Source organism: Lactuca serriola, chromosome 1 (assembly GCF_051521515.1).
Source record: "Lactuca serriola cultivar US96UC23 chromosome 1, Lser_US96UC23_V15, whole genome shotgun sequence".
In the NCBI taxonomy this organism is placed as follows: Eukaryota; Viridiplantae; Streptophyta; class Magnoliopsida; order Asterales; family Asteraceae; genus Lactuca; species Lactuca serriola.
In genome coordinates, this window is record NC_136408.1 from 128,033,660 (window position 1) to 128,105,748 (window position 72,089).

The 72,089-nt window shown below is 36.3% G+C and overlaps 2 protein-coding genes across 2 annotated transcripts; one reads left to right on the forward strand and one right to left on the reverse strand.

Annotated features, from left to right (window-relative positions):
- Nucleotides 1–14,720: 14,720 nt before the first annotated feature.
- Nucleotides 14,721–16,843, reverse strand: LOC145061332 (uncharacterized). Its single transcript, XM_079008769.1, has 4 exons — nt 16,372–16,843; nt 15,809–16,277; nt 15,098–15,692; nt 14,721–15,005 (listed from the first exon to the last, which is right to left on the reverse strand). The coding sequence occupies exons 1-4, from the start codon at nt 16,841–16,843 to the stop codon at nt 14,721–14,723; spliced, it is 1,821 nt and encodes a 606-aa protein (XP_078864895.1).
- Nucleotides 16,844–29,871: 13,028 nt separating this feature from the next.
- LOC145098502 (heat shock cognate 70 kDa protein-like) lies at nt 29,872–35,138 on the forward strand. The gene is made up of 4 exons (XM_079036138.1): nt 29,872–29,970; nt 30,298–30,364; nt 32,669–32,900; nt 33,315–35,138. The coding sequence occupies exons 3-4, from the start codon at nt 32,687–32,689 to the stop codon at nt 34,955–34,957; spliced, it is 1,857 nt and encodes a 618-aa protein (XP_078892264.1). The 5' UTR covers nt 29,872–29,970; nt 30,298–30,364; nt 32,669–32,686; the 3' UTR covers nt 34,958–35,138.
- Nucleotides 35,139–72,089: the final 36,951 nt, after the last annotated feature.

Sequence of the window (72,089 nt, forward strand, 5' to 3'; positions counted from 1 at the left end):
CAAGCACCCCAAGAGTTATAATACGGTGAGTTATTAGACAATATTTTGTAAATACCTGCTTGGGTGGGTTTCACTTTCCCATCCTTTAGATCCTGCAAATACTTAGGGCGGTTTCGCTTCCAGTGCCCCTTGTCCTAGCAATAGTAGCAATCAGCATCCTTGGGAATGGCAGAAGGAGTGACAGAACCGCTTTTGGTCCTTGATGAGGAGCCTTCAAGAGACTTTGCCTTGGTACCCTTCGAAGGGGACTTCCTCTTTTTCCCTTTGCCTTGCCCGATAGCCAAAACAGGGGTAGATGTTGGAGTAGGAGTAGTAGAGGTAACAACCGACTTACCCTTAAGACCGGTTTCAGCGGTCTTCAAGAGTCCTTGAAGTTTGCTAAGAGTAACTTCCTCCTTGTTCATATGATATGTCATACGAAATTGGTCATAACAAGAAGGTAAGGAGTGCAAAATGATGTCAATTGCCAACTCCTCAGGGAATTTAACATTTAGCTTGAGCAAACGGTCCACATACCTTTGCATCTTTTGCATGTGGCCCGTGATGGATTCACCATCCTTCATGTGGGTTGTTATCATGGAGGAGATTATTTCATACCACTCCTGACGAGCACTCTGATGGTACCTTTCCATCAGGTCTTGGTGCATCTCAAAAGTGTAAAAGTCCTCATAGGACTTCTGGAGCTCGGCTGTCATCGTGGCCATCATGATGCATGCTACCTTAGTAGCATCTCTCTCATGCATCCTGAATTCAACGATCTCCTCAGGAGTAGCAGTGGACTCATCAAGCTCCTTTAACTCCTTATCGAGGACGTATTCCTTGTCCTCATAACGAGTAACCATCCTGATGTTCCTAATCTAGTCCATGAAGTTGGAACCATCAAAGATGACTCTCCCACAAAGATTCATGAGAGAGAAAGAGCCAATTGGGTTAGAGCCTGCAGCATTGTTGTTGGAAGACATCTGAAAAGAAGAAAGCAAGTTTAGATTAGATATATAGAGTCCTTAATAAGACACCCAAATGTAATATTAAGGCTAGGATCCAATCACAATATATTATACATAGAAGAGAGATGCCGTAATCTAAGTAATAACATATTTGAAAGGTAGGTGAATGACGATTCACCAATTCTCACCATGAAAAACAAAATGAATTATTAGGTTTTAATTGGATTTGAAATTCCTAGATTCCTTTGAGATTCATTGAACTTTTCAATGGCATGTTTCAATCTCGATTGTGCCCTTCAAGTTTTGTGACTAGGATGCCGAGGATCAAAAAACAAAGTGTGAATAACCATACTAATTCACTTGGTACCCATAATATTATCACCTAATCAATTAGCCGGTTAACCACACACGCTTTATTGATCTATGATAAACATTAAGTCACCCTTCGTGATCCTTACTAGTCCAAGTTAGTGTGTCGGTTAACCACGCACGCTCCACCAACGACTTGGTAAGGTAGAAAGTGTGAATTCCATGGGGTAGCACCATGTTCACATTTTTCCTAAAGTAATTAAGATTGGGAATTAAAATATTTAGTTACTTTATAATAATCATTATACTTTTAATGAGAATTTAAAGTCATTGTCCTACCCGTTTGGCTAACGACCCTCCACCGATCAAGGAAGCGGTAGGTGAGAGTGGACAGCCATTAATCTACCATTTTATAGGCAACAACCTTATCCCCCCTTATAGACCGGCTTCGTGAATGAGGCCTACTAACGGTAAAACGATTTATTCTTATACACATATATAATAATTAACCATTAATGTTATAAATAGTATAAGTGTTGAATTTTAACTATTAAAACTCTAAGGGTTGGAATTAAAGTTTATTAAAGTGTGTGAAACTTTACAACTTCCAAACCTTGAGGGCAACTTTTGTAACTATTCAAAACTTTTCATTTCATAACTTATGAATAAAAGGTTCATAAAAATGAAGACTCTTCATTTTTATGTAACTTATGTGTTTTAAATGTGTGTTTAAAAGAATTGACCTTTGGATATCCATAACTTGAGGACAAACTATGGACTCCATTAAAACACAAAAATGATCAAGAATTAATCCTAAACAATTCAGCAAATAATTCCTATCATCTTCTAAATTCATAAGAACATGAACATGATCATCAAAGTTTCAAGAATTATATGAACACATACAAAGCATGAAATTTTGATATAAGCTATTGTAAATGGATTAGAACAACCATTACACCAAGTAAAACAAGTTTTAAAACACCAAAATAGTTTAGGGTAATGTTTCTAGTCCATTTCCAGCAGCAAAAGTCGAAAATCTGCATTCTGAGGCTTCTACTCGTTGAGTGCACGAACCTACTCGACGAGTAGGATGAATTTAGTCATAGACTCGGCGAGTCCCCCCATGGACTCGGCGAGTTCATCATGCAGACAGCAAGAAAATTGACTTTTTTCACTATTTTGCATCAAGTATCAAACAAACAAGCCTAGGCTCTGATACCACTGTTGGGTTTTGAGCATTCTAACACTTCCTAAGTGTGCATGCAACCCTAATAAACCTTGGATCTATATTTGTCTAAAATACATGCAAAATTTGTTTTCCAAGGTTTATAACTTATCTAGCATGGCATGGGGAACTTTTAAACTTAAAAGAACTAGATGAATTACATACCTTTTGATGAGTGTTGATTCCTTGGAGTTTGAGAGCCAAGCACCAATAATGTGGATGCTTCAAATGGAAATCACAAATCACCACAACCTTGGAAAACCTTATGAAAGTGTATACTTTGCACTAGAAATCGGCCACCACTTCTCACACACAATAGGGTGTCAATTCATGCAACATATGCTTGTTTATATAGTGTAGATGATTACGGTAAACCCTAATAACCCATGTATTTTCCTCTTCCAAGGATCCATGGGTTAAAAACTCCATGGATCATCCATGGAATTCCATGTAAGATAAGCCCATTCCCAAATGAGTGTTAGCCCACACCATATAAATATAATAGCCCATTATTTAATTAGTCTTCCTTTTAATCACTAACTCAACTCATAATTAATTTTAGATTAAAACTTAATTAAATAAGATGACTTTATATTAATATATTATAACTTATAATATATTAATAAAACATAAGTATACAATTATCATAATATTATCCATAAATCGTTTGGGTGAAGTGCAACCCAAATGGACGATGCCGGGTCGAGTCAAATATATACCAAATAAGTTATGGACTTAAACACCTTATCCAACACATTATACCCTTTTAATTTAATTTTTGGATTTTTTTTATTCTTCTTTGATTTGTTTCTTTAGTATTTGGAGAATTTTTTAAATATAAAAGAAAAATAAGTGGCCCTCTCTCTCTCTCTCTCTCTCTCTCTCTCTCTCTCTCTCTCTTTCTCATAAAAAAGTGGTTGGCTTCATCACATCCATTTCCGTCATGAAGCCCTAAAACCTAATGGATTCAAAAATCAAAAATCTCATCCGAGTAAAACCTACGTTCGACGCCACCAACACTGCTTGACATTTCTTCATCTTCATCGCCTCCATATCTCGATGTTTTCCTACACTAACCACCATAGCATCACTGCCAGTCACCACCTCCCAGTACACTCAGTCGTCAATGAAGTCAAAGAAGGCGAAATTGCTTTCATCTCTAGTGTCCCCCATGATGCTACACCCTCTTCTCTCCCAATCACCCTTAGAAATAATGTTGTCGTACTCTCTGAATTTGAAGAATAGAGTATGAGATGTATTCACAGATAAACATATTACAAAGTGTAAGGAGTTAGGAATATTACTCGCTGGAGATGATTAGGGGACTTTGCTTCAGATCTTCACGAAGCCTATGGGTGACAGGTATGCCCTTGTTCATCAATGCTCTTGAACTCATTTAATATTCTTGAGAACATTATCAACAGATTAAGTAATACCTAACCCTAACTTACTATTGATTGATCAAAAAAATTTATGATCATTGTTTGTAAATATCTGAGAAGGACAATGATATTCAACGAGATAATTTAGAGTGTTAGGAGTATGCTGAAAGATGATAAAGGCAATGGTGTGGAGGATTTTGCAAGAGGAACTTATCTGAATTTATATATATATATATATATATATATATATATATATATATATATATATATATATATATAGAGAGAGAGAGAGAGAGAGAGAGAGAGAACTGAAGCTCTAGATTTAAAGGTGGGGTGTGTGCCTTTTTTATCTCAATAACATTAGTTTGGTTTTTTAAGTTGGGCAAAAAAATCTTAAGAACCTAATTTTTTGGGGACTCCTTGTGTGTAATCTAGTAGCAAAGTAAAAAACAATCTGGGTTTTCTTTTTCCTGATTTGCATATGATAGATGTGGAAGAAGAAGAAGAAGAAGAAGAAGAAGAAGAGAAAGTGAAATGGAAAGGGAAAAAGTGACTTTTTTTGTGTGTGTGTGTGTGAGAGAGAGAGAGAGAGAAAGAGTACGGTGGGGATGGGTGGTTGCTCCAATTCTTTTTGTTTTTTTTAAATTAAAATAGCGTTAAAGTAATTATAGAAAAAGAAAACTGAAATTAAAAGGGCATAACCGTCTTTTCAAGTTTTTTTTTTGACCAAAAACACATAAACATTTTGATTTTGGACCTTCCATGCAAGTTGAAAAGCTTTTGGACCCTATCCAAAGGTTTTAAAATACCACAGCGACCAAATTTGTAGTTTCGTCTATTTGTTTCATCCCTTTAATTAGTAAATGAGAATCATTATCATCATTATCATTATATACTTATAAAAGAAGCATTTTTCCTTTCACCACATTCATTTGAAACTCTCGTGACTTTTCTATTTCTTTCTAATAATGATTATAAGTTGGTTAATAAGGTTAAATAAATATAAAACCTAAATTGTAATCATCTATAAACTAAATTTCAATATTAAAAGAATATATTTTCTCTACTTATAAACTTATGTTTCTAACTTTTAACATATTATACTTAATTTGTTAGGTCTAATATGTTGTTGTATGTAAACCATTATCATTTTCAAGCTACAACTTTTGAAAAATTTGTATAAAATACTTAAATTGTTAATTTAAATATAAAATTTGCATGATCAACTTAAAAATAAATTTTAGTTCAACTTAAACAACCAAAAGAATATTTTGTAAATAATTAAAATTGATAAATTGTAGCGTCTTTCTAATAATGTAACACCGTGATCCTCAGGTACTAATAATAATATAGCTTTTGTTTGAATTTCAAAGGACCTACTCGACGAGTTGGCTTCCCTAATCGTCGAGTAGTAGTGGGTTAGTCCAATTGGTTTAATGACCTACTCGCCGAGTCCAGGTTGGAACTCGACGAGTAGATGCTGGCAGATGAAACCCTAAATTTAGGGCCATGCGCCCTATTTAAAGGGGTCATTAGCCTCCCCTAGCTTTCCCTTTACAGCTCCTCATCTTCTAAAGCTCTGATTCGTGTGTGTGTGATCTTTGGTGAGTTTAAGCTTGAAGGAAGGACTTGGTGAAGAAACACTTGAGGAAGCAAGCTAGAGGAAGCAAAGAACTTGTGGGGATTCAAGATCCACTCTTGTGAAGCACTCCCTGGAGGTATTAGACTATTCCTTGGCTCATTTCCACAAAAAACCCTCTTTTGCATGGATTCTAAGAAAGGGCTTTTGTGCTTAAGCCAAGATCTGTAGTTGTAACTCCAGATCTGGACTCCCTTTGGATGTTAGATGCATAAAGTTATCAGTTGTGCCTATCATGAGCCTCCTCTCAAGTGTGTGACTCCATCCCAAGCTTAGAATTGCTATTTTAGAGCTTAAAAGCCTTGCATGCACGTAAAGTTTGCAACTTTACGTGAAAGGCATGCCTTAGAAGCCTAGATCTGTAATTTGGAAGCTTTGCATGGCTCAAATGAGTATGAATGTCCTCAGATCTTTTAGGACTCGGCGAGTCGCAAGAGGTGACTCGGCAAGTCATATGAACATTAGCATGAACTCGCCGAGTTGGATGAACAACTCGGCGAGTCCGATGAATTCCGCTTTAGACTCGACGAGTTGGATGAACAACTTGGCGAGCCAGATGAAGTTTGTCGTAAACTCGACGAGTTGAAGGAACAACTCGGCGAGTAGATTATACCCCGAGAAACTCGGCGAGTCACTAGTTGCACTCGGCGAGTTAGGATCAACATGGGCTGTTGACTTCAACTTATCTGAAGTAGACCAGGGCAGACTTTGGGGGTAATGTTTGATTATTGAATGTCGCTTATAGGAAGTTGAGTTGAAGCAGCTCATCGGGATTTTGGTTGCAAAGTGTGAGTTCATCATTCGTGTCAAGTGAGTCTCCTCACCATACCTAGGGGTCTAAGGCACCAAGGCCGGCCCATTATGTGATTATGGTAAATGTGTTGGATGTTCTGTGTTTTGCTATGGTATGTGATTGCATGTTGTATGAAGACCCCAGGGAAAGCCCATGGCATTGGATGTAAGACCAAGAGGGGTAGCCCATGGCAGTCCATGTGGGGTAGCCCATGGCATTGGATGTAAGACAATGTGGGGGAGCCCATGGCAGTCCTAGGTAAGGACCATGTAGGGTAGCCCATGGCACCGTTACAGGTTTATGTATGCATGGCTTATATGATATGTGTGTAGCTTTATTAGCTAAAGGATGTGTGATATGTGGATTATGTGTGTGGTATGCTCCGGGAAACTCAGTAGCATTTCGCTTACAGGTTGTTGATTGTTTCAGGTACTTCGGAGCCTAAGGGCAAGGGCAAGGCGTGATGACGTGGCGTGTACTCTACCTCTCTTTTGGATGTTTGGGACTCTCTGATGTTTTCAAAAAGGACAACAGTGATGTAATAATTGTAAATTGGAAACAAATGTCTTGGAAATCTATGAAATATGTATTTAGTCCGATTAATTAAAACGAAAAATTTCCTTGTAAAAATTTGGGTTGTTACAAATTGATATCAGAGCCTTGGTTTGAGGGATTCGGACACATCCTTGGGTGCGTCAAGACTCAAATTGAGTAGGTGGTAAAATGTTTTCAAAAGTAACTTAAAAAGGATTTTAAGCTCAAAAGAGGAGAGTGCAACGCGTGTGATCAACCGAGCCAAGTAAGTAGTTCCTAATTTAATTAGCCATGTTATACTGATAATGAGCTCTGTCGATTATATGAAATTGCTAAGTCTATGTTCAAAAATTATATGTGATTAGGAGTTGATAGCCTCAGAATGGGTGATTTAGCTTTATTTCCTTTTCCTTGTTTAGATGTTGTCTTAGGGTGGAATCTCTTATTCCAAATTATATTTGATCCTTTCTATGTATAATCTCCATGCCTTATAGCAACCTATAGTGATTAGCATGATTTTTTTGGGTAGGACAATCATAGGGTGTCCAGGGATTGATTCATGTGAGGGCTGTGAGTCATGGTTTTGCAGATGTGGTAGATTTGGAAGTACTAGGTAAAGCAGCGGGGGAAAGGTACGGGTAGGTGTGGAAGGTATTATTGGGCCCATCGTATTGAAAGCACAGGACCCCGTACCCAAACCCATGTTCTACCTGGGAGTTACAAAGGAGCGCAGTATGGAAGTATCTCATTATGGGTATCCTGACCTTTATGTTTTGTGTTATGGTAGTTCAGCATGGTGGTTATGCGATTGGGAGCAGGGGGATCAGGATCGGGATCCGGTGTCGGGTCAGGCGGCCCTACTGATGGTATTGATGAGAGGCTGCGTGAGTTGATTGCGGTCGAGGTTACGAAGGGCATCCTTAACGCTACCCCAGTCATCTTTGGGACGGTCAAGGAGGGCATGATGGAGATCATGGAGGAGAGACTTAGAGCATTCAGGGATGATATTTCTGCGGGCCAGGGTGGAGCTCGAACCCCCTCGTTTAGGGAGTTCAAGGCATGTGGAGCTCCAGAATTTTCGTGGGTCAGGGATCCCATTGTGAGTAGGCGTTGGGTAGCAGACATTGAGAATGCTCAACGCACGAGTTCCTGCCCAGAGGAGGCGAAGGTTGGATTTGCTTCCAGTATGCTGAGGGACAGGGCCCGAGATTGGTGGGGCGAGGTTACTAGTCAGGTAGTAGCAGCCGGTGCGGCTGGTATGTCGTGGGCTGAGTTTGTTCAACGTTTCGATGGGGAGTTTGCACCTCCTGTTGAGGTGCAACGGATGGTGAGGGAGTTTCATGATTTATAGCAAACCACTGAGACTATGGCGGAGATCACCGCCATCTTTCGAGAGCGAGCCTTATTGATTCCTCAGTATGCGACGTATGAGGACATGAGGAGGACCCGATATCACTCTATGCTGAGGGAGGACATTCGGGAATTTGTGAGCTTCATAGGGTGCAAAACCCTAAATGAGATCGTTGAGAAGGCCCGTGAGAGGGAGATGGAGTTGGAGACCCGCATGAAGCGGAAGACCAAGCAGGTACAAGCAGCGGAAGCTCAAGCTAAGAAGCCTAAGACCTCTAATTCTTCGAGTAAGGGCCAGCAGGGCCGGGGCCGGTGTGCCAAGTGTGGGAAATTTCATAGTGGGGCTTGTCGGACAGCCGGGATGTCAGGATGTTATTCCTATGGCCAACAGGGCCACCTGAGTAAGGATTGCCCCAATAAGGGGTTGATATGTTTTCACTGCAACCAGACAGGCCATAAAAAGGCCGATTATTCGAGGTTGCAGGGAGGGGGAGGAGGATTTGTGGCGGCGCCCGCGCCCGCCACTATGAGGATTACTGATGGCTGCCCTAAGGCAGAAGCTCCAGCGGTGAAGAGTCGCGCGTTCCAGCTGACTACCGAAGAGGCTCGGGCAGCACCAGACGTCGTGGCTGGTATGTGTTCATTATTCTCTCTCTCTTTTATGCTAAATGTTTATATGTAAGGTTTTAAGATTGTATAGGGGCCTTTCTGGTCAATGGTATGTCGGCCCATGTCTTGTTCGATTCGGGAGCTACCCGATCTTTTGTGTCTCTTCCGCTTAGCAAGAAGTTCCGAGACGCACCGGGGACTCTGGATACCCCACTCAAGGTGGAGATTGCAGATGATCACACTGTGAGTGTTGCGAGGGTGTGTCAAGACTATGTCCTGAATGTGCATGGTAAAAGATTTCGCGTTGATTTGCTCCCCATACCGTTGCAAAGGTTGAAGGTGATTATTGGGATGGACTGGCTGGGGGCCAACGGGGCCATGATCAATTGTGAGCGGTAGTTAGTCCGAGTTCGAACCCCAAGGGGGGGAGAACTGGTTATCCAGGGCGAGAGGGCCTCACAGGGCCCGACCCTCTGTTTGGCTGCGAGGGCAAGGAGGTTCTTGCAGCATGGCTGCATGGGATTTTTGGCCTATGTTTCCGATACGCGGATGGAGGTAGTGACGGATATCGATAAGGTAGCAGTAGTGCTGGACTTTCGGGACGTCTTCCTCGAAGAGTTACCCAGAGTGCCTCCGAAAAGACAGGTGGAGTTTCGAATCGATTTGGTACTGGGTGCTGCCCTGATAGCAAAGGCACCATATCGGCCGGCGCCACCCGAGATGCAGGAATTGTCTGCACAGCTCCAAGAGCTACTAGACCGAGGGTTCATCCGTCCGAGTAGTTCTCCGTGGGGAGCTCTGATCCTTTTCGTGAAAAAGAAGGACGGGTCACACAGGATTTGCATCGATTATAGAGAGCTGAATAAGTTGACGGTGAAGAACCGCTATCCCTTGCCTAGGATTGACGATTTGTTTGATCAGCTTCACGGGGCATCGTGGTTCTCTAAGATTGATCTTCGGTTAGGGTATCATCAAATGAGGATTTGGGATGAGGATGTACCAAAGACAGCTTTCAGGACTCGATATGGGAATTACGAGTTCGTGGTGATGCCATTTGGGCTTACCAATGCTCCGGCCACGTTTATGGATCTCATGAACCGAGTGTGCAGACCGATGCTGGATCGGTCGGTGATTGTTTTTATTAATGATATCCTAGTCTACTCTAAGACCAGGGAACAGCACGAGTGGCATTTGAGTGAGGTGCTGGAGACCTTAAGAACGGAGAAGCTGTATGCGAAGTTCTCCAAGTGTGAATTTTGGTTGCGGGAAGTACAGTTTTTGGGTCATGTCATTAATCAAGAGGGTATTTCGGTTGACCCAGCAAAGGTGGAAGCTGTGATGCGATGGGAAGTACCGAGGAATGTTACCGAGATTCGTAGCTTCTTGAGCTTAGTGGGTTATTACCGGAGATTCATCTAAGATTTCTCCAAGACTGCGGTGCCATTGACCTGTTTGACCAAGAAGAATGTGGCGTTTCGATGGGGTGAGGACCAGCAGAGGGCTTTTGAGACCCTGAAATGGAGATTATGCGAGGCTCCAATCCTAGTACTGCCCAAGGGATTGGATGATTTCGTGGTATATTGTGATGCATCGATTTTAGGGTTGGGTGTAGTACTGATGCAGAGGGGGCACGTAATCGCATATACCTCGAGGCAGTTGAAGCCTCACGAGGCAAATTACCCTACGCATGATCTGGAATTGGGGGTAGTTGTGTTTGCCCTCAAGATATGGAGGCATTATTTTTATGGGGTGAAATTCATTGTGTACACCGATCACAAGAGTTTGAAGTATTTGATAGACCAGAAGAACCTAAATATGCGACAGAGGAGATGGTTGGACGTGCTGAAGGACTATGACTGCGAGATCCTATACCATCCAGAGAAGGCCAATGTAGTGGCCGATGCATTGAGTCGTAAGGCTATAGGGTCACCAACCAGGGGTATTTGTATGAAAGTGATGGTAAGTCCACCCTTGATAGACATGATTCGAGAGGCCCAGTTCAAAGGGGTGAAGAAAGAGAAGTGGAAACTGGAAAGAATTCAGGGGCAATATCCTATGTTTTTTAAGTATAGTCGTAGTTTATTGACGTAGTGTGGCCGAGTATGGGTGTCGATGTCGGGGGGAGTGAGGCAGAGACTGTTAGAGGAGGCGCATAAGTCCAAATTTTCTATACATCCGAGCGCAACAAAAATGTATAGGGATTTGAGGCTAAGCTACTGGTTGCCCTGCATGAAGCGAGAGATCGTCGGGTATGTGGAGCGGTGTCTGACCTACAGGAATGTCAAGGATGAGCACCAGCGACCTCATGGCAAGGTTCAGCCATTACCCATTCCCATGTGGAAGTGGGAAGAGATCACCATGGACTTCATCGCCAAGTTACCACGGACCACGATGGGAGTAGATGTCATTTGGGTGATCGTGGATAGACTGACGAAGAGTGCTCATTTCATTCCGACCTCCGAGAGTATATCTGCAGAGAAGTTGGCTGACATTTATGTTCGAGAAGTGGTGGCTAGGCACGGAGTGCCGGTATCAGTGGTTTCAGACAGAGATGTTCACTTTACATCCAGGTTTTGGAGGAAGTTCCACGAGGAACTAGGTACCCAGCTACACTTTAGTACGACATATCACCCCCAGACTGACGGCCAGAGTGAGAGGACGATCCAGACACTCAAGGATATGCTGAGGGCATGTGTACTGGATTTCGGGGGAAGTTGGGATACGTATCTCCCACTAGCAGAGTTTTCGTACAATAACAGCTATCGTGCCAGTATTGACCGAGCACCATTTGAGATGTTATATGGGCAGAGGTGTAGGACCCTAGTGTGCTGGGACGAGGTTGGGCATCGGGTTTTGGGAAGCACGGAGGTGGTACTCGAGACCACTGGATTGATTCAGCAGGTACGCGACCGGTTGTGAGTCGCATAGAGCCGTCAGAAGAGCTATGCGGACCGACGTCGATCAGATCTTGAATTTCAGGAGGGAGACTTTGTCTTACTGAAGGTGTCACCCTGGAAAGGGACTATCCGGTTCTGCAAGAGGAGCAATTTGGGGCCTCGGTTCATAGGTCCATTCAGGATCATAGCCAGGGTGGGCAAGGTGGCATATCGATTAGAGCTTCCAGAGGAGCTTAGTCAGATTCACAACACTTTCCATGTGTCCCAGCTTTGGAAGTGTGTTGTCGACGAGTCCTCATTCATATCCTTGGACGACATTCAGTTGGATGGGAGCCTGAATTATGTCGAGAGGCCAGTGGCGATCTTAGACAAGAAGACAAAGAAGCTCCGGAATAAGGAAGTGAAGTTGGTAAAGCTGCAATGGCAGCACCGAAAGGGTTCCGAATGGACCTGGGAATCGGAAGATGAAATGTGAGGTTTATATCCGGAATTGTTTGAACCAGCAGGCTTCGAGGACGAAGCCTAATTCAAGTGGGGGAGAGTTGTAACACCCTGATCCTCAGGTACTAATAATAATATTGCTTTCGTTTGAATTTCGAAGGACCTACTCGACGAGTTGGCTTCCCTACTCGTCGAGTACTAGCGGGTTAGTCTGATTGGTTTAATGACCTACTCGTCGAGTCCATGTTGGAACTCGACGAGTAGATGTTGGCAGATAAAACCCAAAATTCAGGGTCATGCGCCCTATTTAAAGGGGTCATTAGCCTCTCCCATCTTTCCCTTTACAGTTCCTCATCTTCCAAAGCTTTGATTCATGTGTGTGTGTGTGTGTGTGATCTTTGGTGAGTTTAAGCTTGAAGGAAGGACTTGGTGAAGAAACACTTGAAGAAGAAAGCTAGAGGAAGCAAAGAACTCATGGGGATTCAAGATCCACTCTTGTGAAGCACTCCCTGAAGGTATTAAACTATTCCTTGGCTCATTTCCACAAAAAACCCTCTTTTGCATGGATTCTAAGAAGGGAAAATGTCACTGTAGCCCCACTAACTTACAAGTTTTGGTTTAAAAGGTCCCTTATTTTATTTTTTGGCTTTAGAAGGGCATAAACTAACATTTAGCCGGCTAATTTGGGATTTTGACCCAATTCAACCGGTTTGCTTGCCATGTCATCATCCAAGTAACCTACTGATTCAACTCAGACGAGTCGGTTTACACATCATCAACTCACCACCGAGTTCACTTACTTGGGCACTAAGCGTTAGGTGGTCCCGTACTATATAAATGGATGGTCTCTTAGACAAACCCTAACACTTTGTTACCACTTCCGGCCAAACACAACCCGACAAACAAAAATAGAATACTCGTGTTCCCTTTCACTGTCTTCCATGAAGCCTACCCCACCACCATCACCAGATACTATAAACTCCAACAACTCGATTAGCTCAAGAGACAGGCTATACTTGAACGATTTGCATACGATTTTCTGCGTCTGTGGTGATAAAATAGTCGAGCAAAAAGGTGAGGTGGAGTGCATGAAGGAGGAGATGGGTCGCGATTACCTTCATTCCAGGGTTGATGTCCTGAACATGCAGCAAAGGTTCGAGAGGTTGAGAAGCAGATTAAAGTTATTGTGTTGTTGGTTGTGGGTCTTGTCGTGGTGATGCTCCTGCTAATGATTTTCATCATTCACTTGATAGTCAGCAAGTGATTCTGAAGGAGGTGAATAGTAGTGGTATGATAATCTAGTGTTCGTCGTAATCGTTTATTATGTTTAAGGTTTTTATTGTAATATATGTTATTAGGATTGTGTGTGTTCGTTTGTGTTTGTGGTAATCGTCTATGATGTTTGTGGTAATCTAGTGGTGGTTGTTTACGGATGTTTTTTGAAGTCCTGGGAACATGTAACAGGCATTTTGATATTATCTTGATGAAATGTGAAGACCCTGAATGCGTTTTGATTTGTTGGGATCAATGTTCTTGATTAAGACTAACGATTTGGACACTTGGTTGGCTTAATTAATGAAAATTGATTATTGTTGGTACAAAAACTGTGACAGATGTTAATGAGGTCAAACATTGGGGTAATTTTGTAAAGGGGTATTTTCGGAATTTACAATTTTTAAGAACTTACTTCCTTACTTGGTTGGGGTATTTTCGTCATTTTCTCTTTATAAGTACTTTACCTCCTTTACTCGGCAGTACATCCCATTTCTTTGTACATGTTCTTGTTTGCATTTTGAAGTTAGTAGCTCTCGGAAATAACGAAGCAAAAATGGTGAAATGCTCATGTGGATGTTTGGCCATAATCAGAATGTCTTCCACAACATCAGACCCTAGAAGACCATTATATGCTTGCCCCACTAAGGTTTGGTTGACTTTCTTTATCAGGTCACTGTAGCCCTAATTTATTTGTTTTTATCTTTGCATTCTACACTTCTAACTTCTAAATTGATTTTGTTAGGGACCTCGTAATGGTTTTATTTGTTGGTAGAAGAAGCAGACACTAAGAATATGAGTGCTGAAGTAGTTATGATTGCAGGATATGCTAGGTCAAAAAACAAGCTTGAATCAAAGATTTGGAAAACTGAAGATGTCTTTAGTTCTAAGTTTGATTATTTTCTTTGGCATAATTGTGTACAAGTTGTAATTCGTATGTAGGAGTTTTTTATGTCCTTGTCAGGGAAATTGTTATGTTTATTTACATTATCCTTGTAATGACTTTCAATCACTAATGTCAATAATAGACACCAATGCCATGTTCACCTAGAGTAAATGGGACCATATATATCTAGCACTAATGTAAATAATGGACCCCAATACCATGCATGTCCATAAACACAACACACCATCATAAGGACATTGAAACACTTAATCCAACATAACACCACAGTGAGTACATAACATCAAACTGAAACACTTAATCCCACATTGTTTAGCATGACCAAAGTGAGTACAAAACATCAAATTAAAACACTTAACCTGAAATTAGTTGTCATAAACACATTGCCTACATAACGACATTGACCACACTTAACCTATTCTAGTTCCATTGGCTTGTCAATAGTGTTTCCTTCCACATTTTTACCCTCAACCCATGTACCAAGTTTTTTCTTCAAAATTCTTTCTGACTTCTTTCTTGTCTTGATAATTACCTTTTTACTCCTCCCTCCTATATCATCTTTACCATCCTTTGTCTTCCTACCATTGCTTCTTTCCCCAACATTACCATTACTTCCCTTTTTACCCCTCCCCCCTTTATCATTTATAACATCATTTTCCTTCTTACCATTGCTTCCTTCCCTAACTTTTACATTATTTCTCTTATTACCCCTCCCCCATTTATCATTTATAACATCATTTGCCTTCTTACCACTGCTTCCTTCCCTAACTTTTACATTATTGCCCTTATTACCCGTCCCCCTTTATCATCTATAACATTATTTGCCTTCTTACCACTGCTTCCTTCCCCAACTTTTCCATTAATGCCCTTATTACCCCTCGCTCCTTCCTCCTCTGTCATACCTTTTGCCTTCTTAGCACTGCTTCCCTCCCCATCAATAACACCTGATATGTTCCTTTTCCTTACCTTTAGTTTTGTTGGCTTTTCAGATTTAGAACATGTAACCTTGTTATGTCCTGCTTGTTTGCATACACTACACATAATCTTTTTCCCAACCTTTGACATAGTATGTCTAGCACGCCTTTCACTTGAATCCTTTCTTCTATTAACTTTAGGTCTACCTGGCATTTTTCTTTTCAATGGTGGCAAAGGTGGAATGAATTCAATAGGTGGCCACATGTTGCTACCATTCATCCCATGCATAGGATACTTGTAGGTCTTCTTATAAATTGCTCCATAGTACATTGGATCCACATAATTACCAACATCACTGTTAAGGTATGAGATTGTTGCAAATAAATGCACACATCCATACCCATTTAGTTGCCACACTCTACATGAACAAGTCTTGTTATCTACATCCACAACGTAAGACTCTGCCAAATTCCTTGTTTCAAATTGGTTTAAACAGTAGGTAAAACCTGCCAATACCTGATGCAATGGTATAAAAGTTAGGGTGTATAGTGGAAAAACCAAATAAAGTATTAATAAAAAAGAAAAAACCTTTGAGCTCTTTTCAACTGATTCAATAGGATTGTAATGGTTGGGCATGGTTTATAATCAGGCCATGAACAACCTTTGATGGTGAGATTGAATTGCCACTCCATAACATACAACCTAATTTCTTCTAACATTGTGATTATTGGTTTTTTCCTTGCGTCTCTAATGACATTGTTGAAGCTTTCATATAATCCATTTTCAACTGCATCACACATCCTCCCCTCTCTAAAGAAAGCTCTACACCGTGATTTTGGGTTCTTGTCTATAAGGTAGTCAAATGTTGCAGGATTTAGTACTTGTATTTCCTTCATTGCTTCATTGAATAAAGGTTCAATTGATGCTTTGCAAGCTTTCCAAAACATCCTCTCATAATGCACACCACTGAACCTTTTCCTAAAGTTGGCAACAATATGCCTTGCACACTGTCTGTGTTCAGCATTAGGCATTACTTCCTTCACAGCCTCCAATAGCCCTATACAATTTAAATTCATATGTTAAAAAAATAGAAATTTATTAAAAATATAATAAGTGATTTACCTTATGTTGATCTGACATCAGGGTGATACCACTACCATCATCAACTTCTAGATCATCTTGAAGATTCTCCAAAAACCATTTCCAATTTTCTTTATTTTCCACACACACAACTGCCCATGCTATTGGGAAAATATGATTGTTAGCATCTCTTCCTATGGCACATCTCAATTCTCCACTACATAATCCCTTTAAGAAACAACCATCCATGTTTATTACTCTTCTACAACATCCTTTCCAACCTTGTTTCAGCCCCTCAAAGCATATGTAAAACTTACTAAAATATGTCTTCCCATCAGGCATACTGTTGACATCCAATTTGACAGTTGATCTTGGATTGGATCTTCTTATCTCTTCACCATATGCCCAAAGCTTGGCATAATGCTCAACTAGTGTACCTTCAATAATCTCAATTGCATATTTCTTTGCTCTTTTACACTGTCTTATACTCACATCAATTCCAAATTTTTGTTTTACTTCTTCCTTTAGTAGCCTACCACTCATTTTTTGTTTTTGTAAAAATTTGGATGTGAAATGGATACCAATCCATGCATAGCTTACAATTGACCCCATTTTAAAATTTCTAGCACAATTATGGTCATCTATAAGAGACTTAATCTGAAAAGATTTTTCCTCACTCATCCATGAAGCCCACAATTTAAACTTGCATTGCCCTGAACAACATTTAACTAAAAGCCTCCTACTATCATTTTTTTGTAGCACAATTGATATCCTTTAGCAACAACATAATTACGCAACATATGTTTTAATTGTTTAGGATTTTCAAATCTCATTCCTAACACAGGTTTTTGTTTTTTCCAATGAACATTTTCATTAAAAGCTGTTACCTCCTCATGAATTGGGTCGTGTTCATCCATCTGATCAAATGGATCTTCATGAGATGGGTCCTCTTGAGGTGGAGTGTCTGGAGTTGGCTACTCCTTGGGGCAGAGCTTGTTCAAAAATACATCATTCAAGGTCTTGTTCATGGGGATGCAATCTCCATCTTCAATGTTATCGTCCAAATCACCTTGCACTTGTACTTCATCTAGGTCAATGCCTCCTTGTGTCTCAACATGCAACTCTTCTACTACTTCATCTACACCAGAAAACTTGTCCTCGGGGGTGCATACTTCAACCATCTCATCAACAATCCATTGATGAACATGAAAACCAACATGATCCATGTACACAGAAATTACACAACCAGAATCATACCCTACTTCGATAAACTCCTGGTAGTCTTTCTCAATTGCTATTATCCTCAGTCCTCCAGGGAACTCAATATCGGGCATGCAAAAGTATACATCAACACATGTCTCGTTTGCGAATCTCTGAATGAACACTAGAAATTCATTTGTGTCCATTCCAGCAAAATCCACATCCTCAAACCTTTGCACCACTCCATCTGAGTAACTGATCACTGGATACCTCGTAAACAAAGCAGCAAAATGAAGATCTATCTTCATGTAGACGGCCATAGAAAAAATCTAGGTTTGATTTTTAGATGAACAATAGAAGAAAAAGAAGATATTGGTAGATGAAACCGATTAAAGAAGAAAATTTCTTTGAGAGGAAGGGTTGTGTCATTTATCGATACACTAACACGTGGCATATGATTTAGTTTAATGACCTGGCTTTCTTTTAATGACATGTACAAGAAATAATGCTGATTGGGATTGGGGTCACCGGGTGACCCCTTCACTTTATAAAAAATGGCCTAATTAGCCGGTTAAATGTTAGTTTATACCCTTCTAAAGCCAAAAAAAATAAGGGACCTTTTAAACAAAAACTTGTAAGTTGGTGGGGCTACAGTGACATTTTCCCATTCTAAGAAAGGGCTTTTGTGCTTAAGCCAAGATCTGAAGTTGCAACTCCAGATCTGGACTCCCTTTGGACGTTAGATGCATAAAGTTATCAGTTGTGCCTAGCATGAGCCTCCTCTCAAGTGTGTGACTCCATTCCAAGCTTAGAATTGCTATGTTAGAGCTTAAAAGCCTTGCATGCATGTAAATTTTGCAACTTTACGTGAAAGGCATGCCTTAGAATCCTAGATCTGTAATTTGGAAGCTTTGCATGGCTCAAATGAGTATGTATGTCCTCAGATCTGTTAGGACTTGGCGAGTCGCAAGAGGTGACTCGGCAAGTCATATGAACATTAGCATGAACTCGCCAAGTTGGATGAACAACTCGGCGAGTCCGATGAATTCCGCTTTAGACTCGACGAGTTGGATAAACAACTTGGCGAGCAGGATGAAGTTTGTCGTAAACTCGACGAGTTGAAGGAACAACTCGGCGAGTAGATTATACCCCGAGAAACTCGGTGAGTCACTAGTTGCACTCGGCGAGTTAGGGTCAACATGGGCTGTTGACTTGAACTTATCTGAAGTAGACCAGGGCGGACTTTGGGGGTAATGTTTGATTGTTGAATGTCGCTTATAGGAAGTTAAGTTGAAGCAGGTCATCTGGATTTTGGTTGCAAAGTGTCAGTTTAGCATTCGTGTCAAGTGAGTCTCCTCACCATACCTAGCGGTCTAAGGCACCAAGGCCGGCCCATTATGTGATTATGGTAAATGTGTTGCATGTTCTGTGTTTTGCTATGGTATGTGATTGCATGTTGTATGTGTTGGATTAGTGTCTAAGTCCATAACTATTTTGGTATGTACTTGATCCGATTATGAGCATGGTCCTTTTGGGTTGCCTTCACCATAGCAATATGTAGGATGATTTAAGGAGAGAAAGGTTTAAATATGATTTATTAATATATTATGAGAATAATATATTAAAGGAGAAATCATATTGTTTAATTAATATTAGTCAAGAATTAATTGATAATTAATTTTGTGGCTAAAAGAGATTAATTAAACTTAGGGGACTAAAGTTGTAATTATAAGATAATTATAATTGGGCTATGGATCACCTAATAATATATAGGTTGGACGAATTCTATGGGAAGCCCATTAGAAATCGTCCAAGGGATATGTTTAAGGAGTCCATGGGCTGCTTAGGGCCTAAGCAGTCAAATTAGGGTTTCCTAGTTGTAAACCCTAATAGTCTACATGTATATAAAGGGCCCCTATGCCCCAAAAACGTGGACAAGTCTTCCATTAGGGTTTCCAGCCGTTTTTGGGCAGCCTCTCCTCTTCTCCTCTTCATCCAAGTTGCATAAGGTGTTTGTGACTCCATTAGAGGTGCAGCATTTGAGGCACTAAGCTTTTGAAGCCAATTCAAGCAAGGATTTGATTGTTATTGCTATATAACAATCAAAGGTAATTCTATAAACCCTAATTCAGTTTATAATATGTTAGATCTAAGTTTGTTAGTCTTGGATTCAAAGCATGTACAATAGAGAAACCTAGATCCAAGCATTAGGGTTTGTATGAGCACATAGGATTGTTCTTATGCATAAAACCCATCAGTGGTATCAGAGCCTTGATTGGTTTCAGTTGTATGTGATGCTTAACTGCTTTATTTGCTGGAAAATCGTTTTTTGGCCTCTGCCCGACCTGGCTCGGCGAGTCAGTGGAGAACTCGGCGAGTCTGTCCCTGACTCGGCGAGTCCAGGGGTCAGACAGAGGGAATTCCGGGTTTTTGCTGCTGTTTTGACTTGGATTTGATACCTAATTTGTTTTTTGAAGTTAAAATCCGATTTTTATCTTAAATTAGTGAATATCCTTGCCAAAACAATAGACAATTTCAAATCTTTTAAATATTAGTTGTTTATGTGATAAATATGGATTATTTAAAGTTATTTGGTAATTATCTAATGACTAAAATAAGATTAGGTCAAATATAGATAATCAATAAATTAATTATTTAACTTATATTATTTGTTATTTGATCCTTGTGATGTGAAAAAGTTTCAATTGCACCCTTTAGGTTTTATAGTTTAAATTTGAACATGAAAGTTTCGTTTATGAAATTTAAATAAGTTAAACCCTAATGTTTTGAAATGTTTCAAAAACTTGCCCTCAAGTTTTGGAATTTTAAATTTGATTAAAAGTTTAATTTTGAAATGTTAAATTCTAAAACCCTAGTAATTTGAAAAGTTCAAATCACACCCTTATGATTTATTAATTAATTAAAGTGTATAATTAAAAGTGATTTCATAAACCCATTAAGTTTTGGTTTACATTTAATTAAATTAAAAGTATAATTTTACTAAATTAAACCACCTAGTATTTTAAAAGTGTAAAATACACCCTATACTATATATAACATTAAAAGTCTAATATTATATATATGTATGAGTAAACAGTCAGTCTTACCGTTAGTAGGCCTCATTCACGAAGCTGGTCTATAAGGGGTGTTTAAGGAAATTGCCTATATAATGGCGATTGAATGGGTATCCACTCTTACCCACCGCACTCTTGACTAGTGGAGGGTCGTTAGCCGAACGGGTAGGATAGGACAGAAACCTTCCATTATAAGTATAATGAAGTACAAAGTAACTAAATGCTTTTTCAAATTCCCAAATCATAGTTACTTTAGGCAAAATGTGATATTGTATGCTAACCCATGGAATTACACTTCGTACCCTTGTCAAACGTTAGTGGAGCGTGTGTGGTTAACCGGCACACTAATTTGGGGATGACATTGGTGGCGAAGGGTGGCTCGATGCTTATCATAGATCAATGGAGCGTGTGTGGCTAACCGGCACATTGATTAGGTGATAGTAGCATTGGGTGCACCACGTGATTCGTATGGTTATTCACACCTTGTTTGTGATCCTCGGCATCCCAGTCACAAATAGTAGGGCATAATCGAGATTAAACATGCCATTGAAAAGTTCAATGAATCTCAAAAGATCTAGGAGTTTCAATTCATTTAAAACTTAAACTTCCTTTTCGTTTTTCATGGTGGAAATTGGTAAATCCTCATTTACCTACCTTCAGATATTCTGCAACTAGATTACGGCATCCCTCTTCTAGGTTGTAGAGTATTGTGTTGGATCCTAGCTTGATGTTTCATTTGGGTGTTACATCAAGAATTCTAATCAACATAACTTGAATTTTCTCCCGTTTTGTAGATGTCTACATCTTACAATGGTCTTCCAAAATCCTTTGGAACAAGCTTTCCAAATGAAGATGACGTTCCGAGATATGATCAAGGAAATGAGAGTCATGCTTCACTTCCTCCACCTCCTCCAATTGTTCTCCCTGACCTACAAGTTCAAAGGCTTGAAAAGTTCAAGCTCACTCAAGCCCTTTTGGCGAGTAAACACGAAGATGGGAAACCTGTGTGTGCACACGTCTTAGAGATGAAGTCACACATTGATAGGTTAAGCATGTTGGGTGTCGAGATTTCAAGTGAGTTGGCTGTTGACTGGGTTCTTCAGTCACTTTCTGAATCATATAGTGAGTTTTTTAGAGAGTACTATATGATGGACCACGACGTGACCCTAATTGATCTCACCTATTTGCTTATAGCTGCAGAATCAGCAATGATTTGGCGTGCTGGTCAAGCAAATTTGTCTAGTGAATCAAACTCCCAAACTTCAATGGACACTGGCAACATTGGAAGTCCAGAAAGAACTAAGCCTGTGATTATCCGATGTGCTGTGCCAAAGGAGTCCATTTGCTTTTATTGCCAAGAGAAGGGGCATTGGAGACGAAGCTGCCCTAACTACCTGAGAGATCTAAGAGATGGGAGAGTCAAGACGTATGGCTCTACTTTAGGTTAAGTCCATTATCTAACTCTTTTAAGTTCCTATTCTAGATTCTTAATACATGATGTGATAAGATTGCATTTTGATGTTTTGTAGGATCGAAGAAAAGATAGGAAGCTTGAGAAAAGAAGTGAGCTGAATCTAATCATGAAGAAATGGATTTCGATTGCATTACTTGAAGAATGGATTCTTGAGCTACTACTTGGAGTTAGAATAGATTGTTAAGAAATACGTAATAACATAGTTTTCAATTGAATTGCATTGTAAGGAAAAAAAAATTTCCGCAATAAAATGAATTTTGGTTTTTATCTTATTTGTTTATCCTTGCAATGAAATATATGAAAAATTGATGTTTGTGTACTTCTATTATTAGCAAAATGGATTTGATTCTTAATTATGTTATTTGTGGAAATGTCAAAAAATTTACCAAATAGGGAGAGTTTCTCATCGCCCAAGTTTCAAGTGGACAGAAACTTGGAATCATGCAATGTGTATTGTATGATGAATGAAAAACTTTCACATTTGGGAAACTTAGACTAATTCTTTGGCAAAGTGTCAATTGAAGGACTAGGAGATCGAGTACACTAGGTCGTACGTTGATCAAGTCTACCACAAGAGTGACAAAGATATTTGTCATGATTTACTAAAGTTTAGTAAATATGGTTATACTTATAAGATTGAGTATAATTCTGAGTTAACTGAAATAGTTTCAATCAATAGCAGAACAATAAGAAGAATCAAGAAGGCAGAAAGATAAAAGTTTCTCCATCCTAAGAAGAAGGGAGAGTACCTTTTATTGTGTTTTATGATAAGTCTTAATGATTAAGAACCATGTCTCAATTGATCCTCTAAGTGAGTCTTAGTGCAATTGCATGTCTAAGAAGAGGAATCAAGAATTGTAGAAATGGTTAAATCAATAAGTTAATCATACTTCGTTCCAATATCAAGTCTTAAAGTCAAGATTGTGACATTGAGTGAAAAGTCTTAAGTAGGTTTATAACACTCATCAAATGTGAAATTTGGAAAAAGTTTTCTTATTCTTGCACATTTGAAATTGGTAAGTTGTGCTGTCTTGGATAAGACAAAGACCAACTAGGACCAATTGTGTGAAGTGTTTTGTCTTGATAAGAACTACACTAACTCTTGAATATTTGCTTTGTCAAGAAATGTTTCTTGACAAGAGAATCTTATATGTCAAGGAGTCAGTGGGAGTCTTAATGGTCTTGAAAAGTTTCAAGAACAAATCAAGAATAAACCTTATCGATCATCACTAGCACACGACTTGAGGTTTACAACCTGTCGCACTGATATTATCTTGTTTTCTGTGCCATTCCAATTAAGTTAATTGCGTATGTGAGTTCTATGAGTTCTCATTTGAATGCATACTAGAGCCTTAGTCGATGGAATGTACATTGATGTGTAAGGACAAGTTACTAAGCTACTTGGAAGACATGGTGGGCACTCTTGTTACCATAGGGCAAGAAATCAAGATTAACAAAGTTCAGTCCATATGAGTTTGGATTTGTCGCAAACCTTGGTTTTGGCAAATTCACATGGATAGGAGCTCATACACCATAAAATCTAAGTGTCATAAGATTCCCTCCTTCATGAAAATGACTGTGAGGAAATACTTTCACTAAGAGAGGTTTTAAGAAGATAGCGATTGTGAAAATTGTATTCTCACATTCGATTATGGTTACGGCATCCCTTTCCATAGTTCGAATTGTGAGATTTGGCAATTAGTTTGAACATTTGGAACTTAGTAACATAAATTCCAAATTGTTTAAACACACATATGAGCTATCTTAGGCAAAGGTGTAGGCTTATCGAAGCATCTGGTATTAGAAATATGAATTTCAGAAATTCAATTGGCATTGTTTTCTGGAAGTTCATTTGTTTTCTGAATACATGTCAAAGCTAGTAGGAGCATAAATGTTATGTTTATATGATAATCATCAGGATAGTGGGAGCATAAATGTTATGCTTGTATGATTATTATGGCGAGTATTGCAAGTTAGCAATATTAATTATAGAAAAACAAAGGTTCCATTTGCAGAGTTGCATGGGTTGAAAAGTTGTTTTGCTATAATTAAGGGAGAGAATATTATACTTCGTTTTAAATCTAAAGCTTAGATTGAGAAATTTTAATATTTTCAGTCAAAGGATACGTTTTGTGTTCTTAAAATTCGATTATGATTACGACATCCCTCTTCATAGTTCGAATTGTGAGAACATGACACATAAAATATTATGGCAAAAGATTGGTAAAATATCTTTATGTAAGACATTATGCATCGTGCCCCATATGCTTCGGGTATAGGATCGATTGCAAATGCTATAATATTTTACCATTCTAAAACTTTCCAAATGTCTAGCGCATTAAGAGGGAAAAAGGACTAGAATTGGTTTTGACTAAAATAATTGAACAACTATCAAAGGACGATCCAAAGTTCGCTGAGGATTGGTCGCTTGTGAGTAGTTGGAAGTATGGTATTGGATGGACCATATCGACATTATTATGAATAGATAAGATTCTATTAAGAATGAGTTATCATATGGCAAATGTGGAAACGTTTCCACATTGGGAGTTGGATATTGAGAGTCTATGCCTAGATTAGAAACTTTTATGCAAGAAGGATATTCAAAGGAATGTACCTTGAATGTGAGACTTCACGTCTATGGAATTGTCTAGTAACAATTTCAAAGAAAGTACTTTGTAATTTCGTTGGCCAAGTCTTGGTGACTTTTGTGCTATGACTTTACGAAAGGATCGTTGCGTAAAATGTTAAAATCTAGCATTTTCTAATAGTAGCAAAGAACCTTGTGTTCTTACACTAATGATAAGGATTGGGAAATTGTGAAATGAGCATCATTAAAAAAAAAGGTTTTTCAATTGATCTATTTCACAAAGTAAGGACCATAGGAAACATAGTGTGCATGCTTTGTGTATGGGATAGCTATTGTTGTAATTCGAGTAATAAGTTGATTTTCTGAAACAGTAAACAATAATAAAGAGTAATCAATATGGTGGTTAAATAGAAGTGTTTTATTTACTCTCACAAGTTTGAGGCCATATAGGAGTAAGTATTATTGTTATGTTTCAATTTGCATGTTTTGACTTCCAGAATAACTAGGTTGTTCAAACATCCACAGTCAGTCATACGTTGGGAGTAAGTATGAAGGAAGACTGTCATGAATCTGTCTGTAGATTGCCCGAAGTGTTTAGACATAGCACAAGTTTGCTGCAGAGTTCATGAGTGCTTTGATAAGATTAAAGTATTGGATTAAACCCACGCTCACTTGGATCACTTCATGGTTTTATCACAAGTGATTAGTGAGACGATAATATTGTATATTCTTGAAACCGAGACGTGTGAGTTGTTATTTGTTGGTCGGTTACACATTGATAATAAGTAAACGCACCAGTAACTTGGTGTTATAAAACTTATTGTTGTGTGTGACTCGATCAATAAATGCAAGCGAGCATTTGAGTCGAAGTTTATCCATTCCTTTTACCCAAAGTAGGATAAAAGCGATATCATTGGGCCTCTTGATGATTTAGTGATGACACCTAAGCGCTTGGCCAAGCCGAGACTAAGTTGATGTGTTCAATTGTAGTCTGTTGTCAGTCGTCATAAATCGGAAGTCGGGAAATAGTATAGAGAGAATGATTGAAATTCATGTCTTATGTCTATACGATATCTTGAGAATGGAGGAATATATAATCCCTTATCTAGAGGACACGCTATCTGATAAGATCAGAGTTGACAGCGGCTTTTGAAAGCTACGATTGCTGATCAGGTTCTGAAGTCGTACGGAAAATAGTTATTAGACTTATCCAAGTGGGAGATTGTTGGATTAGTGTCTAAGTCCATAACTATTTTGGTATGTACTTGATCCGATTATGAGCATGGTCCTTTTGGGTTGCCTTCACCATAGCAATATGTAGGATGATTTAAGGAGAGAAAGGTTTAAATATGATTTATTGATATATTATGAGAATAATATATTAAAGGAGAAATCATATTGTTTAATTAATATTAGTCAAGAATTAATTGATAATTAATTTTGTGGCTAAAAGAGATTAATTAAACTTAGGGGACTAAAGTTGTAATTATAAGATAATTATAATTGGGCTATGGATCACCTAATAATATATAGGTTGGACGAATTCTATGGGAAGCCCATTAGAAATCGTCCAAGGGATATGTTTAAGGAGTCCATGGGCTGCTTAGGGCCTAAGCAGTCAAATTAGGGTTTCCTAGTTGTAAACCCTAATAGCCTACATGTATATAAAGGGCCCCTATGCCCCAAAAACGTGGACAAGTCTTCCATTAGGGTTTCCAGCCGTTTTTGGGCAGCCTCTCCTCTTCTCCTCTTCATCCAAGTTGCATAAGGTGTTTGTGACTCCATTAGAGGTGCAGCATTTGAGGCACTAAGCTTTTGAAGCCAATTCAAGCAAGGATTTGATTGTTATTGCTATATAACAATCAAAGGTAATTCTATAAACCCTAATTCAGTTTATAATATGTTAGATCTAAGTTTGTTAGTCTTGGATTCAAAGCATGTACAATAGAGAAACCTAGATCCAAGCATTAGCGTTTGTATGAGCACATAGGATTGTTCTTATGCATAAAACCCATCAGTATGAAGACCCCAGGGAAAGCTCATGGCATTGGATGTAAGAACAAGAGGGGTAGCCATGGCAGTCCATGTGGGGTAGCCCATGGCATTAGATGTAAGACAATGTGGAGGAGCCCATGGCAGTCCTAGGTAAGGACCATGTAGGGTAGCCCATGGCACCGTTACAGGTTTATGTATGCATGGCTTATGTGATATGTGTGTAGCTTTATTAGCTAACAGGATGTGTGATATGTGGATTGTGTGTGTGGTATGCTCCGGGAAACTCACTAAGCATTTCGCTTACAGGTTGTTGATTGTTTCAGGTACTTCGGAGCCTAAGGGCAAGGGCAAGGCGTGATGACGTGGCGTGTACTCTACCTCTCTTTTGGATGTTTGGGACTCTCTGATGTTTTCAAAAAGGACAATAATGATGTAATAATTGTGAATTGGAAACAAATGTTTTGGAAATCTATGAAATATGTATTTAGTCTGATTAATTAAAACAAAAAATTTCCTTGTAAAAATTTGGGTTGTTACAAATAATGATTATAATTTGGTTAATAAGGTTAATAAGTATCAAACCTAAAGTGTAATCACAAATAAACTAAATTTTAATATTAAAATAATATTTTAACTTCTACTTATAAAGTTATATTTTTAACTTTTAACATATTATACTTAATTTATTAGATTTAATATGTTGTTGTATGTAAACCATTATCAATTTAAATCTACAACTTTTGAACAGTTTGGACAAAATACTTAAATTGTTAATTTAAATATAACATTACATGGTCAACTTCAATATAAATTTCAGTTCCACTTAAAAAACTCAAAGAATATTTTGTGAATAGTTAAAAGTGATAAATTTTAGTGTTAAATGCAAAAACTAAATTATAATATCAATTTAACTAAAATATTTCCAAAAGATATTTTTATAATCGTTACAAGTTTTCAAATAAGTAGCTTAAAACAACTTACAATAACAATAGTTAAAAATAACTCTATATAAATGATTATATTTTCAACTTTAAAATGAAAAAAAAAATTGTTTGATGTTTTAAATAATTACAATGATAAAAATTAAAATGTTAAGCAGATAAGTTTTAAAAAATTAATCAACAATGACAACAACTATAAATAACATTATTTTGTTCATGAGTAACTCGTATGAAGAGATCATTCAAAATATTAAGATTATGTAGTTTTAGTAGATGTATATATAATAATATAATTCAAAATAAACAAAATATTATATCAACTTAGTATACGAATTATTATATCAAATTTAACAATAATATTATTGTTGTATTTAAAAAAAACATATATTTGTAAATATTTCAACTATATAGGCTTATGCACAATGCGCAAACATTTGTCTAGTAAAATATAAGTTTGCACCATTTAATGTGTAGATAGAAAAAATACACGGTTAGAGAAATCAAATTTAATTTTTTTTTAACAACATCAAACTTTTATAACAAGAACAAAAGCTAACAAGAGGCTCACAAAATATAAAATTAAGGTATGATTGGATTTTCCAACCACAAAATCTACGAATCCTACCCTTAGAGTTTCGAAAAGAAAACCAAGGAAATGAATGCTCGACAATATTTTCAAAAATTAGTAAATGTTGGGATAAGACAACATTCATATATGTCCAAACACCATCTTAAAAATAAAATTCATAGTTACCATATTTTAAGTATAAAACCAACAATTTGTTCTTACAAAACACAAAATACAATTAAAAAAAAAATGTTTGGCATGACTTGATTCGATAAGCACTATTCGCAAAAATAAAGATAAAAAATAAGATATTGTGTCTTACCGGTTAACCAAACAAAAAATAATATCGAATGTCTTTATTTACCCTGGCTAATATATATATATATATATATATATATATATATATATATATATATATATATATATATATATATATATATATATATATATATATATAGTCAAGTTATTTTGAATCTCTTTTATTTCTTTTGTGAGAAACGATTCTTGATTTGGAACTTAAAATATTGTAACTATGGATTTTTAAAATTTAAGATGGTGCTTTTTATTTTATATTTAAAAAAATTGTTGGCTTTTGTAAGAAGCTTTTGTTGGTTAAGATTCATAAAATTAAAGCTTGCAATAGGTCGATCTGGTTGAATTTGGGTTCAAACCATTTATTAATTGGATCGAAGATTTCAACCAAATACAACCTTTTTATTTAAATGAGTTGATATTTTCAATTCAATCCAACCTTTTAGATAAATGGTTTGTCATCAAATGACCTGTTTATATAGTTTTAACCCAACCTATTAAATAAATAAGATAAACTTGGGTCAATCCATTAAAAATAAAAAAATAAAAATAAATTAAATAAAATTTACACCATTTAAATTATTTCCAAACTTAAATAAAATTTTAAAGTACAACAAAGACACATTCCCAATTCACAAATATAAATAAATATTCAAATAACTTTAAAAATGTTTAATTTCAAAATGATATTGGTGACTGATTAGTGTAGTCAATGTAAAAAAATAAAAAAAAATAAATAAAAAAAGATAACAAGTAGGACTACATCCTTTTAAAAATAAATAATAATACAATATTATATTTTCTAAGTTAATACTTAGAATAATATATTATAATATTTAAAAATTATTATTAAATTAATATATATATTTAAGTTAAATGAGTTGATGAGTTGAAAATAAATTGATAATTTTTACACCACCCAACATATTTAATTAATGGTTTAGATGGATTGGCTAATTTAAATTAAACCACTTGAATAATTCAACCTACTAATTTTGGGTTGGGTTTGTAGTTGGGTTGATTTTTATGGGCTCTACATAAAATTATTGGTTATAATGGTCTTTGTAAAATAAATTAATAAACCTTAATAACAGAAACTCAAAAAGAAAAAAAAAAAAAAAAAAAAAAAGAATTCAGGGAATAAGAAAAACAATAAAGAATTCAGTGAATAAGAAAAAAAAAACATACATTTTTTGTTCGTATAAACGTGTGAAAGAAGAATATGAAAGGATAGACCATTTTTTTCTTATACTAAATCGCTAAGAAATCCTAAAATATATCTAGATACTTTTCAAAAACATTTATTTGGTTAAAACTCAATAATTCACAAAACCAAGTGGGTATTTCCCACCAAGTCTTTTAATACTCTCGGATATTATACGACGAATTCCAAGTCTTTAAATATTGTAAAATAATAGAAAAGGAAAGAAATATAATTTTGAAATTGGTATGAATATATAAAGTCCATATATAAATGAAGGGACGCGCAGGAGAGGATTCATACATTTATTCGGAAAAGGTAAGTAGTATTATATACATTCATACAAATTAGTATTATATACTATCGTTTCTTATCGTTTCTTATCTGTAAATTTTATTAGACTTGTCTCATGTTGTAATCTTTAATATATACTTTTTAAGTCAATTTGCTTGCTAAAAAAATACAGAATTTACTTGGCTCATACGAATGACATATATATGTACGAAATCATATAAAATACATGACTTATTTTCTTAGTTTGTGGATAATTTATTCTGAAACAAAAGGAGTCGGCTCAAAATTTGAATCCAAAAGGATTCGACTTTAATGTGTTCTTGGTCGTGTTTCTAATTAATGTAAATGCAGGAAAATAAGACTATAAGAGATACACACGAACACGAGTGATCAACCACGATCAACCACAAAATAAACGGTTAGTCTTCAACTCAAATATAGTAATAAGATTTTATGCTAAATTCTCTCTTTCTCTCTATCTCACATACACATGTAATCATTAATCAATGTTTTAAACCAAAATATTAAGTTGACCCCGTATATAGATTCAGTAATGGGTCAATTTCCGCGTCAACCCGGTTTTCATAACACACTGCTTAATAAGCTCAATCGCTGGTAAAAAACAAATCAACAAAAAACATTTTGTGTGCTGCGAGCATATATATTCAGTGAATAATTAAGAATCTAAAGAAACATAAAATATTTAAAATTAGAATCTAATAAGGGGCTAAAAATAAAATATGATTAAAGATGAAGAGGTTAGATGTGTAAAACATTATAGATATTTGACCACTCAGTATAAATCACCCAGTAGCAAACAAGAAGTTTGAAATCACCACCTAATCAAATGAGAATCTTGTAAAATGAAGACAACTTTCAACAATATGTATTCAGTAAACCAAAACAAGGCATAAATCAAAGACGAAAATACAAAATCGAAGCTGAGATGGATTTCAAAATTTGAATATGAGATGGAATCGCCGACTGGAGGAGTGGACGGAGGAGGAGGAGTCGCCGTATGGTGTGGCCAGAGGTGGAGTCGCCGGCTGGAACTGTGGCCCAAGATGGAGGTGCAGGCGGCTAAGGCAGCCGATGGTTAGTGTAGTTTTCTTTCGACGTTGTTTCTGCGTCCGTTCAACAATAGAAGTAGGGCACAATAGGTTTTTCTTTTTGTTGATTGCTAAACACATGTATTTACCCTTGTTTGGTAAATAAGTTTAAAACGATACTTGTATGGGAAATATTAAAAAAAAAAAAAAAAAAAAAAAACACTTAGGGTGCGTTTAGTTGCGGAAAAATGGGCCGTTTTCGGAAAAATTTTCCAAGAAAAATGAAAATTTTGAAAACGCGTTTAGTTCGTCTATTTTTCATTTTCCGTTTTCTAAGATTACAAAGAAGTTTGAAATTTTTTGAAAACTGATAATCATTGTTTTCCACATTTTTCTAATTCCAAAATTTTTCTAAAATATAAACGCACATCCACTCCCACCCCATCCACCTCTACTTACCCCCACCTTAACACCCCCTACCCCCCCCCCCCCCACACACACACATACATACTCACCCTCACACACACCCACCCGCACACACACACACACACACCAATCCACAAACACACACACATACATACCCACCCACCAACACACACACCCACCCGCACACACACACACACACACACCAACCAACAAACACACACACCCACCCACAAACACACACACACACATACATACCCACCCACCCAGAAACATACACACATATATACATACCCACCAACCCACCCACACACACATAAACACACTCACACATATACCCACCCACACCCCCACAAACACACACCCACACACACACACAAACCCACACTTACCCCCACCCCCACCCTCACAGATACACACCCACAAACACACAAACCCACACCTACCCCCACAAACACACACATACATACACAAACACACACTCACATCCCCATCCACCCAACACAACCACTATAATCACCAACCTACCATCACCATCACCACCACCACCACTAACCCGTCACTAGCACCACCACCATAGCTGCCGCCACCATCACCACCAATGACACAATTGTCGCCGTCACCACCATCGCCTGTCATCACCACCACCGCCACCGACCCGCTACCGTCACCGCCCCCCACCCACACCCTACCACCGCTACCGTTTTCAAAAAATGAAAACTGATAGAAAAATACACATCTAAACACGTTTTCTAATTTTTTAAAACTGAAAATGAAAAATGAATAAGTTTAACTAAACGCGTTTTCTAAATTTTTCAATGAAAAATGAAAACGGAAAACAAAAATCGAAAAGGGAAAACAAAAAACGAAAAATGAAAATTGTTTTTCCGTAACTAAACGCAACCTTATTTGGTCAAAAACTAAAACTCCAATGATATTAAATAGTTATGAGTGGTTAATGAAATAGTAAAAAACTATAAAATAAGTGAAATTTTGTATGGATATCGCAAGTGAAATGTTTTTCCCGAAACTTAAATAACTAAAAACGAAACTTAAGATGAATCTTTGTAACATTGCCAACAACTAAATTTTTTTGATGTAATTGTTTTTGTTTTTTTGTTTTGTTTTGTTTTTATTTTTGGGATGGAAAGTGTTTATTTTGGGTAAATACAAATAGTTTGGAAGTTACATGAATATAAAGATTGAAAATCAAAAATGAATAATGGTCACTTGTTTCATGAATATTGCAGGTTTGACTTTAAAGTATAATGGCTGGATATGGTATTGCACCTGCAATTGGTATTGATCTTGGTACAACATATTGTTGTGTGGGTGTTTGGCTAAATGACCGGGTTGAGATCATACCCAATGATCAAGGGAATAGGACTATGCCATCTTGTGTATCATTCACCGATGTAGGACGTGTAATAGGTGAAGGTGCTAAGAACAAGTTGGGTTCACACCCTTTCTCCACGATTTACGGTTTGTATTATATACCTTTAGCCTTTTAAAACACTTAGAGTGTGTTTAGTTGAGGAAAATTTTCTAGTTTTTTATGAAAATTTTCAAAACGCCTTCCGTTGATTCCGTTTTCAAAAGTTTTCCAAGAAAATGAAAATTTTCAGTTTTCCAAATTGTATGTAAATTAGAAAAATGATTTTTATAGTTATTCAAAGTTTTCTAAATTGCTAAGATGGAAAATGAAAACTCTATCGGCTCCAACAAAACACATTTTCTAAAATTTTCATTGAAAAACCGAAAATGAAAACTCAACTCATTTTTCTAAAAACATTTTCTTGGAAAATAAAAACAGTTTTCTACAACCAAAAGCACCTTTAGATTTTTTAGAAGAGTCGTTACTTTTCGTTGGCGATTACATACTTAGTTGATCTTCAGATGCGAAAAGAATGATTGGAAGAAGATTCAATGATCCCAAACTTCAACAAAACATGAAGTTATGGCCTTTTCAAGTTATTCAAGGGGCTAACAACATCCCAAAGATTGCACTCGAATACAAGGGTGAAAAGAGGGAGTTTTTCGCTGAAGAGATTTCATCCATGGTTCTTATCAAACTAAAAGAAACTGCAGAGGCATACCTTGGTGATACCGTGCTAGATGCCGTTATCACGGTGCCAGCTTATTTTGATGATTCCCAACGCCAAGCCACACAGGATGCTGGTTTTGTTGCAGGACTTAATGTTCTACAAATAATCAATGAACCTACCTCAGCTGCAATTGCTTATGGGCTAGACAAGAGTACGAACATAACTCGTGACACACATGTGCTCATATTTGATTTGGGTGGTGGTACGTTTGATGTCTCTCTTGTCACCATTGATAAAAAAGGTACTTTTAAAGTGAAAGCTGTTGCGGGTGACACTAACTTAGGTGGTCAGGACTTCGATAACTTAATGGTGAACCACTTCGTGAAGCAATTCAATGAAAAGCACAAAAAAGACATGAGTGGGAATACAAAAGCACTAGGGCGGTTGAAGGCAGCTTGTGAAAAATCAAAACGAGTTCTCTCTTCAGCCACGGAAACCATTATCGAAATTGATGCTTTGCATGAGGGTGTTGATTTTTCTATGAAAATTTCTCGTGCAAAGTTTGAACATCTAAATCAAGACTTCTTTACTAAATGCATAAAGATGGTAGAGAGTTGTTTACATGATGCGAATTTGAATAAGAAAGATGTAGATGAGGTGGTGCTTGTTGGTGGGTCAACTAGGATACCCAAGGTACAACATTTGTTGAAAGAGTTCTTCAATGGGAAAGAGCTTTGCAAGAAGATCGATGCAGATGAGGCTGTTGCACACGGGGCGTCTGTTCTTGCTGCAAAGTTGAGTGGCAATACAAGTCTACAAGTGAACAAATTGCATCTCATTGATGTCATCCCATTGTCACTTGGTGTAAACGTGCATGATGGCTCACTAAGTGTTATAGTTAAAAGAAATACCCCAAAACCGACGACCAAGGAAAGAGATTATGTCACGTCAGAGGATAACCAAACAGTTATAACTTTCAATGTCTATCAGGGTGAGAGATTTAGGTCTATAGATAATAATTGGTTGGGAAAATTTCAAGTCCCAGTCCCACGCGGACCAAAAGGCAAGTCAAAGGTAAAAGTGGTGTTCAACATAGATGTTAATGGCATTTTAAATTGCTCAGGTGAGGAAGTAACCACTGGCCTAAAAAAGAAGGTTAGAATTAGCCATGATAAGCAAAGGCTTTCAAAGGAAGACATCAAGAAGATGATAATTGATGCGCATAGGCATAAACTTGACGACGAGGAGTTCAAGGAGAAGACTGTTGCACGTACTAACTTGGAAGATTTCATTTATAGTGTGAAAAGCAAAATCAAAGGCATAAAAAAATCTGGCAAGACAAAGATCAAGAAGGAAGACATGGAAAAATTGGAAAAAGCCTTGGAGGCAGCTCACAAAATTGTTAATGGAAGGAAGCTTCTTGACGTTGATGAGTATGAGAAAGCATCAAATCAGCTAGCAAATTTAAGTGTTCGGATCCTTTCCCATGCCTAAGTGGAGAATTACTATAAGTTATGTGCTATGGTTTGTATTGTTTTCAATAATAGTTGGACATTGTTCGACATTGAGTGTTGAGATTTGAATTTGTATGTGTGAATACTCGTATGATTGTTGTCGATGTTTTTTCTATTTGTACTTTTAATTTTATATGAGTTAGTAAAGTTATTTCAACTTTTGTAAGATTGTCTGGTGTTAACTGAGAATAAGAAATTAATGATTGTAACTAAATGAAGTGAAACAATAGACTGCATAGTGATGAGTTCATTATTACTTCATCTAACACTACAATTAATTTACATAAATTATCTAAATACCAAACCACATTGGAAGTAGAGGTTGAAGTTGACGTCGACACCCATGATCTGGAGTGGAGATCAGAAGCGTGGTGAAGAACAACGAGAGAGACACAGGGGAGAGATGAGAGAATGAGTAGGATTGTGTGGTCATCGTTGACTTGATTTTATTGTAAGATTCAAACTTGTAATTGTGGGTAATTTGCGGTTTTTCATTGCATGAATTTTGGGTGGGCAAGAGGAAAACAGTGCGTGTTTATGGATTTCATCCAATTAAATAATGATCACGGATGTCCACCAATATTGGAGTTATAGTTCAACCGATGAATCAAGGTAAATATGACTTAATAAATTATACTTTATGCTTAAATTTTGTACTTTTCAAGTTAAAATTTATCTGGGTTTGTTTCAGATCTTGCCAAAACTAATGCCTCCTGAATATGAGCAAGTCTGCCAATCATGATCACTCTTATCAAATTTTGGAACCATGTCGTTGCTAATCTATAAGTAGTTTATGTTACATATAACGAATTTAATATTCATCTGTCTATGCAGCTTTTAATTGGATTTGTTGTATATCTTCGTTTTGGTGTTGTCCTTGCTTTTGATATTTTTTTGTGGGTTGATGGAACAGAGGCACACCAGGTGTTCGACATATTGTCCATGAGAATCAATTGGGTAGGGTGGCTCCTGTAGTTGTGATAGATGTATTAAATCCTTCTCTTAGAAGATTTTTCAAAATAGTTTAAGCAAGTACATAAACTTCACGTAAATATATAAATCATAATTAAATTAGTTTTCATGAACATATATCAGTTTTAAGATCTTGACAATTATATTAGTAAGATAAAATTACTTTCTAAAGGGCAGTCTGATTGTTCCAATATTCTACATTTATCTTTTTAAGCACTCGATGATGTTTGGATGTGCTTATGTTAAGTTGTAATAATCATAGTTTTTTTAACAACTTAAATGTAAGATAATCGATTGTTTCATTGATAAATAATGAGGTTAAACCTCGTATAAATAAGGTTACATAAGAGACCTAATCTAAATTCTACAGGGCTTGGGCCTAAACTAAACCCTAATCACTAACATCCCCCCGCATTATGATCCGAAGGAGACGATTTAACTGGAAAAACAAAAACATAAAACATAACATAAATGAAGACGGTGGCAACGGCGGTGACAAAGCTCTAACGATGACGGCTAACAACTGCTTGTTAGAGAAGGAGAGAGAAGAAGTGACGGCCAGCAGCGGTTCCTTTGTATAAGAAGAGAGGAGCGGCGACGATCATGCAACTGGTGGCAGAGGAGTCTGGAGAAAGGCAACGAGAAAGAAAGAGGGCTCGAGCTGCGGCGGATGGAGCCAATTCCGGCGAAATCGGCGACTGCAATGTTGATAGAGAATGAAATGACTACATATCAAATCCGTTTAGAATGTGCCATGGGAGAGAGGCAGCTGCAACATCCGAAGGGGCTGAATCGGAAAAGAGATTTGAAGAAGTGGCCAACCGAGGAGGGGTCGGAAGGTGAGGAGGCAGAAGTAGACGAGGCAATAGAAGAAGCCGATGAAAGGGCTCTGGTTTGGTTCTATCCGACTGTTTTATTATTTAGGCGGAGAAGAGAAGAAACGGAAAAATAAGGAAAATAATGACGACGCCTCTGACGACTATTAGAGAAGGTCGTCGGAGGTGGAGGGCGGCGGCTACGGGTTATGGTCAGAAGTAAGAGTTTAACCTAGAGCTCTGATACTATGTAAGATAAAAAGATTGATTCATTGATAAATAGTGAGGTTAAACCTCATATAAATATAAATAGGGTTACATAAGAGACCTAATCTAAACCCTAAAGAGCTTAGGCCTAAACTAAACCCTAATCACTAACATTAAAGATTTCAAATTTAAACTTGCAACCAGCTAGAAAGAAAACAATATATTACATCAATATAGTCATAATTGTGTTTTTTAACTAATCAACCCAATTGGCCGATAATTTCTTGCTTATTCTAAAAACAAACCAATTAAAAAGAATAAAGAAAAACTTTTTTGAGCAACTCATTTTTTCTGAATCTATTATGTTTTTATGGATATAGTCCAGTAATTCATTATTTATCTTTTCCATCCTTAAAATTGTGGCGTGTTGTCCAATAATTAAATCCATACAATAACCATATCCATAACAAATTTTTTAATTTAATCTTCTTTGGTTCTTTGTTTCAATAACTTTGAAGGACCATGTTGATTTCTTTTCACGTATTCTATGCAATGGGCCTAACAATTGTGTACCTATATGTGTGATTGCATTCATTTTCAAGGTTTGAAATCTTATGAATACCAATTTTCAAAGACTCCAAAGGTTTAAGTGCAAGGAATAGCTATTTCTTTTATTGATTTGTTTAATATAGCATCCACTAATTTAGTTTCTTCTTATTACAAAATCCTAGTTTGAAAAATCTACCTATTATAGTATTTTCATCCAAAAAAGCAATTTTTAAGGCTATAATTATACACATTTTTAATAATATTACATCTGAATAAAAATATAAATTGAAAGTACAATGTTATAGTTGGATATAATTTTCGAAGTAAAATTCCTTTATATGAAAATTTGAAGTACAATGTTGTAATAAAAAGAAATAAAAGTAAGATGCTATAATACACAAATAAATAATAGTATGTTGTCATTTCTGAAGGGCTCAATTTAGTGGTTTGGTCTAGGCTTTACAATGTAATAGTAGGGGTGTGTTGGTAGCTTGTTTTGTATTAGTTTACGGTTATAATGAGTTTACGGCCGTAAACACCTTACGGCCGTAAACTCTTCTCAGTCATGTGGTGTATAAATAGTGGGTTAGTCAGACGTTTTATTGTTGTTGATGCCTTTAGAGTTCACAGCTTCCATCAAGTTGTACCAGACGTTTATTGCTATAAAACGTGTGCAAGCTTGGTTTGTTCTCCTTCTGTGTTTATTATTGCTTTGTGTGATTGTATTTGCTTTTGATCTCTGGTAAGATCCGTTATTTGGACCTTACAATTGGTATCAGAGCAAGAACCAGTGTCAAAGGTATTCTACAATCGATTTTGGAGCAAGGTTTTATTGGACTGAGAGCAAGTTCGTGTTTTTCTGCAAAAGGATTTTTGGTTTCATCGAGAAATTGAAATAATCGTTGTTTACGGCCCAAGCTTACGGTCGCAATCTCGTCATAGTTCTTCAACCGTGAATTGCTTTCTTGAACCGTAAATCCGGAATCGAAGACCGTATTCTTCAACTGTAAAAGCTTGGACCGTGAATCTAAATTAAATTCTTGCACCGTGAACCTTGAACCGTATTCTCCTTTCAACCGAAAATTTTATAGTTTACGGCCGCAAACTCATTTTTGGCAGTGAACTGTTTTTGACAGTAAATCGGATTTTAACTAAATCAGTTTATATTTTAATTTGAAATTTAATTAATTTTAATTAATTATTAAAAATGGAATCTCAAAGTCAAAACCACTTTCAAGAGCTTGATGCTGTCATGGGTACCACCATGCGAATTCCAACGTTAATGTCTGCTAATGAGTTTCCCGAATGGAAGTACAGAATAGAGAAGTACATAAAAATGAAAGATTTCAAGTTGTGGAAATGCATCATCAAGAATCCAGTCAGAGTAACCACTACAGTTGCGGGACAAGTGGTTGATAAGAAAATAGAAAATTACACTGATGAAGACTTTGAGAGTGTGGAGGAGCAGGAAAAGGCATTGGCCATCTTGACCATGGCCTTGTCACCAGACATTGCTCAAGGGTTCAGAGAGTATACGTCGGCTAAAGCTTTGTGGGAAGCCCTGATTGAGGTGTATGAAGGGAACGAAGATATGCGAGAGAGTCGCCAGGACATGTTGCGACAACATTTTAATATGTTTAATTATGTTCTTGGAGAGACCCTTGAAACACAGCTGCAGTGGTTCACAACTCTCAATACAGAAATGACTGTGGCTGGGATTTCTATACAAAGTCAGAAGGAAACAAGAAGCTGCTGAATGCTCTCCCAAAATCTTGGGACATGAATGTAGTTGTCATTAAGAAAACTAAGGATCTCATCTGCCTCTCTCTCGCTGAAGTGATGGCAGTCATCAAGGCGTGTGATACTGATGACAAGCAGCGGGAAATTAACCATGTGAACTCATATTCAGCTACGAATCTTGGCATCTCCTCTAACAATGCTCTTTCATCCTTTTCTGTTTCTCTTCCATCTGCAGGTTCATCTTTTAATCAGCTCCCTTCGCAAGCTCAGATTCAGACTTTTCAAACTACATCGGCTTCCTCTGTTTCATCCATGCCCCTCTCGCAGAATCAATCATTTATGGCTGCTCACGCTGCTTCATCCTCAACCAGATTTTCTTCTTCAAAGGGAAAGGAGGGCGATGAGAATCTTGCACTTGCTTCGGGGCTTGTTAATTGCTACAATGCGCTTGTAGCCGGGGATCCTCCACCTCAATTGTCATTTTCCGATCTTGATCAGATTCACCCTGAAGACGTTGAGGAGATGGATATTACATGGCAAATTGCCATGGCAGTCTTTAGGGAAAAACAATTTGCCAAAAAGACTGGAAAGAATAACTGGGAAATGAGTGCTGACAAGAAGGTTGGGTTCAGCAAGGGAAAGCTACGATGTTTCAACTGCCATGAGCCAGGGCATTTTGCTCGTGATTGTCCACATCCAGACAAAAGACAAAATAATGATAGGACAATGGTTTCAGTTGGAAACAATCATAGTGGTAATCAAATTAACAACGAGAAGGCTATGGTCGCTCAGTCATTTTATTGGGAGGATCAGATGCAAGCCCTGAACCTGTCCGGACGTGAAACTGCCCACCTGGCACAAGTTTGTGATGATGCACTGACAGAGATTGTGGCACCTGAAGATAAGATGATGAAGCTGCAGTTTGCATTGATGGTATCCTCTTCTCATGAACCTAATTCAACCGAGGTAAGTCTTCCATCATGCTCTCAAGCATGTATTGATTATGTTAAAACTTTGCATGAGAAAATTGAGACATTAGGCAATGAAGTAGAAAATCTTAAGATTCTTCGTGAACTTAATGACAAATTAATAAGGGACGTAGAAGACCTTAGATATAAAGCGTACCAACTTAGAAAAGGTCAAAAACCACTCAAAGCTCAATTGGAATAGAAAATTAAGGACTTTAGGAGACTTCAGGAAGACTACAGTAATAAATGTGAGAATTATAATTATGTAGTGAAACAGAACGCTGAACTAGTGGATGAAATTGAATCTTTGAAAGGGAAATTTAAAACAGCCAAGCTTGATGTTAGAAAATATGATTTTTCAAGTGAGGTAGTCGCAAATATGATAGACCACAGTATGCAATTTAAGAAGAATCAATCAAAAGGTCTAGGGTATAACCATGTGCCCCCTCCTTTCAATCATTCATATCTGCACAAGCCTCTATCCAAAGAAGAGATTGCCAATGAATCATTTATGGTTTATGGCAAGCCATCTGGTTTTATTTCGGGAGGATTTATTAATGTTGAAAGTACTAACATTTCTACTTCTCCTGCAGATCAATCCTTGAATCAGTCAAAGCACGAAGTTAAAGGATATGTTTCTGAAAATAAAATCGAGTCTAAACCTGAAGTTTTAGTTTTAAATAAAGACAATATGTTTTCTGATGTTTCAAAAGACAATGTTTTTTGTGGTGGTGTTTCTATTACTTCTGATACTGTTTTGAATGGTTTGAAAAAGTCTGGTTTGAACAATTTGGTTGACAATTTGGATGTGTGTGATAATAATTTTGAGAAACCATCAACGTCACAAACTTTTCCATCTAATGTACCCTCACTTGCCTCACAACCTAATTCATGTTCATGTTCTTATGAGAGAAGTAGGGGTGATAGTATGGAAAATAAATCTGATCAATGTAGCACAAGTTATAACAGTAACAAACAGATTTGTTTTAATTGTGGTGTTGGTGGTCATATAGCTAGAAATTGTCAAAATCGTATGTTTGTACATTTCGAACTTCCAAGAGGAGAGAACAAATTCAAAGGAAGGTCTTTAAATAGAAAGTCCTCTAGAAATCGCTCTCGAAATGATGATTGGGCAAATGAACGGAGTAGAAAACGGGCTGTTTTTCAAAAACATAAAAAGGTTTTTCATCACCAAGTCACAAGCAGTTTGCCAAAACCGAGCACGGCCAAGCCAAGGTCAGATTCGTCAAGAAGCCACAGTGGGTCTTCAACCAACTCTGGTAGAAAACTCACAGGCTTTAAGCAGACTAATAAATATTCCATTTCTAAATCAACCGGGATTTTTAGAAAACCTAATTATCAATGGCTGCCCAAACTTGCTCCCAATTTATCATTTGTGTCCTCTGAGAAATCTGAATGTTATAAATCTGAAAAGGCATCGAGATCACCTAAGAAGGTAATGACCTGGGTTCCCAAATCTAATTAAACCCGCACATTTTGCAGGGACAGTTGCGGGGAAATGTCGTCAGACCCTGGTTCGTCGACAACGGCTATTCCCAGCATATAACGGGAGATATCGCCCAACTGCACAACATTCAATCATTTAATGGGGGATATATCTCTTTTGCGGGTGGAGAAGGTGGTAAAATCACTCAAAGAGGAACTGTCTCAAATGGGGTTTTAACTTTCGAGAATGTTAATTTTGCTCCCGAGTTGAAGCATAGTTTGTTAAGTGTTTCTCAGATCTGTGACAAGGGCTATTCTACGCATTTCACTGACAAGGAATGCATGATTCTCAAGCCAGGCTTTGTCATCCCAGAAGAGTGGATTCTTGTAAAATCTAAAAGGGATGGGAATTCCTATATCATTGATATGAATAGCAATCTTCCAGAACAGGTTACGTGTCTTTTCTCCAAGATCTCCGAACAAACTGCAATGCTGTGGCACAGAAGATTAGGTCATGCTAATGCAAAGAACTTGAATCGTCTTGCGAAGAATGAGATGGTCCATGGATTGTCTGTCAAGGACTTCATCACGTTTGAAAAATGTGTGTCATGTGCACAAGGAAAGCATCATAGAAAGCCACACCTGCCAAAACATGTCAACTCAATTAGTTAGGTGCTTCAATTGCTACATATGGATTTGTTTGGTCCAGTAAACGTCCTCAGCATTAACAGAAGTTCTTATTGTCTGGTTGTGATTGATGATTTCTCTTGGTTTACGTGGGTTTTCTTTCTATCCAACAAAGCTGGAGTTGCTGATTTGATCAAGAAGTTCATTGTATTAGTTGAGAACCAAACTAACAATCGGGTGAAGGTGCTTTGTACCGACAATGGAACAGAGTTTAAGAATTCTGTTCTTGATCATTTTTGCGCAGAAAAGGGTATACTGCGTCAATTCAGTTCTGCTCACACACCCCAACAAAATGGTGTTGCTGAAAGAAGGAACAGAACGTTAAAAGACGCCGCAAGAACAATGTTGTGTAATTCAAAACTACCAGTTTTCTTTTGGGCTGAGGCGATAAACATTGCCTGTTACGTTCAGAATCGAGTGTTAATCAACAAAGCTCAGATGAAAACCCCGTATAAAATTTTCTATGGTCACAAGCCATCAGTCAGTGACTTCCGTGTATTTGGCTATCCTTGCACCCTTCTTCACTTAAATGCCAACCCGAAGTTCAATGCAAAAGCCGATGATTGTTACTTTGTAGGGTATGCTGCTCGCACGGCCTATAGAGTTTACAACAAGAAGACAAAGCAAATTGTGGAATCGTATGACGTGCGTTGGTTGGAAGAAAACGAGATGGATGCTAGAGTAGGTCCGGATTGGCTGTTTGATTACACATCCCTATTCAAATCAATAAATGTGTCTTCGAGTGGCTCATCTAGATTTGTTTCTAGTTTGAAGAAGATTTCTGAAGACGTTGACGAAGAAGTTGTTTACAGATCTCCATCTGAATCCCCTTCTTCATTCACAGAGAAGTCTTCGGTTTCATCTGAAGGGGAGCCTTCTGCTACACCTAAGGGGGAGCCTTCTGCTTCACCTAAGGAGGAGTCCGCTGCTACACCTGAGGGGGAGTCCGCTGCTACACCTCAAGGGGAGTCGTCTATGCAACATGATAGTCCTAAATCTTCAGTCCAAATTGATTCTCCAGATGCTGAAACTACACCTCATATTTTAATAAAGAAAGAATTATTCCCTAATGACGCTTCCGTTGTCTCTTCAACTTTTATGGAACTACTCTTTCCTGAACTTATCTCAAATGAGTTTGTAGCAAAGTTGTTTGGAGCGGCTCAATTAGCAAATGAAGGAGGTATCAATATTCACACTCTTCTTGTCTCTCTCAATGACATCAGCCAAGAAATACCTTCAAGGATGTGACAACCCGAAATTTACATTCTGTACAAACCATATCAAATCAATAGAAGTTAGAACAATTACAGAGAATTTCCAGACATTTAGGTATAAGTTTGAGTATTTCAGGATTTACACTTAAGGAGATATCAGGAGAGTGATTGCACTAGGGTTTTGTGCAACATTGTTATTCCAAAGCCCTATGATATTAGAGTTCATTGGATGAATAAAAATATTTCCTGCCAAAAATCCCAGGACTATATATAGGATTCTGAACCATATTTATTCATTAGTTACATTTCCATCTAGACAAAAGCCGAATTCTCTCTCAAGGATCTTCGGACTTTCGTTCCAGAAAGTGAGTACTTCTATCTAGTGTTGTTTTAAAGCTTCTTATATGCTTAATGCACTAGAAATCATAGGAAAACACTAAGATCTGAGAGTTTACCGCCCAAGAACACCTTGGGGAGTAAACTCTTTTATAAGGGCCAAAGTGTGCCCAATGTCCCTCCAAACCTTGGAACTGAACCTAAAAACTACCCATGGCTTGTTTAGACATCAAAAACATTAAGAATCAAGGGCTAAAAGTGAGTTCACGGCCAAGGAAGTTCTTGGGCCGTGAACTCCATTTTAAGGTGCCAAAATGCCCTAAATGCTTTCCTTAAGCAATGAAACTAGTTTGGACTTCTACCTTAATGTGTTTAGGACTAGAAAACAACCTTAGAACACCAAGAGTAAGGTGTTCATGGCCCAAGAAGTTCCACGGCCGTAATCTCCAAGGGGTTTGGTTCCAAGGTCGTGAACATTAAGCAAGACCATTTTAGGGCCTTAAACCCACCCAAACACTTGTTTAAGCATTGAAGCACTTCACCACTTAAGTTGTAATAGCTTTGAGCTTCATTTAGTGCCCCAATAGAGAGTTTACGGCCAGGAGTTTACTCCCCTGGGCCGTAAACTCCAACACACATGGTCTTTGGGCCATAAACTCTCGTATGAGGTCTTGCACTCCTTTGTTGCAACCCATTAGCCTCCTAGCACTTGACCAAAGTGTTTTCCTCGCATTAGGATGTTTATACATGTTCAATTAGTGTTATAATCACTAATTGTTTATATACATATGTCTTCATATGTAATTAGGACCATTGTGTGTGTCTAAAGTCTTCACTTGACACCTAGCAGTCCTACCTCTTCAGTTCATCAGTACCACTCACAGCAGGTGAGTTCATACCCCTTAATCAATCTTTTAAAGGTTTTTAAATACTTTATAGGGGGGATACAAGTAGAATCATGCTACTTATTATATCAATCACATGTGATTAATAAGTAGCATTCAAATGATTGGCTACTCATTAGCTGTTTTACCAAACAGTTTCATTCAAATGTTTTTCATAAACACTTTATATGTTTAAAACTCCTTATTAAACTGTACATTTTTACTTTGTATGTTTCATTTCAAATTCATTTACAATTGTGTTTCAAACAAATGTTTCTTTATACTTAAACTGTTTTATCAAACCTGTGCTTTCAACCCGTTTTATAGATTGACAACAAGTCAATCTTTTCTTAGATAATAATTATGTTCAAAGGTTTTACAAAACTTACTTTATGCTTTTATATTATAAATTACATGCCTATATATGTATAGTTATATGAGGAATGTTTAAAAGACTTAGGAAGGCTATCCACCCTATTTCCTTTTCGCGCTTGAGATGTGGTTTGGTGGGATATCGGGTATCCGTCCGAAGGTCCTTTAAATATTAGTTATATATCATGTGTACATATATAGTCATAAAGGTTCTTCCAGTTCGTTAAGTACCCTTGGGTAGCAAGGGTATACATTCCCATGTTCATACGTACCAGTTACATTACTAGTAAGCTACCATATGGTTAGTTTAGGAATATACTAGAACTATTACTAGAACGTGATATCATACAATGAGTCAGTTCATTCATGAGTCAATACTTGCTAGATAGAGAGAGAACACACATTACAGCTAGTACACACAGTACATTACTATACATGCTAGATAGAGAGAGAACACACATTACAGCTAGCACACGTAGAACATTACAGTACATTACTATACATGCTAGATAGAGAGAGAACACACATTATAGCTAGCACACGTAGAACAGTACAGTACATTACTATACTATTACATAGATATGTTTACATGATTACACTTACATGAGTACGTTTACATATACGATGATAGGATAGACATCACTAGGTGCTATAGCACAGAACAAGTTCAGGATCTAACTATACCGATGAATCGCAATGCATTGTGATAGTTATATCGGGTATACATGATCATAGTAATGTGGATGTTCACGGCGTGCATATATGCATGGGCGTGTAAAGGTCTCAAAATCCCTTTGACAGGGGAGCGTCTAGCCTGGGATCTAGCCATCACATTATACCTTATCCCTCAAATAAGGCAATAGGAGTACAGAAGTAGTTATTTATTACAAATACTACAGTACTTAGAAGAATTACCCTAGACTTAAGGTAATTGGTACGGTTGTAGTTTGACACTACACCATAGTTCTATTTTATTTTCCCATTACATTCACTTCGTGAACATTCACACGACGCACGGTAATGTAGAAACTATATTTTTGGTTAATGATAGTCAGACTTGGGAAAATACACACTCTTACAAGAGCCACACACACAGACACTAGATGCCTTGGTAGAAGGATACGATTAGTAGGAAACATAGGGCTTCCTAGGATCATACAAAACATTTTCAATACTTATAGTTCATATACATTTTCAATACTTACAGTTCATATACATACAAATACTTACATAAAAATTAAGACACTAAAATGCTTATGATCTCACCAACTTTAAAGCTGATACTCTATTTCAAAATAACTTGTATCCTCAGGACAACAGTAGATAGGTACCGATGCAAGGTTTAGAGAAGATGGAGCTCGTTCAAGACTCATCTTTCATTCTGATTTATACTTTAGTGTCTATTATAATTTGACAGAACACACTTGTATTAAAATTATATTATTAATGCAATGGATGATGTTGTTGCTTGTTTACTACTTTTCATTGTTGTGATACTGTACATGACGTCCTCCGCCCAGAACGTTTCCGCCGTTCTTGGTTTTGGGGTGTGACAAAGGATTCAACGCGGTCATCCAATCGACAATGTCATTGGTCAGCTAGGTGATGGTGTTAAAACCAGAAGACAGAGTGGAGATGTTAATGCTTGTCTTTACTCTTGCTTTATTTCTCAAATAGAGCCCAAGAATGTTGAAATGGCTCTAAATGAACCTAGCTGGGTAGATGCAATGCATGAGGAATTGCACTAATTTGAAAAACTCGGTGTTTGGAAGTTAGTTGAGCTGCCAAAGGGCAAGAAGTATCTTGACACACAATGGGTTTATCGCAATAAGCAAGATGATTCAGGGGTTATTGTACGAAATAAAGCTCGATGAGTGGTTCGTGGGTTTCGACAAGTCGAGGGTCTTGATTACACTGAAGTTTATGCTCCAGTAGCTCGCGTGGAGGCTATTCGTATCTTCCTAAGATATGCTTCCTACATGAACTTTACCGTTTATCAAATGGACGTCAAGACTGCCTTCTTGTATGGCAAGGTGAAGGAAGAAATCTACGTTGATCGACCTCCTGGGTTCGTTGATTCGAAGTTTCCAAATCATGTTTACAAGTTGGATAAGGTGTTTTATTTTATTTTTTTTAAGTTTTTTTTTTAAATTTTATTTTTACTTTCATTGTACAAAATTAATTTTTATTTTGTTTATTTTTATTTTTTTTAATTTTTCTTTAGTAAAAATAATCCTCAGAAAGTTTTTTTTTTAATTTAAGTGTGTTGGAATCTGCTTAATACTGGGTAATTACCCTCTCTCTCTCCAAAAAAAAAATTCGTCAAATCTCGCAAATCTAATCCGACAATCTTGAAGGTAATGAGTTCTAGATCATAAATATGTATTTTATTGTGTGTTTCACCGTGTCGTTTGAACAGAAATCGAAGAAAATGGTCCGATGGAGCTTACGGCCGCAAGCTTGGGCCATAAACTCTGTTCTTCGGCCGTAAACGTATTTTGACCGTGAATGGATTACGATCGCAAGTATTTATTGATTATTGTGTTGTTTTGTGACCATATTCTCTCGATCAAATGCATATTTTTCATGTGTTGAACAAATTTGGTGTTCATCAGCCGTAAACTCATATTCATCGGCCGTAAACTCAGATTCATGGCAGCGAACATTGTTCTTGGGCCGTGAACTGTGTTTGGTGTTTGACTGTGAACATCAATTTTCACATAAATAATTTTTGTTTTGATCAAATTTTCTAAATAAAATATTTTTTTATTTTTTTATCAAAATAAAAGTTAAATATTTTGGATGTTTATTTGGCATTATTTTTTTTCTTACTTATTATGGTTGAGTGCAGGAAAATGGCAAACTTGAAATTCGCGGATATGCACAATCTTGATATTGTGCTTGTAGATCCTACAGCTGTTCATTCAGACCTACGATCAATTATTCACAGGCTACGGGAGTGCTTTCTGGCGTCCGCTATCACAGTAAACCCTGTTGTGTATCAAAGTTTAATCAGAGAATTCTGGGCAACTGCCAACGCGAGTATGGATAATGACGGTCATTTCACTATAAAAGCTATGGTTCAGGGTCGTGAAATTATGATCAATGAAAGCTTCATCAGAAACACGCTGCTAATTGACGATCAACCTAATTTCTCTACGGAGATTGGGATTGAAGACACACAAAGAATTCTTTAAAGGATGAGCTACGAAGGCACTTCACCTCCGACTTTAAAGAAGCTTTTGCATCCATATTGGAGGTTTTTAGCGCATGTGTTCGTCAGTTGTGTTTCAGGGAGAAGATCAGGAGCGGACGAAATTTCTCAGCGAACTGCTGGTACACTTGTTTCTCTTGCTGCAGGGGTGAAATTCAATTTCTCAAAATTCATCCTGGATGAGTTTGTTATAAACATCAGAGCTTCAACTCGAGATACTTTCTTGTTATATCCCATATTTGTTCAGTTGTTTATCAACACTCAGTTTCCAGAAGTGAGAAAAGAGGGTGAAACTCTAGATATGAAGTCTTTGGGTCCTCACACAGTAGGACTCATCAAGCAAAATCGAAGAGGAAAAGTTGTTTTTCGAGGATTGTACCCTCTTGAAAATTTTGGAAAGTTCACTGAGCTGGATGAACCTATAGAATCTTATGGTTCATCTGATCAAGCTTCTTCTGAGCCAGCATCTACTAAGAAGTCATCTCCAAATAACATTGGCATTGATGTTTCTGAGGATGAAAGTATTGAAAATGAAGATACCCCCACTCCTGATGCTCATGTGGCTGTGGAACATGACAAAGTGTTTGATCGTGCTCAAGATGATGATCTAGGAATGAATGTAGAGATTTGGGAGAATATTGGGGGAGATAAGAATGATTCTTTTAGTGACCTTGACCTCACCAGATTTGATCACGATGATATTGCTGCTTCTTTAGCAACTAGTGCTAACTTGGTGTCAAATGAGAATCTTGACACTATCTTCAACAATGTCGATGATGTTGTTCTTCAAACAACTAAGACAAGGGAGACAAATGAAGTTTTTGAGACTACAAACCCTACTACAGGTCAAATGGCGAGTGTTTCAATTCCAATGGAGATGGTTATGGGATGTTCCCCTCCTGTTTCTGTTTCTCCTACCACAAAGCCGGTTGTGAGTGATTTTGCAACGACACAATCTGATCAACCCCCATTGAAGAGACAAAGAAGGAATCCGAGGCAGGGTAAAGTAATTGCAAGACTTGTTAGCAGCCTCCCTGTACCACCTACTACTACCACTACTACCAGTCTCACCACAACAAAGATGTTTGCTACGGGTTCGGGTACTGCTTTTGATGTTGGTAGTCCCTCTGTTCCACCAGGTTTTTCTACTCCTCGGTTTAATCGTGATGATGCTTCTGAGATATTAGCCGTACATATGGCTGAGGAGCAACTTTTAACGCCTTCCCCTCATGGTGAAGGTGTTTCTATAGGAGGTGGTGGTTCTAGAGGAGATAACCTAACTATTTCCGGACTCTAGAAGGAAATATCGGTATTGAGTCAGAAAAATATTGAGCTAGATATCCAAGTGTTAGAGTTTCGAGCTGAAAATACAAAGCTTAGTATTCAAGTGTCTGAACTTCAGTCTGATAAGTCGAGCCTTGGTGTGTAAGTAGCTGATCTTACAAAGGATAAAGAGCTGAAGTCCAAATAGATTTCTGATCTTCAAGATCACTTCAATTTGTTGACTTCAAGTTATTTTGAATTGAAAAAGAAGCTTGAGGAAGACTTTGGAGATAAATACCAGACATCTGCTGAAGAGTACAAGATCAATCTTCATGTCCAAGCCTTTCCAGTTGTTTTGCCTACTGGTCAATCATTTGGAGCTGTTAGTCATATTGATAATGAGCCTCCTCAAGCCCCCAATGTGTCAGCAACCATTCGTAATGCTCAGGAGGAAGTGGTTAAGAAAGGACAATTATTGTTTAAAAGGGACCCTAATCAAAATGCCTCTTGGGATGAACCCTCAATTACAATGACTGACCTTGAAGTCATTCGTTTCAGGGATACTTTTGGTGATCGGTCAGGAATTGTTTCTTGGGGATTTCATGATCCCCTCAAAATGTGGATAGTGCCGCGGAAAAGTGGTAACTTTGAACTCTACAGAGATAGTCACGATTTCAGTTCATTGACTAGGGTTGATTTGATGAAATTGTCCCGAGCTCCCTTTTCAAATCTTACAAACAATCCGCAAGTAACCCAGTTCAAGTTTTTTCTTGAAGATCAAGTTAAAAGAGGGTTTCCTACAATGCAAACTAATGAGTCCGTGGTATTTGAGCATCCAGATGTTGTCGATCACACAACTTATAAGCCTTTGCAGGTGGTAATGTGGCTTGCAACCAAGCAGGTCAAACAATTCCCAGTGCTTCATACCTATCAAGACGGATCTCTCGGATCAATAGAGTGTTGGGTCTTTGATTAGATCACTTCTGGTGCGGTCATCAAGCTCAAGAATGGATGCATTCGACTCTACGATCGAAGAGATTTGTTGTAGTTTCGAAAATGGGACATTCATCATCTTAGCAATTTTTAGATCTTGGTTGCAGAAGATATTTTTGAAGATGGTGCGAAGGTGTACAGAACGATGGTTGCAGAGATTCTCAACAAACGAATGCGGAATGGGGCGATGGGGCAAGCGGATGTCATGGTGATTACCAAAGGTTAACTTCGAGCTAGTCCAAACCAAGGGGGAGATTGAAGGGCTCAATTTAGTGGTTTGGTCTAGGCTTTACAATGTAATAGTAGGGGGTGTGTTGGTAGCTTGTTTTGTATTAGTTTATGGTTCTAATGAGTTTACTGCCGTAAACTCTTCTCGGTCATGTGGTGTATAAATAGTGGGTTAGTCAGACGTTTTATTGTTGTTGATGCCTTTAGAGTTCACGGCTTCCATCAAGTTGTACCAGACGTTTATTGCTATAAAACGTGTGCAAGCTTGGTTTGTTCTCCTTCTGTTTTTATTATTGCTTTGTGTGATTGTATTTTCTTTTGATCTCTGGTAAGATCCGTTATTTGGACCTTACAATTTCTTGCATTTAGGGTGAATCATGATTACATTTACATGACCTTTAAGTATATTCGAACCTTTTAAACTTGTTAATGTTATCTACAAGTTTTAGGAATCATAGGTCAAAGTGTTTTCTATGTCAAAAAGTATTGCTAGAGTAAGAAAGTTATCTTTGAATGATTTGTTTCCTTACAAATTACACATGGCTGATCAATTTTTTGTACAATGGCTGTAATTGCAGCAAAAAATTCATGGGCTCCTTATGTGGGTTGTCTCATGTAAGTGCTCAAGTCTTTTTGTTTTTAGCTTTAAAAGCTAACAGATTGTTGATTTGAAACATCCCAAGTATACAGTCCAAAAATTTCATTTTTAATTATTAAATAACCATAACTATCCGACCCATTTAATAACAAAACATAAGTCATAGTATCAAATAAGGTTTTTCATCAAAACTCATATAAACATATATCAGAGTGAAAAACATCCCATGCTAAACAAATGGTGTGTACACTGCAATCATCCCGAGCTCCTCTTTTGAAAACTGAAGTAAGTGAAACAAAAACTGAAAACTATAAGCACAAAGCTTAGTGAATCTCCCCAAACTACCACATACCATACACATAACATGCAAGTAGGAGATACGGGCCCCGCCCACACTCCGCTGTCTAGGAGATTCGGGCCCTGCCCACACTCTGCTGTATAGGAGATTCGAGCCCCACCCACACTCCATGACTAACATGCATACAAGTATCATACAGACAACAAGTATATCTACTCCTATCAAGCAATCACATATCTATACTTAAATAATACTACGAGATTCGGGCCCCGCCCACACTCGGCTACTATGAGATTCGGGCCCCGCTCACACTCGAATAATAATGAGATATGGGGCCCGCCCACACTGACATACATAAACAAACATATACGAGTATCACACAGAAAACAAGTATATCAATCCAACAATCTGACTGATATCTATACTCTGATAATAATGAGATACGGGCCTCACCCACACTTAGCTACTAACATATCATATATATAGGCCGAACTTGGTGCCTTAGACCTGTTCCTACTGAAGGAAACTCACCTCGCACTGCAAACGTTCCCTGGCTACTGGCTGTTGGCTAACAGATTCTTGAACTTTCAACAAAAAGCAAAAACCAATAACCATTTAGGCTTCCTATGCATTTCTCTAAAACCCCCCCTTGGGGTAAAAGGGCCATTTTACCCCTCACCTAGCTTGGTCCAAGATTAAGGCCCAAACTCATACCCTGAAAGCCCAAAAAGTCAAATAGTCAACCAAGGCCCAACTATGGCCCAATTTTCCAAATTGGGCCCAACCCTCTACATGGTCATGCCTTAAGGCCCAACCATTTATTCTTGGTCCAACACTTGACATTCTGATGGTACAATATATCATAATCATCAAGGCCTAGTTATGGCCCAATTTTCCAAATTGGGCCCAAACGTTTCCAATAGGCCTTATCCTAAAGCCCAATTCAATATTCTAGTCCATACTTGTTCTTGGATGGCCCATCAATATGTTGGATTAGATGTCTAAGCCCATAACTATTATTGGTATGTACTTGATCCGAGAGTAGTATGGTCCATTTGGGTTGCATATCATCAGGACAATTTGTTAGGATGGACTCTTGAGAGAAGGTTAAATATGATTTATTAATATATTAGAAGTTATAATATATTAATATGAAATCATATGGTTTTAATTAGTATTGATCAAGAATTAATTTGGAATTAATTTAGTGATCAAAAGGACAATAATTAAATCTATGGGGACTAATTATGTTAATTAGTTATATTTATATGTGTTGGGCATATGATCCATGTTGGACCAAGTTTATGTATGGATACATAAAGAGTTGGGCCACATGAACCATGGATCATAAACCCATGGGTATGGATTTGGGTTATACCCATGACCCTTGAAATCCAACATATAAATACATGCTCCTAACCTAAAAAACGCCTACATGTGTATTCTTGGAGATTATGGGTGCTTTTGGGTGCATGGAATTCTCTCTCAAGCTCCTCCTTTTGTCCATGATGTGTTGTGATTCCACTTGAGGCTTCCACACTATTGGGGCTAAGCTCTTAAGGCTATATACATCAAGAATTCAAGCTCCATCACAAGGTATGTTATTCTAACTAGACTCTTGTGTGGTATATGACAATTGTATGCTAGTTATAGGGTTAATACCTTGGAAACATCATTGCATGTATAATTTGTGAAATCATAGATCTAAGGTATTTAGGGTTGCATGAAGACCTTAGGAGTGTTAGAATGCTCATAACCCAACAGTGGTATCAGATCCATGAGTTGTTTTCTGTTATATTAATGTAAATGTTTTATTTTTAAAGTTGAAAAAAAAGAATAAAAAAAACATGACGTTTGTCAAATTTTAAGATAATTACTTGTTTTTGTGAAAAACTAATTATTTGTAAAATTTGAATCATTTGCTATATGAGTTGAATTAGGTCAAATTTAGTAAAAGATAAAATGATATGATTATTTTATTAGTTTAATAGTTTGATCTAAAGAGTTTTTTTGAAACCTCCATAGGTTATGGATATGAAAAGGTTTTAAAAAAATTGATTCAAAGTTTTTTATGGAGTTACAAAACTTGGTCTTAATGTTTTAAAGAATTCCATAAGTTGTTCTTAAATTATGGAACATGAAAAGTTTCATCATAAAACAAACATTAAACTCCATAAGTTATGGAATCCAAAAGTTTTTGTGTGTGTGTGTGTTACCTTGTTTTATGAGTTAATTTACATTAATGAAAAAAATTATGTGTTAGTTGTTTTCAATCCAAATTGATCTAGAAATAGTTCATAAAATGTGTTTTTGTAACTTGTCCTCAAATTATGAAAAGTCACATTTATGAATTTAAAAACTCATAAAAGTGTCATAGGTTACAAAATTGAAGAGTCATCTTTGTCATAAATAGTTTTATGAACTCCGTAACTTGTCCTTAAGTTATGGATGTTCAAGAGTCTCTTCATTATAGTCTTTAAAACTTTAATTAAACTCATAAGTTATGGAAATCCAAGAGTTTTGAAAAGTTTCAAAACTTGTCCTCAAGTTTTGGAATTTGTAAAGTTACCCCCCCCCCCTTTGTATACTTTAATTCCAAATTGAACCTTAGAACTTTAAAAGTTTAAAATTCAACCCATATACTATTATTATAATTTTAATTATATAGATATGTATAAGATAAAGTCAATATTATCATTAGTAGGCCTCATTCACATAGCCAGTCTATAAGGGAGTATAAGGTTACTTCCTGTGACAACCCGAAATTTCTTTCGTTATTTTTAACCCATCTCCGTTAATAAAATTTAATCTTATTAAATTTTCCGTCAACTTCTTGGGTTAAGTAAATCAACTAGGGATATAGTTAAAATTCTATACGAGTCGGAAAACCAAAAATCGCGTGAAAAAATCACAATTTCTCGAAAAACAACGAGTTCACGACCAAGACGAGTTTACAGCCGTAAACTTGTGTATGGCCGTAAACCCGTTTACGGTCGGTGCCAGGTGGACCCCACTACCGACCATACCCCTAGCCTATAAATACAGGACCCCCACCCTCATTTGAACCTTCTTGGCTGGAAACACCCACTTTCTCTCTCTAACTCTCTTGACCGTAAACACCAAAAAGCCCTCTTTTTACCCGAAAAACGCCGGAAATCGTCATTTGGGGCCGTTTGGGAGCCTCTGGAACACTTTTTCGTCAAAAACAAGCACCTTTGTTCTTGAGTTTACGGTCGTAATCCTTCAGATCTTCAAAATCCGCAAACTCAGTTCACGGCCGTACACCCTGTTCACGGCCGTAAACCCAGTTCTCGGCCGTAAACCCCATATACGGCCGTAAACAGCTCTTTAGTGGTTAAATGCTTGTTCCCTCGATTCAACCAAGTCCCGGTTGCATTCCTTAACCGAAAACAAGTGTTTTTCTAACACTTTAGCTAACGAAATCACTAATTTAGATACATATATGTATCTACTGATATTAGGATTCCGTTAAGTGCCACGTGCGTCGACTCAAGGATCTTCCAGTTCAAACCTTTGCAACCAACCAATTGTGAGTTCAGACCCCTATGATTTTCTGAGTTTTCATGTTTTCAGGGGGGATACAAGTAAAAGTACAGGGAAACTTGTTCTTAAAATATATTATTTTGTTTAAGATAATTATATATTCAGTATACTTTTAACATAGAAAACAGTTTTTACCAAACGATTAAGAAATCAACTCGTAGAAACAGTTTTCAAAACTAGGGTAACAAACTCATTAATCATGTAGTAAAATATACTATTTATAAAGGGATTCATGCCAATCATAAACAGGATTTTCAGTATTATTACTTGTAAATTTGTTAGTCTAAATGTTGGAGACACATCCTTGGTAACACTCCCACTGAATTCGAGAGTGTAGTACTACCACTTGTAACCTAGAATCTCTTGTAGGGAGAGTGTGACTGTTGTGTATAGATCTATACAGGACTGACTATCCCGCACCTGGATTGTTAGCTACAGTTAGGCAGACATGCCTGGGGTGACAAAAGTCATAAGATATTGGCCCCGTTACGTGCCATATCAAGTTATTGTATGGTTATAAAACTCGCAACCTATATAACATAGATTTACTTTTGTAATAATGAATCAAGTGAACTAACCTCAAAGTAATAACTGATTTGATCACTAAAGGGTATTAATAATACCTTCAGGATTTAGTTCACCACATATTTATTAGTTTTATTTATGTAATAAGGCTAATGTACCCCAAGAAACCATGGTCTTTCAGGGAAACTATGTTAAACGATATAAGTATGGTAGACACTTGTACACTTCATCTTAGAACGGATAACCAACAAACTACTTTTAGGGAAAATATAGGATTTCCCAGGATAACTCGACTTTTCATAAACGGATCATTTTTACATGTAACTATCGGATATTCATATTCATTCCACAACTCCTTGGATTGTACATACATTGTACGAATCAGGAAGTCATGGAAGGAATGGGTTTTCAAACATGCTTTTCATAAGAAAATATAGGATTTTATTGAGGAACACTTTTCAAAAGGATTTAAGGAAGAAATTTACACCAAAAACTAAATGCTTATGAACTCATCAGCTTTATGCTGATACTCTTTCAAAACTTACTTGTATTCTCAGGGCTTTAGTAGTCAGGTACTCCTGCCAGCTTTTGAGAAGACGGAGCATTTCGAAGACTCCTCTTTTACTTTTGTTATATACTGATATGTACAAACTATGTTTTCAAACAGATGTAAATATTCATATTGTAATGTAATGATTGTGTTTACTTTGATTGCTATGATACAATTGTTGTGATACTACGCATGACGTCACCAGCCCCCAGACGTTTCTGTCGTTTGTTTCAGACGGTCAGGGGTGTGACACTTCCTATAAAATGGCAGTTTAAAAGGTGTTCGCTCTCACTGACCGCTTCCTTGATTGGTGGAGGGTCGTTAGCCCAACTGGTAGGATATGACTATAATTCTCCCTTCATTAAAAGTATAATGATAAACACTAAGTAACTAAACACTTATAAATTCCCAATCTTAGTTACTTAAGAAAATGTGAAAGGGTGCTAACCCATGAAGTTGCGCTTTGCACCCTTGTTAAGTCGTTAGTAGAGCGTGTGTGGGTAATTGACACACTAACCTGGGACTGACCAAGTGTGGCAAAGGGTAAATTAAGTTTATCATAGATCGATGGAGCATGTGTGGGTAACCAGTACATCGATTAGGTGATAAATATTAAGGGTACCAAGTATATTTGCATGGTTATTCACACCTTGTTTGTGATCCTTGGCATCCTAGTCACAAACTTGAGAGGGCACAATCGGGATTCAAACATGCCAATGAAAGTTCAATGTATCTCAAAAGATCTAGGAGTTTCAAATCCAATTAAAACTTAATTATATTTCGTTTTTCATGGTGGAAATTGGTAAATCATCATTTACCTACCTTCAACTATTTTATTACTTGGATTACGGCATCCCTCTTCCGGTTATAAATAGGTTGTCGGGTCCTAGCCTTAATATCTCATATTGGGTGTTATATTACGGACTTTAAATCAACTGACTTAATTTTCTCCCATTATAGATGTCTAGCTTAGACAACTATGGTCTTCCTAAATCTTTAGGAACAAGCTTCTTAATGAATATGATATCCCAAATGGAAATCAAGGAGAAAGATTAATCCCTTTGTTGTGCATTAATGGGACTAGAAATCATACTTCATTTCCTCCGCCTCCTCCAATAATTCTCCATATCCCAAAAATTTCAAGACTTGATAAGTTTTAAGTTACTCAATCCCAATTGGAAAGCAAAGTCTATATGTGCTCGGGTCTTGGAGATCAAGTCACATATTGAGAAGCCAGGAGAGTCGGGTGTCGAAGTCTCAAGGTAGCTGGCTATTGACTTGGTGTTGGATTAATGTCTAAGTCCATAACTATAATTGGTAAGACTTGACCCGACCCGGCATGGTCCATTTGGGTTGCATGGCATCATGCATTTGGATAGACTATAATGAGAGAAATAAGACACTTATGGTTATTAATATATTATAAGTTCTAGTATATTAATAATAAGAATAATGAGATTATTTAATTAGTATTGATCAAGAATTAATCTAGGATTAATTAAGTGATCAAAAGAAGACTAATTAAATATATGGGTTGATTATGTAAATCATCCATACTTGTATAGTGGGCTAATGCTCCATGGATAATCAAGTTGGGCTAAAACCCATAGGATGGTCCATGGATGCTCCATGGTGTATTTGAACCCATGGATCCAAGGAAATGGAAAGCCATGACAATTAAGGGTTTACCCTAATTGTAACACTATATAAAGATCACATTCTTGGGGAAAATCGGCCACTTGAGAGTGTGAGAAAGGGCTAGCCGATTTTCATGAAGTGTAGAATTCTCTCAAGTCATTCCATTTGTATTTGGTGTTGTGTGAACCATTTGAGGTGTCACACTTGGGGCACTAGGCACTCAAGCTTCATGAAGACATTCTACATCAAAGAAGTATGTACTCTATCTTGTTATATTCATTGTTTTATAGCTTTGATTAGGATAATACCTTGGATGTTCATATTTGCATGTATAATAGAGAAAACATAGATCCAAGGTATTTAGGGTTGCATGTACACTTAGGAGTGTTAGAATGCTCATAACCCAACAGTGGTATCAGAGCCTAGGCTTGTTTTCTATTATACTTGATGCAAATTGCTGAAAAATGCTGAAAAACTCGATTTTCTGGCTTTCTGGGCACTGGACTCGCCGAGTCCACTGATGAACTCGCCGAGTCCATGAGTAAAATCATCCTACTCGCCGAGTTGGTTCATGCACTCGCCGAGTAGGAGCCCCAGACAACATATTTTCGAGGTTTTTGGCTAGAAATGGACTAGAAACATTACCCTAAGTTGTTTTTGAACTTATAAACTTGTTTTTGATGTGGTAATGTTCATGCTAATCCAATTTCAAAGATAATTGTCAATAGATTCATGTTTTGAATTAGTTTTGTGATTAGGCTAATTACATGAAAAAGTTTGATTTGAATTATCTTGTTCTTATGAGTTGCTTAGATTAATAGAAAAGTTAATTGATTATGTGTTTTCAAACCAAATTAATCTAAGAGTTGATTCTAAAATGTGTTTTTGTAACTTGTCCTCAAGTTATATGAAAAGTCACATTTAAGTTTCATAAAACTCATAAAAGTTGGCAATGGTTACAAAAGATGAAGAGTTTTGTCCTTAAGTTATGGAGGTTCAAGAGTCACTTCATTAAGTAATAAAATATGTAACCTTAATTAATTCCATAAGTTATAAAATAAAGAAAAGTTAATTCTTTTATTAGTTTAAAGTCTTCCATAACTTGTCCTCAAGTTATGGAACTTGAAGAGTTTTTGGATTAAAACTACTTTAAACACATAAGTTATGGAATTAATTAGTTTTTGAATAGTTTCAAAACTTGCCCTCAAATTTTGGAATTTGAAAAGTTTTCACTTATGAATACTTTAATTCCAAGTTATCCCTTAGAATTTTAAAGAGTTAAAATTCAACCCTTATACTTTATAATATTATAAGTTAATAATATATATATGTATAAGAGTAAAGTCAGTCTTACCGCTAGTACGCCTCATTCACGAAGCCGGTCTATAAGGTGGGTATAAGGTTGTTGCCTATAAAATGGCAACTTAATGGGTGTCCACTCTCACCCACCGCTTGCTTGACCGGTGGAGGGTCGTTAGCCGAACGGGTTTGACAGGACTATAATTCTCCCTTCATTAAAAGTATTAATGATAAATACTAAGTAAATAAACTCTTATAAATACCCAATCTTAGTTACTTAGGAAAATGTGAATAAGGTGCTAATCCATGAAATTACACTTTGCACTTTGTTTAAGTCGGTTAGTGGAGCGTGTGTGGTTAACCGGCACACTAACTCGTATTTAACAAGGTAGGAAAAGGGTAACTTAATGTTTATCATAGTATCGATGGAGCGTGTGTGGTTAACCGGCACATCGATTGAGGGGTAAACACTTAAGGGTACCAAGTAATTTGCATGGTTACTTCACACCTTGTTTTGTGATCCTCGGCATCCCAGTCACAAAACCTGAAGGGCACACTCGAAATTGAAACATGCCATTGAAAAGTTCAATGAATCTCAAAGATCTAGGAGTTTTAAAACCAATTAAAACCTAATAATACATTTCGTTTATCTTGGTGGAAATTGGTGAATCGTCATTCACCTACCTTCAAATATTTTATAGCTTGGATTACGACATCCCTCTTCTAAGTTATAAAATAGTTTGTTGGGTCCTAGCCTTAATATTTCATATTGGGTGTCATATTAAGGACTTTAGATCAACTATCTTGAATATCTCCCATAACATGTCTGGTTTAGACATTTATGATCTTCCCAAATCTCCTGAAACAAGCTTTCCTAAATGAAGATGGTGTCCCTTGGAAATCATACTTCTTTCACCTCCTCCAATTATTCTCCCTAACCCACAAGTTATTGAAAAAAGTTTAAGGTCACTCAAGCCCTATTGGCAAGGCAAGGTCTAGGTGTGATCACATCTTGGAGATGTAGTCACATATTGACAAGCCAGGAGAGTTGGGTGTCAAAGTCTTGAGAAAGTTGGTGGTTCAACTACTTTCTAAGTCACATAGTGAGTTCTTTTGGAACACCTTTGAAACAGACTATGACAAGACCCTTAATGATCTTATCTATTTGCTAAGATCAACTTCCTAAAACTTTATGGACATTGACAATGATGACATTAGATATCTAGTAAAGCTCTCTCTTCCCAGTGGAAAGGGATCGGCCATAGTCAACTCGGTTGACCAAATGGTAAAGAGAAAAGCTAAGTCTGTGATAGTCTCGTGTACCATTATCAAAGGGTCCATATGTTTATATTGGCAAAGGAAGGGGCATTGGTTGCGAAGCTGCCAAATTTACCTAAGGATGTTAAAGTCAATAAGTTTGACTCTACTTCAAGTAAAGTCCACTATCTAACTCTGTTAAGTTTCTATTCTGAGATTCTTGATACATGATGTGACTGGGTCACATGGTGATCAAAGAAAAGTGATGAAACTTAAAGAAAGAATATGCTGAATCTGATCGCATAGATGGATTTCTATCGCATAGTTTGAAGATCAGATTCTTGAGCTACTTCTTAGGAGTTATGAGATATTGCTTAGGAATAGATAACAACAAGTTTTCATATGGATTGTAAGGATAAGTTTTTCCGCAAAGTTTTAAAATAAAAGAAAAAATTTTGATTTTATTTATTTTAAAATATCCTTACAATGGCATTTGGGGAAAAATTGTTGCTTATATGATTCCATTAAGAGCAAGAGTGGAAATATGAAATTGATTCTTTCATTTGTCGTAATGTTTAGATTTACCAAATAAGGAAAGATTCTCATCACCCAAGTTTCATTTGGACCGGAACTTGGAATCATGCTAGCTGTATAGCATGATGAATGAGAACTTTCAAGTATTGGAAAATTAAGACTAATTACTTGTTCACATGGATGTGTGAGTCAAGTAATGGACTAAGACAAAAGTTTGATAAGACTATTCGTCATAGTTTACTAAAGCTCAGTAAATATGATTATACTTACATGCTAAGTGTAACTCTGAGACATTGGAAAAAGGTTCCAATGTAAGGCAAGCGAATAAGAAGAATCAAATTAGGCAGAAGGATAAAAGTTTCTCAAATCTGAAAAGATGGGAGAGTACTTTAGTATCAGTTTTGTGATCATCTTAATGATTAAAAAACCATATCAAAATTAGTTCTCTAAGGAAATCTTAGTGCATTCTTATGGCTAAGAAGAGGAACTTGAATTGTTGAAGTGGTTAAATCGAGAAGATGATTCATACTTCGTTCCAAAAGAAAAAAACAACTCTTAGAGTTATACTCTAAGATTGTGACTTGAGTGACATGTCTTAAAGAAGGTTTAAAACACTTGTCAAATGTAAGAGTAAAAGTTTTCTACTCTTGTACATTTGAAATTGGTAAGTTGTGATGTTTTGGATAAAACAAAGACCAACTTGGGCCAATTGTGTGAAGTGTTTGTCTTGATTAGAACCCACACTATCTCTTGAATATCAGACAAGAAAGTCTTATATGTCAAGAGGATAGTGGGAGTCTTAAAGGTCTTGAAAGTCTCAAGAACTAATCAAGAATAGAACCTGAAGTTCTTCACTAGCACACGACTTGAGGTTTATAACCTATCGTGTTGACATATTCTATGCCCATTCCAGTTAAAGTTGGCTTTGCATATGAGTTCTTAGAGTTCTCAATTTGTTGCACAACAACTTGGAAGCAATGGCAGGCCCTTGAGCTGCCAGGTGGCAAGAAATTAAGATTGAGTTCAGTCCATATGAGTTTGGATTTGTCATTATCCTTGTCTTGTGACTATGATTTTGACAATTCACATGGATAAGAACACATACACCATTAAATCTAAGTTTCATAAGGTTTCTCTCCGATTCATGAAAATGATGGTGAGGAAACACTTTCACTAAGTAGATTTTAGCTAGATAGCAATTGTGATATTTGCATTCTCAAAGTCGTTAGTGGAGCGTGTGTGGTTTACCGGCACACTAACCTGGACTTGTGAGAAGTGGAAAAAAGGTCTAACCATTATGATTACGGCATACCTCTTCATAATTGTTTAGACACACAAGTGTGCTATCTAAGGGAAGGTGTATGATTTTGATAAAGTCTTATCAAAACAATCTAGTATCAGAAATCTGAACTTTAGTAAGAAAGTCAATGAAGTATTGATTTCTAGAAGTCCAGCTGATTTCTGAGTACATGTCAAAGCTAGTGGGAGCATAAGTGTTATGCTAATAATCATCATGTTAGTGGGAGCATGATAATTATGATAAGTATTGCAAGTTAGCAATGTTAATTATAGAAAACAAAAGGTTTCAATTGGGAAAGAGTGGTTTTGCTATAATTAAGGGAGAGGAAATTATACTTCATCTCAAATCTATAAGCTTAGATCGTGAGGTTTTAATCATTTAGTCAAGGATATATATATATATATATATATATATATATATATATATATATATATATATATATATATATATATATATATATATATATCAATTTCATGTTGTAATGGCTCAACATAAGGAAATTCTGTATATGGGTCCATTATTTGCGTTCTAAAATTCGATTATGATTATGACATCCCATTTCATAATCTGAACTATGAGAACTTGGCAAATAGAAATGGAAATGTTATAGCAAAAGACTAGTTTAGTCTTTATGTGAGACATCATGAATCGTGTCCTATATGCTTCGGATATAGGATCAATTACATGTGCTATATTCATCCTTTCTAAAATTTTCCAAATGCCTGGGGCATTAAGAAGGGAAAAGGTTTAGAACTGGATATGACTAAAAGGATTAAACAATTGTTGAGGACAATCTAAGGTTTACCAAAGATTGGTTGCTCAAGGACAGTTGGAAGTATAGTGATAATTCTGGAAGGACCATATTGACATAATTTGGAAGGAGGCAACTCTTGTTTAGAAGTGATAGTCAAAATGGAATCTGGAAATGTTTCAAAGTTAGAATTTTCAATCTGTGTAAGATTAAGGAAACTTAATGCAAGAAGGATGTTTCCAAAGGAGTTGATCTCCTTTCGAATGCTCTATAATGTTTGTTGTCAAGTCTTTATGACTTTGTGCATAATCATTACAAGAGGATCAATGCATATAAGTTTAGAATCTAACAGATTTCAGTAAATGGCATGAATTTGGAATTCTTGCATTTGCAGTAAGGATTTGGGAGTGTGAAAATAGAATCATTGAAGTTATGTTCAATTGATCTAGTTCACAAAGTAAAGATCATAGACAAACATAGTATACATACTTGGTGTATGGCATGACTAGTGTTTAGAAAACATAGTGTACATGCTTGGAGCATGGGACAACTATTGTTTTAAATTCAAGAATAAAGTTGATAGCTGAAACAATATACAATGAATAATGTGTAATAATATGGTGATAAATAAAAGGTGTTTTATTTATGTTCATAGGTTTTGATACCATATTGGATTCAATTATTATTGTGTTTCACTTTGCATGTTTTGATTTCCCGAATAAACTAGGTTATTCTTCCGGAATGACTAAGTTATTCAAACCATCCACAGTCGGTCATATGTTGGAAGTAGATATGAATTAAGACTGTCATGGGTTGACTTGTAGAGGTCTAAGGTGTTGGTCAAAGGGCTACAACACTCATGAGTGTTCATAAGTTCTGAGTATTGGATTCAACCCGCGCTCATTGGAATCACTTCATGGATTTTATCACGAGTGATTATGAGACGATAATATCTTATATTCTTCAAACCTAGAGATATGAGTTGTTACTATAAGTTGGTTGTACATTGATTGCACGAAAACGCATTTGGTAACTCGGTGCTATAAAACGTGCCTTTGTGTATGATTCAACAAGTAGTAGAACAAGCCATATGAGTCGAAGTTTATCCATTCCTTTTACCTTCAGGATAAAAGCGATATCTGTGGGCCTCTCGATGATTTGATGATGACAAATGGAAGTGCTCGGCCGGGCCAGGACTGATTTGATTTGTTCAATTAGTCAGTCGTCATAAATCGGAAATCGGGAAACAACAAATGGACAGAGAGAATGATTATAATCCATGTCTCAGTCCATATGATATCTAGAATAGAGGAATATATGATCCCTTATCTAATGGACAAGTCATTGACAAAGGTCAGAGTTCATCGACAAGGTCAGAGTTCGACAAAAGCTTTTGAGAGCTACGATTGCCAGTCGGTTCCTGAAGTCATACGCAATAATTGTTTTAGACTTATTCAAGTGGGAGACTGTTGGTTTAATGTCTAAGTCCATAACTATAATTGGTAAGACTTGACCCGACCCGACATGGTCCATTTGGGTTGCATGGCATCATGCATTTGGATAGACTATAATGAGTGAAATAAGACACTTATGGTTATTAATATATTATAAGTTCTAGTATATTAATAATAAGAATAATGAGATTATTTAATTAGTATTGATCAAGAATTAATCTAGGATTAATTAAGTGATCAAAAGAAGACTAATTAAATATATGGGTTGATTGTGTAAATCATCCATACTTGTATAGTGGGCTAATGCTCCATGGATAATCAAGTTGGGCTAAAACCCATAGGATGGTCCATGGATGCTCCATGGTGTATTTGAACCCATGGATCCAAGGAAATGGAAAGCCATGACAATTAAGGGTTTACCCTAATTGTAACACTATATAAAGATCACATTCTTGGAAAAAATCGGCCACTTGAGAGTGTGAGAAAGGGCTAGCCGATTTTCATGAAGTGTAGAATTCTCTCAAGTCATTCCATTTGTATTTGGTGTTGTGTGAACCATTTGAGGTGTCACACTTGGGGCAATAGGCACTCAAGCTTCATGAAGACATTCTACATCAAAGAGGTATGTACTCTATCTTGTTTTATTCATTGTTTTATAGCTTTGATTAGGATAATACCTTGGATGTTCATATTTGCATGTATAATAGAGAAAACATAGATCCAAGGTATTTAGGGTTGCATGTACACTTAGGAGTGTTAGAATGCTCATAACCCAACACTTGGTTCTTCAGTCACTCCCTAATGACAAATCACGACATGTCCCTTAATGATCTTACCTATTTGCTTGATGAAGCTGAATCAGCAATGAGTTGGAGCACTGGTAAAGAAAATTTGATTGGAAGATCTACTTCCTAAACTTCCATGGACATTTTCAAATGGTAACATTAGAAGTCTAGAAAAGCTTTCTCTTCCTAATGGAAAAAGATCGGCCATGGTCAAATCGTTTGAATCAATGGTAAAGAGAAAGGCTAAGTCTGAGATAGTCTCATGTACCATTTGCAAAGAGTCCATATGTTTAGTTGCGAAGGTGCCCAATTTACCTGAAAGTACATAAGGATGGTAAAGTTAAAAAGTTTGACTCTATTTCGGGTAAACTCCATTATCTAACTCTATTAAGTCTCTTTTTGAGATTCTTAATACATGATGTAATGTAATTACAGTTTGATGTTTTGGAAGAATCAAAGGAAGCTTAAAGAATGATTATGCTGATTTTGATCCCGAAGATGGATTTCGATTGCATGGTCCAATGATCAGAATTTTGAGCTGTTGCATAAGAGTTATGATATATATTGCTTAGGAATAGACAACAACATGTTTTTCATATGTATTTGCATTGTAAGGATAAGTTTTACCACAAGTTTTAACATAAAAGAAAACAAAATTATTTATTTTAAGTATCCTTACAATGGAATTTGTGAAAATTTGTTGTTTATATGTTTCCATTGATAAACAATATTGGAAAATAGATTTGATTCTTTCATTTGTGACCGTCAAAATTCGAGTCGGTTCTAGATTTGACTAGACTTAGTTGCACATATAGGCACAACACATATTAGACTTAGTAACTAAAAGCTAAGTTATAACCTAGTAGAATCTTGGAAACAGATAGAGAGAATGGATGGTGTACTTAGATTTCACATTGATATGTGAATTCTACTACTACTTAACTGTAGTGACTATCCATATTTGGGTCACTCTTTGGCTCGAACACCATTTCATGAATCATATACACACATCATGCACTTGACCTAGTAGTAAAAGCTAGATCAGAGTCTCATAGAAACTTAAGTAAAAGTTGAAACTAGGACTAGTATACTTGATTCCTCAATTTCGTTTGAATCTCGGAATCACTACATAGAATGCCAATAAACCAATAAAAATAAATTACAAACAATATTTCTAATTTAAATAAGAGTTATGGAACTCTAAAATAGTTTGAAGTCTCAAAATTCAAGTAATTTTGATATCCAAAGATTTACAAACTCTTAAAAACCCTAAATGCCTAAAACTCCTATTTACAAACTTTAACCTTAAAAATTCTATAAAAATAATTATAAAACTTGTAATATTATCTTATAATAATTAAAATTAGTATAATATATTCAAGGCAAATAAAATTTAACTCATTAACATTACCTTTAATTTATAAATCAAAAATCAACACTTTTATGCATAAAAACTTGGTTAAGTTGCATTTTTTCTAAATATTTGATATTTTTTATAAAATATTTAAATTTTATAAAGAAAAATGAAAGAGAGAGGGATATTATACCCTCAAAAGTCGGCCCCCTCTCTCCAATGCATCATTTCCCCAAACCATTATTCATTTTTCACTTTCCCATACTCCATCTTCTCTCTCACTTTTCTCTCATCTTCTCTCATTCTCTCTCACACTCTTCATCTCCATCACATTTTCTCTCTTCCTCTCTCTATATCCACGAAATTTTACAGCAAACATGTCCAAGAACACTCAAGATAATCAAAATATTCATCATCTAGTGGTGTTCATTAAGGTAGAACACGTTTTCCTTTCATTTTCCTCCATGTTTTCAAGGTTTTTCTTGTATTTCCTTCTTCTTCTACACCTTTCTCTTAGAAAATATGTGTGCATGTTCATTCACTTCAGTTTTGATGATGATGGTGGTAGGGTTTCACCCAAAAACAACATGTATGTTTAAATGGTGAAATCCAAGGACCTAAACCTAAGTCAAGATCATGAAAATGCACTTTTCTACAAGTTTTGGTGGAAAATCACCACATGCACTCTAAGTTTTCTTTCAAAAACGATTTTTAAACATTTCAAACTCATGAATGGTCTTCAAACAAACATACATGTGATGATCTTCAAGCTTAGATGCTAGATCATCAAAGTATGTTGTTAAAAGCTTTCAAATATGTTCATGAAGGATTTATTTCCAAATAAATATCTAAAACTCCTTTTCTGACCAAATCTGATTTTTCCCAGATTCCCATCAACAAAATGAGATGTTAAATAAATTTTCAGAAAATAATTCATTTTTCTCGAATTAATATAATTATTGAAATAAAATAGGGCAATAAATCATATAAAATACTTTCTGGGGTCTATTAATCCTAGGTAAATTCGTGGATGACCCCTATAAGAAATAATAACCCCACATTAAATTTCATCGGTTTTTGTTACTGTTTAATATGGTTTTGAATTTTTTTTTAGCCCCAATAAATCATAAAACCGATTTAGATAATTTGAAAAGGGTATATAATAATTTTCGCAGATTATAATCTCTGTAGAAGACTAACAAAAATATTTTCAGAATTTTTCATAATGTATTCCTATTTTCCTCCGATTTTTGTATTTATAATGGACTAAAAACAGGAAAAATAGTTTTACTCATCCAAAAATTAGGAAACTTTACCAGAACACCTTTTAGTACATTAGGTGGCTACATCAAAATTTTGATGATTTTTATTTTCTGTATACTATTTTTCTCCTATTTTCTAAGATTAAATACACTTAAATACACAAAATCGGATTCCATTAGATAAAAACCACCTTTGGGATTTTTACCAGATTAGTTACACTGTAAATGAACTTTACAAAAATTTTGATAAATTACTTTAACTGTTTAATAATTATTATCCAATTAATGGGTATTTAAGAGGATAAAACAAGGAAAAATAGCAACACTCATTGAAAAATATCTTTTATATTTTTCACAGCTTCTATATATGTAATAACAGTGTTACAAAAATTTTGGACGGTTTTGGAAGCTGTTTTCTATTTATCTCTATTTTTATTAGAATAAATGCACAAAAATCATAAAATTGGGTTAAACAGTTTATAAATCCATTTTTATATTTTTCCCAACTTACGTATGTGTAATGGAAGTAATATAATAAGTTTGGGGAATTTTCTTAACTGATTACTATTTTTCATGAATTTTTAACTATTTAGAGAATTAAATATAAGAAAATTGGTTATACATATATATAAACCATGAAAATTTATCTGGGAGTCTTTTAATATAGTTAGAACCAAAATCTGAAGTTTGGTAATTTTTATTAACTTTTACTATTTTTCCATGATTTTATGATTATTCAAGGAATTAAATGGTGAAGAATAATAAGACAAATCAAAAAGTCAAGAAAATTTATCTTAAGGTCTTTGACTTCAATTAAAACTGAAATGCGAAGTTTGGGAAATTTTAGAACTAAATTGATTTAGTTTTTGAATATTTAACCATTGGAATGCCTCTTAAAATGTTAAATATTAGCATTTCAATAATGAGAATTTTTCCACTTAAATTGTTATATAACAATTGATTCTTTGAAACTTAATTTCCATAGAAAAATGTTTGTAACTTATCAATATTAAATTTTGACCCATTATTGGCATAATTCTATTGTAGTAGTAAGTATATTAGTATTAGATTTCAATTAGAGACTCATTAGTGTGTAACATCGTTGTAGGAAAATGATAGTGGTACGAGTGGAGCGTAGTTCAAGGCACCATTTGCATCATCTCAATGCATATTGTGAGTATTCACCATTCCCCTATTTTCGGTTTTTAAATGTTTTGGGGTGGAAAAGCATGTCCTAAACTATTTATATTCGTTGTATTTATTTGACTTGTATAAAATTGTTTGCTATATTTTGCATATTGTGAGTATTCACGCACTCCCCTATTTTCAGTTTTTATGTTCTGGGGTGGAAAAGCATGTCCCGAAAAAAACTATTATTTGAATGTTGTATTTAAATTGATTTGTATCAAACATGATTGCTATTTTATGTTGGATTAATGTCTAAGTCCATAACTATATTTGGTATGTACTTGACCCGACCCGACATGGTCCATTTGGGTTGCACTTCACCGACACAATTTATATGGATAATCTTTTGAGAATAGTATGTTTATGATTAATATTAATATATTATAAGTTCTAATATATTAATATGGAATCATATTATTTAATTAGTATTGATCAAGAATTAATTTATAATTAATTAAGTGATCAAAAGGAACTAATTAAATATGGACTCTTATATATATGGAATGGGCCAAGTTCATTTAGGTTGGGCTAAGCTTTCATGGATAGTCCATGGAGTGTTTAACCCATGGATCCTAGGAAATGCAAGGTCATGGGTGTTAGGGTTTAACCCTAATCCTCCATACTATATAAAGATGTCTTTGGTTGGTGAAATTGGCACTAGTGTGGATACACTAAGAGGGCTAGCCAATTTCACTAGAGAGAACCAAGTAATCATATTCTCTAAAGTCTTCCAAGGTGTTTTGGTGATTTGTGATTCCACTTGAGGCTTCCACACTATTGGGGCTAAGCTCTTAAAGCTTGAAGACATCAAGCTACACTAAAGAGGTATGTATTCTATCTTGTTACATTCATAGTTTTTGTATGCTAGATTAGGATAATACCTTGGATGTTCTTATTTGCATGTATAATAGAGAAAACATAGATCCAAGGTATTTAGGGTTGCATGTACACTTAGGAGTGTTAGAATGCACAAAACCCAACAGTGGTATCAGAGCCACGGGTTGTTTTCTGTTATATTGATGCAAATATTTTATTTTCAAAGTTGAAAAAAAAAAGAAAAAAAAACATGAAGTTCGTCAAATTTTAAGATAATTACTTGTTCTTGTGAAAAACTAATTATTTGTAAAATTTGAATAATTTGCTTTATGAGTTGAATTAGGTCAAATTTAATAAAAGATAAAATGATATGATTATTTTATTAGTTTTAAAAGTTTGATCTAAAGAGTTTTATTTTTTGAAACCTCCATAAGTTATGGATATGAAAAGGTTTTAAAAAAAATTGATTCAAAGTTTTTATGGAGTTACAAAATTTGGTGTTAATGTTTTAAAGGATTCGATAACTTAAGAATAAGTTGTGGATCACCAAAAGTTTTTTGTATTACCTTGTTTTATGAGTGAATTTAGATTAATGAATATATTATGTGATAGTTGGTTTTAATCCAAATTAATCTAAGAATTGATTCTAAAATGTGTTTTTGTAACTTGTCCTCAAGTTATATGAAAAGTCACATTTAAGAATCATAAAACTCATAAAAATTGGCAAAGGTTACAAAAATGAAGAGTCTAGTTCTAATTAAATGGTTTTATGACTCCATAACTTGTCCTCAAGTTATGGAGGACCAAGAGTCTCTTCATTTAATAAACTAAAATAAAATAAAAAAAAGGTGTAACATTAATTAATTCCATAAGTTATAAAATAAAGAAAAGTTAATTCTTTTATTAGTTTAAAGTCTTCCATAACTTGTCCTCAAGTTATGGAACTTGAAGAGTTTTTGGATTAAAACTACTTTAAACACATAAGTTATGGAATTAATTAGTTTTGAATAGTTTCAAAACTTGCCCTCAAGTTTTGGAATTTGTAAAGTTTTCTCTTATGAATACTTTAATTCCAAATTAGCCCTTAGAATTTTAAGAGTTAAAATTCAACCCTTATACTTTATAATATTATAAGTTAATAATATATATATATATATATATATATATATATATATATATATATGTATAAGAGTAAAGTCAGTCTTACCGCTAGTACGCCTCATTCACGAAGCCGGTCTATAAGGTGGGTATAAGGTTGTTGCCTATAAAATGGCAACTTAATGGGTGTCCACTCTCACCCACCGCTTGCTTGACTGGTGGAGGGTCGTTAGCCGAACGGGTTTGACAGGACTATAATTCTCCCTTCATTAAAAGTATTAATGATAAATACTAAGTAACTAAACTCTTAATAATACCCAATCTTAGTTACTTAGGAAAATGTGAATAACGTGCTAATCCATGAAATTACACTTTGCACTTTGTTTAAGTCGGTTAGTGGAGCGTGTGCGGTTAACCGGCACACTAACTCGTATTTAACAAGGTAGGTAAAGGGTAACTTAATGTTTATCATAGTATCGATGGAGCGTGTGTGGTTAACCGGCACATCGATTGAGGGGTAAACACTTAAGGGTACCAAGTAATTTGCATGGTTACTTCACACCTTGTTTTGTGATCCTCGGCATCCCAGTCACAAAACCTGAAGGGCACACTCGAGATTGAAACATGCCTTTGAACAGTTCAATGAATCTCAAAGATCTAGGAGTTTCAAAACCAATTAAAACCTAATAATACATTTCGTTTATCTTGGTGGAAATTGGTGAATCGTCATTCACCTACCTTCAAATATTTTATAGCTTGGATTACGGCATCCCTCTTCTGAGTTATAAAATAGTTTGTTGGGTCCTAGCCTTAATATTTCATATTGGCTGTCATATTAAGGACTTAAGATCAACTATCTTGAATATCTCCCAAAAGATGTCTGGTTTAGACATTTATGATCTTCCTAAATCTCTTGAAACAAGCTTTCCTAAATGAAGATGATGTCCCATGAA

What these genes read in the sequence shown, in the direction of transcription:
- LOC145061332 (XM_079008769.1), bottom strand. Translation starts at nt 16,843, where the DNA reads ATGAGTGGTAGGCTACTAAAGGAAGAAGTAAAACAAAAATTTGGAATT. An exon ending in AGAAGTTGATGATGGTAGTG is followed by an intron (nt 16,278 to 16,371) that starts GTATCACCCTGA and finishes TAAATTGTATAG; the next exon opens with GGCTATTGGAGGCTGTGAAG. An exon ending in CAGTTGAAAAGAGCTCAAAG is followed by an intron (nt 15,693 to 15,808) that starts GTTTTTTCTTTT and finishes ATTTGAAACAAG; the next exon opens with GAATTTGGCAGAGTCTTACG.
- LOC145098502 (XM_079036138.1), top strand. Translation starts at nt 32,687, where the DNA reads ATGGCTGGATATGGTATTGCACCTGCAATTGGTATTGATCTTGGTACA. An exon ending in CCCTTTCTCCACGATTTACG is followed by an intron (nt 32,901 to 33,314) that starts GTTTGTATTATA and finishes GTTGATCTTCAG; the next exon opens with ATGCGAAAAGAATGATTGGA.